The sequence below is a fragment of the Gobius niger genome (genome assembly GCF_951799975.1).
Source record: "Gobius niger genome assembly, chromosome: 17".
Lineage (NCBI taxonomy): Eukaryota > Metazoa > Chordata > Actinopteri > Gobiiformes > Gobiidae > Gobius > Gobius niger.
The window spans coordinates 16,431,506-16,503,113 of record NC_136868.1 but is presented as its reverse complement, the minus strand read 5'-3'; the positions used below and the strand labels follow the sequence as shown (position 1 = coordinate 16,503,113).

Sequence of the window (71,608 nt, the reverse complement as noted above, 5' to 3'; positions counted from 1 at the left end):
AGAATCTTTATTTCCTCCTCTCGCCGTCCTCTCCCCCTCTCCCTCTCGCTGGCGCTCTGTCTCACACTCCTTTCCAATAAATTGTCAACGATTTCAAAGCCAAGCCATTGATTGTAGTTGCAGCTCTGCACTCAATCCAGCATGATTTTAAAAGATCGCGTCCCAGCTATCGCAACCAGAGCTCAGTGATGGTGTCAGGGTCTCTCGCTGTGGTCCACCTTCTACTTTAGCCAGCGCACTGCTCTGCTCTCTGTGTGTATATGAACGTGCCCGCGCCCCGATCCTGACTGTGCTCTTGTGCGCGCCCCCGTGGCAGATCTCACCCTCGCGCACTCGCGTCTGGGGCCAATCTGACGTCACTGGCCCCAGATGTCATGGGTTGTTCATGTTGCAAGCTGAACCCAGATTCTCCTGAAAAGATTGCATTAAACACCGGTTAAGATAAAACATGAGAGACCAATCAGGAGTGCTTTTCTGCCACGTGGCCAACAGTTGCACTGTGGCGGATAAGGAGAGCTCACTGGTTGTTTTTCTCCGATAAAAGTGTAAAACACGGCGCCAGCCACGCATGTGACGGGGTTAAATATTAATAATTGACATGTGTCACTTCTGACCAGAGTGTAATGAGAAAACCACAAGAGGAGGTCATGTGTTGCGCACTTCTTTCATCTTTATTCATGGACTGGAGATGCATAATTTATAAATGCCTATGGGAGATTACAGTTGATTTGCACATGCGCTGTGGTACAATTATGATTTCTCATCTTTGGAGGTCCATTCACTGATTCAGCTCAGCACTGTGACCTTTGACTCCTCAGTGTTATAACAGAATACATAACTGAAAAAAACAAATCGTTTTGAAGCATTTATGTCTGGCTTGTGCCAGCAGAGTATCTTGAGAAGCAGTGTTGTGTTATTCATTTGTCTGCTAATGATCCAGCTTGCCTCCTTTGTGACGGTCTGAATGCTTGCATCAACCATAGACTGTGTATATATGAGTAAAAGGTGCTGCTGGCTGATGTCAATTGGTCAGTATTCCAACAATGTCAATATGGATCAACAACAGAATTATCAGTATAACATGTTGCCCATAGGCCTGTTGTATGGAGGCAGTCGACAGAAGCAGTATTGAGTATTTCATTGAGAAAAGGTACAGCATATGTCATTCATTTTTGGCTCACATTGAGATGAGTACAAAGTTTACAGACAGATTAAAATGGTTGCGCCTCAGGGCAAGAACACCTGCACAGACACACTCGAGCAGTTCGGCCAAATCATTGGGAAAGCTTGTGTAGCCTATTTATGTCAAGTAGCGTTTACATTACTCAAATCACACCTTTTCTTCTCTGCACCTGTGGGATACAGACACATGTGCAGTGTGTCCTGGTATAGAGTGAGAAGCTACGCTCACGTTTGACCCATAAGTGTCAAATTCAGAATTTGAACGCTGTTGTACCTTGTGATAGTGTTTTATGGCAGTCTCAGCATGCATGCTTTATTTCATATTACGCTTTTATTACTGGGAATAATAGTTCGTGTTCTTATATGTAATTTAATCGTTACAATGAAGTGTTTATTTATTATTTTTTATTTACTACATTACAATCCTACATTTTCCATAGTAGAAAGTACTTGTAAACAATTCTTCCTAAGTTATGTTATAGCCTAATCTTGAACAATGTTACTGACTAAGGAGCGTGGCATTTTCACCAATGCTTTGCAAAATGAGCCCATTAAGATTTCGACCGGAAGAAAAATATAGTGCAACAATCCTGGAAATGGCACCACTAATCATTTACAAATTACGAAAATAATTTGCCAGACCAGTGTTTACCAACACTTAGGTCAGTGCCATCCATAACAGCTCTGATGAATTGTGATATCAGTGCCCTTGGCAGTTGGCACGCATCTCTTCTAACACCGTGGCGCACGAGTGTGGCCAACGGGGGACAGTGACTTTTGGCTGTGCCAACAAGAGAGAACAGCGGTGTCCGGTTGGGTTAATGTCCTTGTATTGATCCCAGCAACCACTGCTATCGAAAATGAATTACCGAAGCCCGCACAGCAGCGAATCCGTCATCTGTGCTCAGCCAGCCGGCCACAGCAGCTTATTGGGCGCGCTGGTGATGGATGTTAACTTTCATTGCTGGATCCTAGCTCCTAATTCACCAGGGTTTACAACCCAAAAGCACGCGCTCAAACTTTGAGACTTGACTTTAAACTCTCATTTTACCCTCCTCTATTGTGTATTCCACAGAAATGTACTTAGAGAAAAAGAAACGGGGTCAGCAGGATAGGGATAGGGATCATAGTATTATCCCCATTCTAATCAATTCGGGGTAAATCCAGCCAGAAGCTAAAATAAAGCACGAGTACAAAATAAACCACTTTTTTTTTTTCACCAAATCTATGCGGCCGCCTAGAGCTCGGTTTTAATTTGAGTTTTAATGTATGTGTTTTGGAATACTCAAATAAGTATATCCTGTGGCAAATATAATATGGACAATTCAGTGTCGAGACGTGTTGTTGTGTGACGAGGCCCTGCCGTAGAGAGTGCCGCTTATTTATTTATTTATTTATTTATTTATTTCTTCTTCTTTTTTTATCAAGTGCAGGCAGCTCTGGCTCCAGCGCAAACTGATGGGGCATCAGAGTTGTGGCTGGAGCGCCACGTGGGCTTCTCAAGTTCTTACACAGTGCATTCATTAGGCCTGTTATCATGACCACCTTTTACAACATTAATTTTAGCCCAAATCTCTGTTCGAGACGTGGAGTGGATTTTTTTTTTATGAGGATCAAAGCATTTAGTTTTTATCTTTAAGCACTGCTGTCGTTTGCTGATCAACCAATCGATGACTGAACCCGGAGCATCGATCAATACATTTCTGGATGGTCAATACGGAGCCTAAAACGCGTTCTGCACAAATGCTCTAAGTTAAGTCTATATACTGTTAAGTGTTTGACCCCTGTCAACAGGCACTTTTATGACCGGAAGTGAATGCTAAAAGTTTATGTGCTGTGCGTAAAAATGTGTGAATTAGGCTATTATTATTATTATTATTATTATTATTATTATTATTATTATTATTATTATTATTATTATTATTATTATTATTATTGTATTTAATAATTGTTGTGTTATTACGATTTTATTTCTTTTATTTACTTTTTTTTTTTTTTTACATGTGGTCGCGTGAAATTGCGCTGGGCTGTTTTCTGCTGCTGGGTATAAGCTCCAGTGGCACCAGCCTTATTCAGGACTATAGGGCTACTTGAATGAGTCCGTAATGCATCACGGTTAATGTACTGCAAAGTAGGCTATATTTACTTAAATATGGCTATTGGCAAAAGTTAAGTAGCAGTGTTTTGTAATGTCGCATTGATCAGGCCTCGGAGCAGAGGAGTGGGACGGGTTGCACATCACATATAGCCATGTATCTAAACGCACTATATACATTTGACTCTCTTTGTGGAGCGCAGAAACACCAACATGTGGCGTGTTTGCCCGTGGCTTTGCTTTAAGTAAGTGTGTGGGCGTCAGATAGATTTACACAAAGATCCCAGTTTCCACTAATAGTCCATAAACAGAAGTCGCTAATAAACATGATCTCGCTGCAGAGGACGGCACTTTACGCGCAGCTCTGCTTTGTTTAAATACTAATTGTTTCCCCCCGTCAGTTAGACCTTTAGCTTATCGCATTGCCGCCAAACATTTTCTACAAAGTTTCAATAGGCTACAGGCCAAATCAATGTGACCGTGCGATCGGAATGTTACATGTTTGTCCTGTTGAATCATTGAACGGGCCCCGCGTTCAAACACTTAAGTTTCTGCAGCGCCGGAGAATAGCACTATGTACTGCAGGAGGATGGAGAGGCCCAAACGTGGAGGAGAATCAGTCTTACGTTGAAGCTGCTGTGTTTGGAAAGCGTTTGCCTGCAGTTTGTTAAGGAATTAGTGTGTTGCTATAGATTATTATTTAGGTACATTTGCATTTGAAAGCGGCCAGCAATAGAGGACCGTAGTGATCAATAGCCCTGCTGCCTCATCGATCCATCCGCAGTCTGATCGATCGGCACAAAGAATTGGGCGCGCATCACTTCTTTACGCTTGGCTTTCTTTTTAATATAAAAAAGGCAGAGTATATATATTCATGGGCAATAGCTGTGCGTATTTACGAATATATAAGAAAAAATAACAACAGGTGTTAATAGGCCTTTTGGGAGCTGTCAGGGTCAAAATCAATATTCAATAGCTAGATGCCTTTGTGTAGATGATTACAAAGAAATAGGCCTAAATCATAATTTTAAATAATCAATAGGCCGGGGGGGGAAAAAAGTGTGTAAGAAAGTTGGAAGCGATATTGACAGCTGGATTTATTTTATTATGTTCGCGTTATTTTTTCAACTGCATTATCCGCGTAATTTACTAATATCAAAAAAACACTTGTGCTTTTTTTCGCTTGTTTCGTTTGATCAACTTGTCAATTCTTTCTACCGCAAAGAGTGCGAGTCGTCAACGTGCCGTGCGTAATTTATCCAAAGTTAATACGAGAGGGGGAAAAAACACGTAGCCGCTTTATTATTGTTATTTATATATTTGTATTTTCTTTCGCATAAAGGTCACGCGAGTCTCTTCTTCATTCGAATTGTGACAACATGTGGAAAATAACCATTATTCAGATGTGCTCACGTGATGCGCACGCGATCAATACAGCTACTAATCACAAACCCGTCCAATGCCACATCGATTACATCGGGTCCGATCACCGAATGTTGCTCGGATTCACTTGCGTTGAGTTTCTATTGTGCCCAACTTGATTCGGGGAGGCCTCTAGTGAAACATGAAGTGTGTGTGGGTGTGTGGGTGTGAGCGTGTGTGTGTGTGTGTGTGTGTGTGTGGGTGTGTGTGTGTTTAGTCCATGACTTTGAGATGACTTGATTTTGAGTAAACATTGAATAGCCATGTTTTGCTATATTTAGGCCCCTATTTGTATTTTATTATATTTTATTTTTTTTAGTTGGCTTTGAGGCGATTCAAAATCAACCCAAGCCAAGGATATTTTGTCATAATGATCATCTGTACTGTCATATTTAGGACACACACTTGCTCAATCTCTTTAAGAATATTTGTCAGATTTTCAGCACTTGTTACACAAATATCCCAGTGTCACCCCCCCACCAGAGTATTATTTACACACTCAAGTCCTGTAGCCGAATCAATTGGCATTATATTTTACATCATTAGTCTATAGATTTATGGAGCTGTTTGTGTTATGTTTTCTTTTCTCTTTCAATGTAGTATTGTATATGTGCCTATTGGTTTTGTTACAAAAGACCTTGAAAACAGTTCTTCTGTCTCAAACACACTTTTAAATCAGGATTGATCCGTAAAGAAAAAAAAAACCTTGGTAGAAACGCAATACACTTCTGACAAATGCCATAAGAAGGTTTTTTTTAAATATTTCATACATTTCATTGTGGTGCTAATGCAGTATTAGAATTACAGACACACAAGTCAGAATGGATTGATCAGCGCGGCTATGGCGGTGTGTTCATTTCTTCTGCTTAAAGAAAAATCTACTTTTATATGGATGTAGACAATAATATATATTTTATTGTATTCATATTCTTCGCTGTGTGTGGTGGCGTACGGGAAAAGAAAACGCAACAATATAGCAAATCCATAGGCAAGAAAAAGCAAGGCAACGTGCATGACTAGAAAGTGACAAAAATGATGAAAATAAAAAAAGGATATAACGTCATCTAAAAAGTCTACATATTACATAAATGAAACAAGAGAAAATAGGAAAGAAGCAAATTCTGTGTGTGCTGAGCTGATTGCAATTTCACTTCTTTGCCTACAGGCTGCACCGTCCATGTACATTCATCACGCTGCATATATTACAGATTAGAATGATAATAGATTGTAGTGAGTGTGTGTATTATCTCAGTAGATAGTTAAGAGCATTATGCACGGTTTGCTCTCCCCGTTGCTCTCCCTGCTTTTTAAGCCCGTAGCTTTCTGCCTTTTTAAGCAGTGCTAACGCTGGATTTATTAGGGCTTAAAGCATAGCCTACACGTCTTCCTCAAAGGGGATCAGACATTAAGTGTAGATCAAAAGGATAAGGCCTTAAAAACAGAACAATGCCTTTTGCACCGCTTGATTCCCACACGGCCATGTTAATTCGGGGATTGTGCGGAAAACACTGGAGATAGTTTCTTTTTGTTAAGCGTTTCGCATTTGCATCTGCGTCCAATAATCACGATGGGAAAAGGCAGTGTAATTGCACGGCTTCACGGTGGAAGCACACACAAGCAAGACGTGAAAGTTGGCAAAGTTTTAAAGTCGAATTTGTGAAGTCTTCAGGGCGAAATCCTTGTATATAAATTTCAGCATAATTCTCACTATCCAACCCCAGATTATGACAGTTAATACTGAAGTGACTGGAGATGTGTTCAGTATTGAAAGTATTTGAAAACAATTGAAAGAGCATGAACTGTAAGAGACAGTTCTTATTACAGCGGATATATTTCAGGCTTTGTATTTTACACAAGTTCAAATAGCAATGATTGGTTCTCACTGTTAATGTATACTTTTACATTGTACAGTTTTTACTTCATTACAATCGTCTTTGTTGTGAATGCTTATAAGAAAACCCTGCACCCAAAAGTCTTTTACACTTTTCTCAAAGTTACTTTTCCTTGTTGTGGGTGAGACAAGCTTTTGTTTTTGTGTTGCTCCAGCTCAGCACATGAAGCAGTGACACAGCTTCGGGCGAAAAGTGGAGAAGAAGAAAAAAAAAAAAAAAAGACCTACTATCATCCTGGCACACATATCAAAACATTTCACAACGTGCTTACAACTGCGGCGTGCATCTGAAACGGGATAAACAGTGAAAAAAAAGAAAAAAAAAAAAAAATCCCCTTGCCAGCGCCGCTTTGCAAACCTTTTTTATTTTTTTATTTTGTCTTTCTCCAATTCGCCGGGCGGCGGTGGGAAGCTCGCACACTCGGCACATGAAAGGGAAGCATGTATCAGTCAGAATAAATGTGAAATCAAGTACAATTGGCTTTTGCTTAACCCACCCACCTACCCATGCATGAGCCCGTCCGACCCCTCCCGTGGCCGGACCCCCCCACCCTCCACGCCCGATAGAGCACCCGTTGCTAGGCGACAGAGGGAGAGATGGATTGAGGAGACGCGGCCGATCAATGTTATAGAGAGAGAGAGGCAGCGAGGGGCTAAAGGATGGAGGAGAGGAGGGGAGGACAGAATGCAGAGTGATTGCAGTTGAATCGAGGCTCCAGTTGGGGCTCAACACGGTCTTTTCAAACATCTATCTTTGTTAACTGTAGCACGCCTTCCCAAAATAAATCCATCTCCGCAGCTGTCCACCTTTCCATCTTTGTCCGAGGGCTTCGCTTTAATACTTTTATCACTACAAATTACGGGCAGCGCCTCGCTCAAAACGCGGTTAATTGTATATTGCAGTGTGTGTGTGTGTGTGTGTGTGTGTGTGTGTGCGTGTGTGCGTTCTTGCTTTTCCCCGTGTCTGTTTTCTCCATTAGTCAGTGCGCGCTCACACAATCGCACACATGCAGATGCCCGGCTGTAGCACATGGCCCGCTGTTGGGTGTTGAGCGCATCGACTGAGTATCGATCCCACCACTCACCTCCCTGCAGTCAGCTCTTGTCCTACATAGCATGCCCTGTCTGATTTCTCCCTTAATGGCTTTTATCCAGCTCCAATCTTTATTTAAACTGAAAAGTAGGAATTAGCACCCACTTCTGTCTGAGTCTCTCTTACCTTTTCTCCTCACTGTCATCTTGGACTAAGTATTGGCAAGTATCGCTTGATTGACCCCTCTTCTCTTCCTCCCCTGGCTATGATTAGTTTTCAATTCAGAACCAGGCGCTTTACAGTGCAGCGCTTGAATCCTTAATGGTTGGATCTTTGTCTAAATAATACACTGTAATAGCAAGTGGAGTTTGGAGGAAATGTTATGAATTTAATATTAGCATAGAAACCCGCCTTATTAGGAGGTAATTGCAAACATTGTCCATAGACTGATTTACAGTATTAGAGAAAAGAGCCCTGGAACAAATATGGGAAACATATTTAACACTCGAAAGCGTCCAGATGATATTATGTGAACAATAACCCCAGTACTTTACATTGTAACATCTCCAAGTTGTTTATTATTTAAGGAATATACCAGGAATCCTAGTGTTTTATTTGTTTCAATGACACAAACCCAAACTCCATAGAGTATAGTGAATATCTCCATTGTGTATCTTATTTTATTCATGCTCAAAAGTCATTAATGGGAAATATTAAGTTAAGTTTGATGAGCTGCATGACACGTTTACCGCTGGGATTGCCATGGCAACCAGGCAGATATCTGAAATGAGAGGCACTTATTCTCGAGGCGACTGTGTGTGCTACTTTTCATATTGATGGTCTTTGCCTTACAGTGAGCAGGCCTCCACAGCCCGGGGAGGAACCCTTGGCCGCGCCGTCATCCCTTTCGATTGCGTTTGATTTGTTGTTCATAGAGGGAAGCGATGGGAACGCTCTCTTATCTTGGCCCAGCAGAAACAAGCCGTACCAAATAAGACACGCCGGACTATCTGTGCTGGCACACACAATGGGGATTAATTGATCCCCTAATACCACAGATAAATCAATTCTCGTCTTCCCCCCGAGCTCTCCAGCCAATCGCACGGGCCGCCGTTTGATCAACAGAGCATCTCCGGCCAATGGGGAAGGGGGGGGGGCTTGACAGGCAGCGGCGCAGGAGTGATCCCAAAAAGAATATAGGGAAGGGAAGTCCATCAGAAAGCAATTGGGGCCGTGTGCAGTTGGGTGGGCTCTATTGTCAGACATACAGTACATATGCTCCCACGTTTACTAAAGATTTACACACACTGGAGTCAGATTTAACCACCTTAGCTTGACATATTTACATCAACTTATAAGATTTAGGGTTTAAGTTTTTGCCCACAAATATGAAGAATTCCATTTGATATACTTTACAGCAGGGGACCCCTTACCCGAAAAGAAAGAACCCCAGTGAGCCCTGAACGTCCTCCAAACCTGATCTATGTGAAACCATTCTTAAACCCCTTAACCCCCGCCTTAACCAAGCACATTTTCTCCAGTTCAGCTTTACCCAAAGCAAAAACCCTCTCGACTTACAGCCTATTGGCCAGTGTGACGCCTCATTTGAACGCTAAGACCTACAAAACTGATCGAAGATTTTTCCTCACTTTGTTGCCGCGCTGTTCATCGTTTTTGTTGCGCTTTTTTTTGTTGCTTTTTTATCATTTTTTTGTTGCCTGTTTTGTTGCGTTTTTGTTGCTGTCTTTTCATCCTCATTTACGTCTCGTTTTTATCACAATTTTAACACTTTTTTATAGCTTTGGGTAAAGCGGAACTGGAGAAAATGTGCTCGGTTAAGGCGGGGGTTAATATTTATGTTTGTCCGAGTGATTTAATCATTGGAATAATCACTATAATGGTCGTAAAGGCCTTGAAAGTTGGACAAGTTTACCATGAAGTCGACTTCCATATATCTTTGTTATGAATGAGCGAATAGAAAGACCTAAAATATACATGAACTGTTTAGGACTTCAGTCTTGCCCTTGATCATCACTTACCATGCAGTCAGCAATAAAACAAAAAGACGTATGAAGTGCCATGTGAAAAGAAACAAACAAAAAAACGCCTTAGCAAACACACAAAACATGAATGATGGTCACTCACGTCTCACGCTGCGAGCTGAGTGTAAAATATGAACAGCGCGCGGTGACAAATCATATTTTTTTTGTGTGACAATGTCCCCATAAGCGCAGTGCCCAGGCTGCAGCCATTTTCTCACAGTTACCCCATCTTATCTCCACCTGATCCATCTACACAAAGCTCTTTCCACTCTCCTCCCTTCTTCCTCATCAGCACCTTGGCATTTTCTGTCTTTTCCCACCGACACTGTTTTCCTCACGCAGCTCATATAATAACAGGCTAAAAATATGCCTCGGTTTTCTTGTCTTTTTTTTTTTCTCCTCCCTTTTTTTTTTTTTTTTCTAGTATTGATTTTGCCCGTAGCATTGTCTATGGAGAGAAGAGGGGAGAGAAGGGAGAAGTAAGATGGAGGACAGTGGAGAGCGCTGGAAAAAGCAAGGACCCCCTCTCTCTACTGTCCGTGGGTAATGCTGTCACACAACTGTTTTTATCATTCAAACGAAGCACAAAATCAGGGTTTTTTACGTCAACACATAGTCCCTTGATCCACTTTTGTCCAGTGTTGATTTCACACACAGCCTGAGCTGTATCACACGTAACCAAAGAAGCAGGCCTGCGTTTCTGCTCCTCTACTTGTGTGTGACTCCAAATGTAGTATATATACAGTATTATAAAAAGCATAGCAACATAAGAGTAATTTAAAATTTGCTTCAAAAAGGTGCAATCTTGTAACATGTGTGTTCATTAACATGCATTGTCCCAAATAAAACAATGAATGAATCAAATATTAAAAGATCCTTAAAGGCACACTGCGTAACATTTTAGATTATACACAAAACTGACCAGCTAGAGACGGATAATGCTGTTTTGTGCAGTGTGTAATTAAACAATGGATTTGGATGAGGACCTAGCCCATTGAAATGTCACATTTGGTTGTCTTTAGTCAACATCTCCATGGAGACGAGCTGGAGACGTCCTCCCTCCCAGTAAAGTTCCAGTCAAGTCTTTGGAGAGGTGAGCCGTTAACAACAAAAACAAATGTTTGTTTGGTCAATTTTAGGCATTTTTCACTGGTGAAAATAACTGCACAAAGTAAATATCTTGTACATTTTTGTTTCTATTTTTGGGGTAAAATGTTTAACGGTGTGGCTTTAAGTGAAATAAAAAGAGTCCAGATTGTAGTGAGAAGTGCATACGTTTGCACCAAAATATTACAAACAGCTTTATCATGAAACAATGGACACAGTGACTATAGCAAAAACAAAGGTGACTTCATGCCCTGTGTAATCCAGACGCACAGGTGCCTTGGTGCCAGTCCCATGCAGAGATAAACAGAGTCAAGTAGGTCATCTATGTTAAAATGTTGGTATATTGGCTTCAATGCCCTGCTAATTTAAAGCGTACAGAAGTCTTAAGAGAGGCATTGTCTGCTCCCAGTAAAATGCCTTTCAATTAAGTGCGTTCACTAAGTAGCACTTTCTATCCGCAGCTCCACGCCACAGCGCGCCCAGCCAGTCCCACTCTGTATATGCATTTAATAACAACCCTGTGAAATGAGAGAAACCTTACCATTGCAAATATGCTCCAGATCAGCTTTTCAGGGAAAATGGCTGGCTCTTTTGGCACTGGGGTATAATGGGAATGGAGAGAGCTGATCAATAGGGTATTGATCGGCGCTGGCCAGAGTCTGGGGAATTGAGAGTGAGAATCGCGGGGTATAGTCGTCGTGGGGTGGGGGTTGGCTGCAGGTTGAAATTTTAAAAACGCTCTATTTCTGTGATGACAAATAGTTTAGTTGAAAAGAAAGAGCGAGAGAGAGAGAGAAAAATACAGAAAGAGTTGAAGCAAAGGAGAAGAGTCGTGTTGTGTTCGCTGAGACCTCCCCGGCTCCCCGGCGCTACAAGAATTGGGAGCTGGAGATGCTCAACTACAAAGACAAAGGAGGCAGGGACTTGCTACTGTAGCTTGTACGTTCGAGTAAAGGGAGGGGGTGCAGCGCCGAGAATTCCCTCTCAACAAAAAAGACAGTGAACACACATAGGAAAACATTTACAGTCCAATTCTGCATCTGATATCACCTTTAGCCCAGTCAGATATCATCTTTACTGCAGACAGTCTTTTAGTGCAGGTTTTTTACCGTTTCTGCGTTTTCATTTCATCTGCCTGTCAGTTCTATTGAATTTCTCAGTGTAAACATGAAACTCATCCACACACCCCACACTTAAAGGTAAAAGATCACCACACACATCTAAATTCAATAAAACACATTGGCAAATGGGCCTTCACGTGCAGCGCTCGTCGATACGATTATAAGTTTGCAAAAATGTATAGGCTTTTGTAATACATCTCAATGAGAACTGGTATATTTTAATAACGTTACACTAATCCGAGATACTGACCTTTTCCATGCATTCAAACAAGCATCGTTTTACATCATTTTATAATTATTTCATTATATGGAGCAATGACGTACATAATTTGATATTTATGTGAACACACACAGAGGAAAGTGTGTATTATTGAACTTTTTAGAATTTCTAACAGAGCTTTTTGTGACTGTTATAGGAACAACAGAAAAGTCCGAGGTGGAAGCAGCACCTGAACGTGTTGGCTGCCAATTTGTCTCAAGGTTCATCGCAGAAATGGATCCCAAAACACAAGTAATTTCACAATTTTTAATGCAGCATCTATTTATTTTCATTACATATTTACTTTCATTCATCATATGTTGAGTTTGGCACAAAAAATAAGTTTTTGGTTTTCTGTTTGAAGGATAATCTCTCAAAAACAAGGCAGAACAACAGTGAACCACCAGTAGCTTTTTACCGAACATGTAGAATATCTGAACTTCTGTAACCAGCAAAATAATGTGCGTATTAGGGCTGAAAGATATATCGTTATTGCATCGATATCGAGATATGAACATTCAAGATATCAATATCGCAAAAGAAAAATATATCGTTATCGTATTTATATTAAGATATGAACATTCCATCCATCCATTTTCTTCCGCTTTATCCGGGGCCGGGTCGCGGAGGCAGCAGTCTCAGCAGAGATGCCCAGACTTCCCGATCCACGCACACCTCCCCTAGCTGTACTGGGGGGGACCCCGAGGCGACACCAGGCCAGCTTGGAGATATAGTCCCACCAGCGTGTCCTGGGTCTTCCACGAGGCCTCCTCCCAATAGGACATGCCTGGAACACCTCCCGCGGAAGGCGACCCCCCCCCCCCCCCCCCCCCCCCCCCCGCGAATGAACATCCAAAATATTAAAATCGAAAAAGCAAGATTTAAACGATTTAGATTTTCATCAATAAAACTGCACTCTTTTCTAATATGATTTTTTTTTTTTTTTAAATGCTTAGTTTTCACCTAACCCATAGCTACACTGCATTCCAAATTATTATGCAAATTGAATTTTTTTGTCAAAAAGGTAAAAAATAATAATAATAATAATGAAACTCATGGATGGTATCGTGTCTTGGGGCTCTATGAATCACTGACATTAATCTCAGAGACCTGGGATGAGTAGTTTTCAGGTTAAGCCCAGTTAAGGGAAAAACTACTGAAAAAGGGTGTTCCACTTTATTGCGCAGATCATCATTTTCAAGCAATATTGTAAAGAAAAAGGATCTCTCTGTGATGAAAACCTTGAAATAGTTGAATGCCTTGGTCTAGATATGAAAACCTTCGATATTTCATTCAAGATTAAGCGTAATCATCATACTGATAAGAGATTTGTGGATGATTCAGAGCACACTCCGGTTTGTGGAGATAAAGGCACAATATGGACGGTTTCTGCCAGACAAACACATTAGATTAAGAGAACAGATGCTACAAAGCAGCAAACAGGTATTTGAAGCTGCTGGTGCCTCTGGAGTCTCCCAAACATGAAGGTGTAGGACCCTCCAGAGGCTGCAGTTGTGCATAAACCTTCTATCCGGGCCTCCCCTAAACTGTTCATTGATGCTGACGGGCAGAAACGGCTGCAATGGGCTCAGAAATACATGAGGACTCATTTTCAAACAGTCTTGTTCAATGATGAGTGCCGTGTAACCCTGGATGGTCAAATCAATGGAGTAGTGGATGGTTGGTGAATGACCACAATGTCCCAACAAGGCTGTGACGTCAGTAAAGAGGTAGCGGAGTCATGTTTTGGGCCAGAGTCATGGGGAGAGAGCTGGTCGGCCCCTTTAGGCTCTTTTAGGCTCCCTGAAGGTGTGAAAATTACCTTTGAAAAAAATGTGGAGTTTATGACTGACCACTGTCTATGCCTCAAAAAGAAGAGCCGTGCTTTCCCAAACAAAATCCTCTTCATGCATGACAACGCACCATGTCATACTGTAAAGAATACCTCTGCATTACTGGCTGCTATGGGCATAAAAGGAGAGAAACTCATGATGTGGACCCCCTCCTCCCCTGACCTCAACCCTATTGAGAACCTTTGGAGCCTCAACAAAAAAAAACTTCTATGAGGGTGGGAGGCAGTTTTCATCCAATCAGCAGCTCTGGGAGGCTATTCTAACATCCTGCAAAGAAATCCAAACAGAAACTGTCCAAAAAGTCACAAGTTTAATGGATTTGCTGCTATCACACAAGGGCTCCTTTGGTAAAATATAACTTGACCTGTTAATCCTTTTTTTGATTGAAATAGCTTTTGATTTCAGTAAATATGACCTCCTAATGCTACAAATACAACAAATGACCATTTTCAGTTAATTACAAGCTTTAAAATGTATTGAAACCATGAGTTGCATAATAATTTGGAACAGTAGATTTTGAGGTTTTTACTACATTTATTTTTGAAAAAAATACTGTTATCACTGGGAGATTTTTTCAACCACATTTAAATGATCCTCGACCAGTTACAGACTTGAAAATTATGCTGACTCTCATTTGAGTTGACAATTTAGAAAATCTTAGAAAAATGTCATTTGCATAATAATTTGGACCGCAGTGTATATCATATCGTATTGTATCGAGATATCTGGCATGAATATCGAGATGAAATTTTGTCCATATCGTTCAGCCCTAGTACGTATTAATAAACAAAACGCCCGTATACTTTAAGCCGATCCCAACCTATTCTAACGAGCCAGGAGCTGTTCATCGCTCACAGTGTCCACTTATAGCTGTCTGTTGTCATTTGGCATTTTGTATCCCAACCAACAAGCCAAATCAGTCAATATTCTACTTCAACTCACTTCACTGTCCAATTACATTGTTTGTTTTTTTGTTACACTCAATACAAACAAGATATATATTTTTTTCACGCTTTTAACATCAACAAACTCATATAACAATGTAGCCCAAATACCCAAATGATGAAAGATTCACGAGCCTTTTTATTGTTTGTTTTTTTGTCTTCCCCTATTATTCCTTAGCTTCTGTAATGGATGCATGGTACAAGCTTGTAAACATGGGAAAACAACCTGGAAGCATTAGCTACGTCTGAGTTTGGGCCAACTGCAGGCAATGGAAAGCAGTTAGAGCACCAGTGTGTAAAGACCCCTGAGAGGAACCTATACTTCAGTTAAAATTCGGCTGTAAATAATGTATTGAATGCAAACTTAAGGTCCACGGGGAGATATGGATAGGCTCATTACTCTTTTAGTTTGTAGGGCTTTTACGTAGTCTCCCAGCAATCGACTCGCTCCCTCTCTCTCCCTATTTTGATTTAAAGATGCTTTTACCTGCGGATATTGTTATGGATATAAGTATTGTTTTTTATTTTCTACACTTTCGCCCTGAGGTCTGCCGGTGCTGTTAACTCATGCACCCACCCACATGCTCCCTGCTAATGCTGGTGTGTTTGCATGTTGTGTGTTATCTGCTCGCCGTACGTGCGTGTGTGTGTGTGTGTATGTGTGTGTGTGTACGTGCGCGCCCTCTCCGGTATTGCATTGATCCCCGCGCAGGATGTCAAACATTTTAGCGGCGATCTTGTCCTTGTTATTGCCTCGCACAGCCGGGTTGTTAATGCATTAAAAATCGTTTGTCCCTATCTTTCCAAACTTATCTCGCCCTACTGCCCCGAGCAACACAAGAATACCCCTCCAATGTAACATACGCAACCAGTGCCAAACCCCCCCCTCCACCTACGTCGCCTCCATCCTCCCGTCTCAATCAATCTTTACGACACCCGGTTGCATCTCTCTAATGTTTCCGGACTTGAGCGTATCCCCGTTCAAAAATTCTTAATTAAGCCTGTTCTGTGTGTTTACTGTTGGGCAAATTACAATCTGACAGGGCTAGTAAAACGGCATAGGTGCGAGAAGGCCCATAGAGGAGCATGTGCTATGATTGACCCTTAGCTCTTAGCTCTCCGTCCCGCAGCTTATCTGCACCTCTTCATACGCGCCTCTTTCGGGCTCTCAGGTTGTCAGGATGAGGACCCGAGGCGCTGGCACCAGTCGAGCCAGCTTCCGGGCCCTATCCAACGTTGTCAATGAGACCATGTGTTTAAATAGTCTGTGTTATTGGAGCAGAAGTGCAGAAGTTCATTATGTAAAGTGAGGAGCAATATAACCTAAAGGGAGTCTCATCAATGGCTTCTCAATGGTGAACAAGATTATTGCCATAACAGAGCGGCAAATTTGAGTGAAAATAGTGTAGTTTTGTGTTGTTTACAATCTTCATTTAGATAGAGACAGGACCTTCAGGACATTCAAGATTGGCGTTTGCAGTTTCTAATTTTAAAGAAGAAAGAGAGAAGAAAGACAGAAACTTATCTTACGCCATTTCAGTCATTGATTATCCTTTTGCTGATTCAATACAATTGCAAGCGGTCACGAGTCTAGGTTTTGACTTTATCTACACTGTTGCATCATTTTGTTTTCTGAGGAATTGTCTGTTTTTGAATACACTCATATCTTTGTTCCCATCCCCATTGTGCTTTTTGCATATAGTGCTATCTCAGTGCAAACCCCTCACCCGTCATTTTTGATTATTAAGATTCATGGGGCGACCAGCTGCATGTCAACTGCTACAGATATGAGTCATACATCTGCGTTCACATCAGCATCTTTCTTCATTTAGATATTGACTCCTGCACTCTTCCCTGTTCTGCAATCCATAGCCCACACCGGGACAGTATTATATCTCTATTTCTGAATGGTCACTTCTTCTTCTCCGTTTGCTTCATCCTCAAACATAATGATCCGCACAGGGGCTTTGTGCCGGCGCCGCTGCCGTTTTCTTGGATAAAGGTAATTGGAGCAGCTGTCACCGAAATAAAATCAGACAACAACGAAACCAGCACATTTATAAATAAAATAAACAACTAACCGACATACTGAGGCCAATGAAATTACTATGAATAATTATGGTTCCTTGAAAAAAAAAAATGTTTCTAATCTTGCTAACTGATCAATTATATACACGACCATTGCCTTACAGTTACATTGCTGTATCGTGTATATCTTAATAGTTAACTGTGCTTGTCAAAACCAAAATAAAATGCAATATTAATGTAGAATTGACACTCATTTTGTTTCTGTTGTCATGCTGTTGCTATGCAATGGCATCAGCTGCAAACCCACTCTTCTTTTTTTGATTCAATTTTTATTAATTTTGGCCATTTACTCTTTAACCATCACTTTGAGTTACACAATACTTATTTCAGACTTTGTATTTTTGATTAAAGGGGAAAAAAACATGTTAGGCCTACTTATACCATATTTTTTATTGTAAAATTGAAAATAAGCATCATGAAAATGTGGCTGGTAAAAGCACATTAAGTGGCTGGTAACATTTTGATAAAGTCTGGCTCGTCAGAACCAGGTCTTCATCATCCATTAAATTAATAAGAGCCATTTTTTACAGCATAAATTTAGAGATGCACAGACAAATGTTTTGCTGTTTATCATTTAGGCTCTATTTGTTTTGTAATTGACATTAATAAACACTCATCGTTTTGGTCAAACGTGGTTCATATTAAAATGTATGCACCTCACAGCCGTCACTATGAAATATCTCAAAGTTACCAGACTGTGTATCTTTAACAGGTTATTATTCACATTAGTAATGTCTTTTACCTTCCATCACTTTCTTACCATTAGTGACGTTATTAAAACACTATTAATTTTGAGATGGCCCTGTTCATAAACTTCATGGTAACTGGAACGCGGAGATTTATAATAGAGCTTGAAAATAAGTTACTCAATAGCTGACAATGAAGAAGCAATTTCAAATGAGAGAAAATGTCTTTACTTCAAGTTGGATGGCAACAGCAGAATCTGAAATACTCATTGGAATAAATGTGATTTTTGTTATATATATATATATATATATATATATTCAAAGTCAGACTTACTTTTGTGGACCCAGGTCTAGACTAATAAACAGGGTTTGCATAGGAGTTAAAACTGTACCAGGTTCATATACAGTTTTATATGAACCTGGTACAGTTCATATAGTGATCCTGTGCTGTCCCCGTGTTGTACGTATTGTCCTGCACCTCGCTGTTCGGTCGTCCTTGTTGTTGACAAAACCTCACACCTTGTTGATAGCGCCAAGGAAAGCCTGCAGCAGCGGTTTTAAGCGGCGCTATAGATGCATAGGAGTGATAATGTATGTTGCTGTGTGTTCTGCCATTTGTCTGCAGCTCCACTCCACCTGACAGGTGCAAAGCCCTGTGGGTAGAAGGCCCTGCTGTCTCTCACACTCGGCTGCACATATAGAGCACATCAGAGGTGCAACAAATCCATCGCCGACCGCTAGGAACCTTTCAGAGGGTTTTTGAGCCTGTGAACAACACTTCTACGGGTTTTTTTTCCCCCACACCTCACAGTTGATATGGGTCTGACACATAGACACTTGGAGATGAACTGGCGTCTCTGTGGGAAGGCCGTGCGGTGATTGAAGGCAGAGTGTGCGTGTGAGTGCGGCGTCTTTAGAGCGGCTAATGTGAGTCAGGGCTGAGACGGTGTCGCGGCGAGGCTCCGGTGAAGAGTTCTCGAGCCCTCTCTCTTTTCCGTGTTGACACCTCTTAACCCCAGTCTATCATCTCTCGCACTCACACACTCCACATCTATTGACACTAGCTTCCCCTGCAGCTCTCTAAAGACCCGAGGAGAATCCACTACAGTGATTGTCCATGAGAGCAGAGGCCCGGGAGCCCGTCGAGAAGAAAGGGCTACATATTGTGTTGACATACACAACAAAGGGGACGGGATTAGACGTGCGATGTGGAACACTTACCGGACATTTACACGTATCAATAGACTCCTTTAATGCACTCGTGTCATCCATACTGTGTAACGTGTGTAACAAATCACATTGAGTGGCAGGTCACAATATCTGCCTACACCACAAAGACAATACTGAACTCTTATTCCCATGTATATTCGGGATCAGACATGATGGATTGCAAAGGTGTGTGGACAATGCAAATGTAGGATCAACTAAGATGAGAAAATAGAAAAAAAATATAGTAATATTTAAGCTACATGTACAGAATATGCGACTGCTGACTAAACAAAGTGATATGAGTTGGTCTAGTGGGTAAACTGTCCTTGTACCTGTGTCGTCTTCTGTCTCCTGCCTGCAGTGGGTACAACTCACTTATTCAAAACTCTGTCCGGCTTCAGGAACACATTCCTATGAGCTCCGTTAAATCGGCACTGTCTTAGAGCCTAACCCAAGATGTTATCTTTAATTGATTGTAATAGTTTTTATTATGCTTTAATTGTTACACCTTTCAGAATTGTTACCAGCGCCTCTTGGACAGGTCTTCCTCGGAAAAGAGATTTATAACATTTAATATAAAACATCAGGTACAAAGTGTAGATATGAGGTATAGTGCAAGTAATAGGTGCAATAATAAGGTGGCTGTGCTGATGCGGAGTTATGTGGTGTTTAGAACAGGTTTTATCATAAAGACGGCACCACAACTGAGTTATTGCCTGTCAATAAGTATCCCCAAACAAGAGATCCTCCATCTGCACTTTTTCTTTCTCTGATTCTGCTACAATTTCGTCTTCTTCTTCTTCTTCTTCTTCTTCTTCTTCTTCTTCTTCTTCTTCTTCTTCTTCTTCTTCTTCTTCTTCTTCTTCTTCTTCTTCTTCTTCTTCTTCTTCTTCTTCTTCTTCTTCTTCTTCTTCTTCTTCTTCTTCTTCTTCTTCTTCTTCTTCTTCTTCTTCTCCTCCTTCTTCTTCTTCTTCTTTTTTTTAGCATCTGGACACTCTATTATTCTTTCTTTCTATGATTTATCATCAATTATATTTCCATGGATTTAAACAGGAAATCTCCTGTATAAATATAAAGCGTTTAATATGTATAATACTGTTGTAGGAGTGTACATCGACAGAGCAGTTAACCATCCCACCACAAATAGATTTGTGTTGCATTCGTAGTTATTGTGCGTAGACTTTGTCTATTACCTCAATATATTCTGTGTTGGTGAATTAGTGACTAGAAATTGAAGTTTTAATAGTGCCATTGGCTGTCTGTATTGACGCTACTGTAACTGGCTGTTGTCCAAGGTGGATTCCTGCACTTCAAAGCAACTAGAGTATGAGCTTCAACCCCCAGAAGGCATGAAATGAAAGAAGTAATTAATGTTTACATGGAGTTATTGTAAGAAAATGGGTTTACTGTAATGCTGTCCACATGAATTTATTATGGTGTTGCCCGCAGACTGAAGTGTTTGTCTTGAACTTTTCTTTCAGTCGGCTTCTAAAATTGACGTTTCCCTGACCTACTTTTTAAAATACCAAAATGATTCACAACCTGACTTTCCCACACACACCTTTATTCACTGTACAAGGAGCACTTTACTGTTTTCTCTTCATATCTTTTCTCATATCAATAGCTTGCACGTTTGTTTAGCTTAGGTCTACCCCAAGGAGTCAAAGAGAAGCCTGTCAGGGCAGAAAGGACATATGGCAACAACAAAGCTACATGCTAAATCACAATCATACACAAATTCATTGAATCTATGCACTTCCGGTGGCTTTTGGATTGGCAGCTTCAACGCAAGACCTTTGAGATTAGAGGAACCCCCATGAGGTCGATCCTCCGCACCTCTCTAACGTTCTTCTCAAAGCAAGGCAAGTTTATAGAGCACATTCATGCACAGGGCAATTCAAAGGGCTTCCCAGTTACACACGATTACAAGAAGTCAGATTTGAGGCTTGTCTCACATCTTCTGGAAGTCTGTTCCAGGTTTTAGCTGCGTAAAGTCGAAAAGCAGCCTCACCGACACCATGTTCAGTCCCTTTGTGTTGGCGCCGAAAGCATCACTGGTACAGATTTATACATTCTGCACATTTCAATCTCAAGGACTTACTCGCTGATCCTCTCAACCCCACCATGATGCAGAATAATACGGTAATGTGGAGACAGCGTTGATCCTCCTTGTCTTGAAGAACTGTATCTGATTGATTTCCTCTTCACTATTTTTAAACGACAAAAGTAGTCAATGACATTTTCAGTAGCGAAGCATCACATCCCACCATGGAAATTTAAAGAGAGTAGGCATTTAGTGAATGACACAGGCCTCACGCTCTCCTAAGTTCTTCATGTTTATGGCCGGATGGTAGAGCGGATGAAGACGCTACTCCACACTGGCCCATAGATCACCCAATTACACAAATCTGTCAGCCAGTGCCTAAAGATGCTGAATCCTCAAATGCATCAATTTGCAAATGAATCCCCCCCCCTCCTCCTCCTTTGTCCCCTCACACCAGAACATGCATCGGGATCTTGGTCCAACACTGTCACCGCGGCCAGTGTAAGTGGGGTCAGCAGCTATGGGTCAGCTCGGCAGGGGTCAAAGATCATAGAGCAGTGGGTCTTGTTAAAATACCTTTTAGCCCCCTTCAGGGATATTATGTAATGGCTCAGGGAATAGGTTAGGTTGCAGGTTGACTGTTTTGTGGTGGCGAATGATATATGTGCAGTGCCTTATGCCAGATGTTTATTCATTACCCTGTTTTTAAAATCAGGAAGCGGAGGAAGTGCTGAGAGGTCACAAGAGGTCACTAAAAATCAGCTCAGGTTTATGCGTTTTCTTTGTTTGGCCTTAAGGATGCGCTCTGCAGGAAGTAATATCTATTGTACAAGTCCTCTCAGCCTCTTTGCGCAAACAGAAAACTATATGATTTGTTCGGCTACTAATTTAAACTGTTTGTTGTCTTTGTCAATCCAGCCACAAAAAAGTCTGCACGTGCCAGGCCCAAGAGCAGGGGCGTCAAGTGGTCAAATACAGCAATGAAGTACTACAATTATATCACAGTAGTAAAAATACCTGTCATTAACATACACTGTCCCAATTAAATCAATAAATACATGTACAAATACATGTATGTATTTGTGAGAGAGCCTGATTGTTAAAAGTATTTATTTATTTATAATATTATATAATATTATATATTTATATTTATATGAATAAAAAAATAAAAAAAACATTATTATATTGATATTTTTCAATTGAATTTGATTTGTGGAGTCCAATGACGCCGCAATATTACATCTTATTAATAACAATAATAATAATAATAATAACAATAATTATCATTATTATAATAATAATGATAATAATAATACATTTTATTTTAAAACTCATTTCAGAACACCTAAGGACACTGTACAATGAACAAATTAAAAACAAGAACAACAGTTATTTCTTTAACACTGGAATGAACAATATGTGACATTTTAGCCCACGCGCCTTTTACCTCTGGTACCTTTGGCAGATTGATGTAACATCACACAGCATAGACAATGATACAAAAACTTATTACATTACAACATGCTCAAAACATAGTTAAACAGTATTGAAAAGATAAAGGTGACACCAGTCACCTGATATTAAAGTTTAACAGCTCTTTTTACAAATTCAGTGCCATTTAGAGATCATGACTACATCTTCAGCCATTTGTACAGCGTTGGTGACGGACTTTAATGAAGCCAGTTCTCTGATGTGCTGGAATAGTGTTCCAGGTTTTGCTCGCTCGACAGGAAAAGGACAGCTGTCCAAATCCTGAACAGTATCAAGCAGTCAGCTCTTGAGTCTGCTCCAGTTATCTGATTCCAGTTTCTTAAAAATATAGATATATTTTAGATGTATTTTTAAAGCAATATTTTCAGTGCCTACATCTCAAAAGGACTCACACTTACACATTTTTTAAAAATGTTTCTTCATATTGCTGCTGTAAGCTTAAATGAGTGTAGCCTATTGATATTATTATTATTATTATTTTATTATTATTATTATTATTATTATTATTATTATTATTATTATTATTATTATTATTATTATTATTATTATTATTATTATTATTAATGTTGTTTTGTTTTGTTTTGTTTTGTTTTGTTTTGTTTTGTTTTGTTTTGTTTTGTTTTGTTTTATTTTATTTTATTTTATTATTCACGCAAAGGGGAAATGTGTTGCAATAAGACTATGTAAGAAGATCATAATCTTAATTAACAGATTGTAACTTCTTTTGTCCCAAGCCTGGATAAATTGATTTAATTGTAAATGTCAAAATGGGCACCTGCTGTTAATTTGAAACAGTGGCTCAAAAATAATCACAGTTGAATCAAAATCACTATTTCCATGATCGCAATTAAAGATTCTGCACTTATTTAATGCAATATCCTCTGCAAACAACTATTCCATCTCCGTGGGATCTTGCTGCTAATCTTCAAGAAATATAAACCACAAACCTTATTTTTCAAAAGTCATGGGGCCTCAATCTGAAAATGACTTCGCGGGACAGATGATCTCATGCAGTGACCCGGAAAGAGAAAAGATGAAAAGTGGAGACTTGCTTTTGTCAAATCAGCCTAATGGGAAAAACGTGGGTGAATTTTGTCAATATATTGGAAACATTTGAATATCAATGCAAAAAGGCACACCATCTTCTGTCTTAATTTTTAATCAGGTGATAATAAGTGTATTAATTTCCATCAGCGGGATTCAATAGCTGGGGAAAATGAGTTATGGCGGCCTATTTTTGCAAAGCGAATATGCGTGACTCCCCTCCGCGATAGCATTGATCAGCCCAGGTTGTTTCTCAGGCTTTTGTCCTTCCCTCGCTCCCTCGCTCACACCGTTTGCACTGTAATATTCACCCTTATTCCCCGCTTCAGCAAGCTAACTGTGTGCACTACCTTTTATCAGTCCAGAACTGTTAAATTAATAAATTGATATTGACGAGCTATCAGCCAGGGGGATAAATTATTTGGGTAGCAAGAGGCGAGGGTCACGTGACTTTTAGTACCCAGGATTCTGTAATTATTCCCCGAGAGGAGAGCCACGGAGGTGCTGCTGGTGCATTGCCCTTCCCCCTCAATATGCACAAACACTCACACACACACGCAGTTACAGTACATGGAGAACTATAAATATTCGTATATACAGTGGATAGCGGGGGCCATTGGGAATACTGATGATTATTACTGCCATCATAACCATCATCGTAGTGGATGTTCGTCAGCAGGAGATTGCATTTTATCATCACAAGTTTCTCAAGTGGAATCACACAGTGGGCTGCCTATAGGTAGCAGGGAATGCAAATGCTCTAGTATTGAACCCTCCGCATATAGTGGCTAAAGTATAACGTTCTGTGACACGCAAGAATAACTGCACTTTGGGAATGGTTGTACAAGTTTGACGTGCTAATCCGCTGCTTATAATACAATACTGAAAACTGTTTACATAATTCCATTTTTCCTGATGGAGAAGACACTGAACTGCAGTTTTTTTGTGCTATGTGAATCGGCACAGAGATATTCCACTAAACAAAAACGTACGGCTACTATATCCAAGTCAAAGCGTCTGCAGTAAAAAGGCCACTTGTACCATTGAGTCCAGCTCTCCATCACAATAGTAAACTCAAGGCTCTTTCGAGTGTTTTGATGCCACCAGAACCAAACGTATTCATCGGTTTCAGGCAAGGCAAGTTTATTTGTAGAGCATAGTTCACAGGTAATTCAAAGTGCTTCACAGTTGCATAATATTGCAAGAAAGCAGATCAAATCAATCCATAAAACTTTAACCAACCAGATTAATTCATTACAGTGAAAGGCAAGAGTGCAGATACAATACTTTCAGTTGTCAAATGCACGGGTTAAAAGGAACTGTTTCCAGCCTGGATTTGAACATTGTGAGAGTTGAGGCCTGTCTCACATCGTCATGAAAACCCTTCCAGATTTTTGCTGCATGAAACTGAAACGTGAAAAGTGTTAATAGATCGAATATCTTGTTTGGAAATCATAATTGCAATCCTAGTTTTTCATTTTAACCAACGCCATGTAAAGGGGCACTAGCAAATATAAGTTAAATGTATTAATTTAAATTAAATAATTCAAACTATGGAGAAAAAAGACCCTTCTGGTAAATAACACACCAGTATCAGTTCATTATTGTGGAATGTGGTTTTGAAGATAAGAATTCCAAGCTCTATAGGTTCTGCGTATGTACAAATGAAATAGCTGTGTGGACGATGGCCACAGAGATGTCAGGGTGCCAATCATGGAAGTGCTCTTGTTGCCCTCCGGCCATCGCCGACCTTTTGACCCTAGCCAAGGCCTAAAGGTCAAAGGTCTCTGGCCAGGGTCAGTGGGGATCACGCCAAAATCCCAGCCACGGGATGCGTCACCATGGTAACACTCTGGTGGAGGAGGAAGAAAGAAGATGAGGGGTGTATTTTTGCATCTTGTAAACCAACACCAAAACAAGTACACACACGCGCGCACACACACACACACACACACACACACACACACACACACACACACACACACACACACGCGCGCACAGATGCACGTCAGACTGGTCACTGCATACCAGTGTCCTGTTCACTGCGGGTCAGCATCCAGTCAGCGACAGTCAGCTGGGACGTATTCAGTTACTCTATTTGAATATACAGACATCAGGGCTGGTTATGGGAAAAAGCAGGAAAAGCCGGATGCTGTACCATGTGACCATATGGGCATACAGTAAAGTAAGTTCAGTTTACAGATGTAGTTTATTGTAATATGAAAATGAGACATAGTATCTGTATATCCATCGTCCACATAAAATAATATTTCAACTAAAACAGATTGACAGTTAAACTTTAAGTCACCAGAGAGTTTTCTTATCTATCGGAATATGATGTTTCATTTGTTCACTTGAAATACTTTCTTGGTGTCTGACATTTTGAACGCACATGTAATTGTCATAAGCTTTGTCCAATATCATAATTATCCAGAATCAATATCTTCAGCCCAAAACATAAGCTGATTCTCCTGTTGGGTACTCCACACCTCTGCGGCTGCCCACGGTCCTGACAGGTTGCCCCAGTGGCATTGACGGATGGAGAGGACAAATTTCCCTGTGGAGTCAAAGAAAAAAGAAAACCTCAACAGTCATGGTTAAACCTCCGTGTGAGCCAGAGATGGAGGAATCCACTTCCCGGATAGGCAGATGCATTTCTGTCATAAAAGGAAAATTCTGCTTTAGAAAAGTCTAGAGTCTTATTAAAGTGAGTCAGATTAGCACAGAAAAAATCATTTACTAAACCATCTGCAGAAAAAAAGCAAATATCTTCTTTTCATGTTATAAAATCTAAATTAGCTGTTCAATCTTTGAAGCAGCCTTCAGTTTGTTCTGGGCTTCATTACCCCTCAGACTTAGTCAGTCTTAAAGAAGCAATAAGACATGCCTAATTACAGTAATACGTCTAACTTTCAGATCAGATGCATTGGCTCTAATCAATAAAATTATTGCCTGATAGTTGTTTGATGTTTCCTAAAGATGAAAAGGGGATCATCTAATCTACTTTCTCCCCTGTGCAAGATATTTCTCAGTCCATAATCCCTGCATGAAACCCCTCATGAAACATGAAAAAGACTTTAAACCTGTTTTAGGATACCCCATTTTGCCAATTCTTTTCACTTTCCATTGGATTTTAAACATAAATCTAACCAAACTGCTGTCATATGTTTGAGCAAAAATATATATTTTAGAGCAAAGTATATGTTGATATTGTGCCCTTGATAACATTGTCATATTGCCTAAATCAGGGGTTGGCAAGTTTTCTGAATGCTGAATTTCTTTGTCAAACAATGGAGCCTCCCCACGGTGAGCACTTTTTACTGAAAGTCTTGTACATCACATACACATAAAAAGGGTATTTGTAGTGGAAATTACTAGTTATTTTTCATAATATTTTGGATACTTAAACAACATTCTTGTTGGCAGCATGAATATTGTCCCAAGGCCTGACATTGCCTTCCTTTTCCCCTGGCCTAAATAAACAGTAGCCTACTTATTAAGTTTCTCCATGTTTTTTAAAAGATCAGCAGGTTTCCATTGTCTCCCAATAGATCAAAGGTCAACTAAATCTGACTGAAAGCACACTTTGGCCCCTCAAATAGGTCACTAAACTCTGTCCTGTAGGCTACTGTATTATGTTTTCAAATACAAAATGTAGGCTACTACTGTAAACATTTGGACTATCTGTTTCTATCTGTTTGACTATCTTTTCAATAGACGTTACATCTCATAAGCTTTTATAATACTTTGTAGGTCAATGTAATGGCATCAGAAATAGCCTGTAATTCTTAGAGAATGGAGATGGGCTATAGGCCTTTATAGCTAAAGGAATTTTAGAGAAAGAAACCTTGTGCCTGTTGCTGATTTTTACAACTCTTCATCATCATTAATATGTGAAACAGAAAAACTGTAAATTAAGACTCAGTTTGCTTTGACAGCATCCGCTTCTATTTGCATGGTCCTTGCGCCATCTAGCGGTGGCTTTTCTCACCGCGGCTCCAGATTGCGAGAGCACAGAGAGAGGGGAAACGGAGGGGGGAAAGCCCCAGCAGTGCGCTTTGTCTCCGGGGGGCTGCGGTCGATGCCTCGTCCCACCATATGTCTGATCGCAGCTGCCAATCAACAGGTCAACGCGACCCCCGGGAGCGCGCACTGGTTGGGAGAGATCAAACAGAGGACCTCGGGGATGACAGATGCAGATGGAAAAAAGGCAATAAAACATTGCTTCAAAGATGGCAACGGTGCACAGGGAGGCAAATTATTGTTAACAGTAATCTGCAGAATAGCGCCTCGCATTCTGATCGATTGACTATTATAGAGGCTTTGAAGCCGAGGTAACGCCAGGCTATTGTTCATGGAGGGACACAGGCAGCAAATAGCAGCTGCTTTTGGTCCGACTATAGCGCTTCCTAAATACTGCTTAGTTCTATGCAATCAGCCTTTCTAATAACAACTGCAATTTGGAGCCGCAGTCTTCAGGCCGATTAGACAGACAGTTGGGCCTGTCTGAAGAAAAGCATCAGTTAAAAAGTAGTCTCGGCTATGGGCCTCCTTTCGAAATAAGTGTTGGACGTTATACACATAGGCTACGTGAACGTGCAGACATTTCAAACTGGTCAAATTGCAAGGCAAGTTTCTTTTGTCAACCACAATTCGCACAAAGCATTAGACGTGCTTTACAGAACATGAAGTGTTACATCAATATACAAAACACACTTTTTATCATTAATAGAAGATTAAATAGCCTACATTTAAAAGTGAAGAGTGCAGATTTTAAACAACGTTTAGTTGTCATTTACACAGCTTAAAACAACCGTGACAGACAGACAGACAGACAGACAGACAGACAGACAGACAGACAGACAGACAGACAGACAGACAGACGCAGCCTCATCATGTTTAGTCCTGACTCTTGAACAGTGCACCAGCAGGAGATCCCTTCATGAGATTCTCATAGTTGAGAAGGTTCATCTGGCTCTGACATGTCTGAGATGTTTGGGCGCTAGACCACAAAGAGACTTGTAACAAGTCTTAAGTCTATTCTCTGAATAGGCCAGTGCGGAGGCCTGAGCACTGGACTAATATGGTTATATTTACTGACTCAAGCAGCAGCATTGTAGCCGACCGCTCGTTTTATTCAGCTTAGATTGTTGTAAAGAATATTCCTGCTCCACATTCACATAGCATGTTCCTTAGCCAATAAGAACAATTTCCCTCAAAACAATTGCAGCCTAAAACTTATGGAATTCTATTCGAGAATGAATCAGTGTGGATACAATTAAGTTTAGAATTTACCAACTCTTATGCATTCATAACTTTCATGTTCAAGCAACAATTTGTTGTCCTATTTAACTTGATTCAATCCTGTGGTATCATCGACTATATTAATTTAAATGTTATGGTAAGACAAGTAAATCTATAGTCCTGATATATTTGTTTAGTCAAATATACCACATCATCTTGAAATGAGTCTGATAAAAACTGCCGTAAATTAGCTGCATTAAAACATAGCCATAATGTTTAATGGTCATCTCAGTGGGGTTGATCTTCTTAGCTCACTCTCTGCTAATCACCGACAAATCTTTGTGCCTTAATCTACAGCCCCCTGCATCGTTCCGCATCTCGTCAGATTAACATAATGACATGGGCATATCTACATGCACACACATGCACACAATGAGCCTTTAAACAATACAAAGACGGAATAGACCTATGTTTACTTTTTAAATGCTTTAAAATAAAACCAAAATGAATGCGTTTATGCTCGCTTAAATTACAAATTTGGAACTAATTACTTTGCAGCGAGCTCCAAATTGAGGTCAGGAGTTGTGTGCGTGGGTGTGTGGAGCAAACATATGCAACCAAATTAAAGCCTTAAAGCTGGAGAATTGAAGAGGATTTGACGCTGAGAGCAATTCATGGGAATTAAGCAAATTAGCTCCCCAATTAGGTGTAGACATTGAAGATTTGGAGAAACAAAAAATTAATTAGATGGATTTGTCATTGTTTTAATCGACGGGAACCATTGTGAGGGACGCCTGATCCCTCTGACTCATTGTTTGTACAATCTCATTTCCTGTCAAACGAAGACTTTATCAAATATTCAATAATATGTGAATAAAAAGCCCTCATTGAGCCAAGACAAACAAACTTCCTAAAAGTCAATGTCTGCCCTAATCCTCTCTACTGAGCACTGTGTATGTAAATGCCAACCTTTACAAGTCAGAGAGGAATTTCACTATTGACGAGAGATCGAGCCAGGTGTACTGCACTCCTTTTTTTCCCTTATATGGACAGTATCTATGCTTACATTTCTCCGACTATAGACTAAGACTATTTTTGTTATTTCTACAGTTTGTGCCTGGCTGGGAAATTACACATTTATAGACATGTAAAAATGTCCATTGCACTACACCTAATGTTTACCCGTTTAGTCAGGATGAGTCAAAAGAAAAAAGTAAACCCCTCTTTATCACATATTGACTATTTGGGCCGACCATACTCATCATCAACAAATCATAATACAATGCAGACTTCACGTATCAAGGTCAATTTTTCCACAAATGGCCACTTTCACAACAAACATTCATGGGGTGAAAAGAATGTTACACTACAAAAGGCGGTAAATGTCAGGTGTCGGGCATTCAAGGTGCGCTCCATTCTCAAAGTGGTGGCGAATTTTGCACTTGACCTATATCCTTCAGTCCTTGGACTCTGCCAGGCATAAGCACAGACTGTAGGGAAGCAACCAGAAAGCTGCAAGTCGATGAAGGAAACCACTCGAAAGCAATGGTCAAAATACTACCACATGCAACAAACTGTGAGGCCCTTTATGCTAACCTATTAAAATGAATGTGGCATGCCTCTCCTATCCCTTATATCTTTGTTGAATATTGATGAATGTGTATCAGGAGCATCCCTCAAGAGTTTGAAAATACTCACCCATGTTAGCTTGTATGATATCACTCGTGTCGCACATAATGATTTATTTTCCACATGCTCTCAGATACCATAATGAGGATAATGTTCACTTCGTCTGTGGCTATGTTTTTTATCTATGATTCTTTCATTCAGACATTTAAAGTAGTTGTACGCATCTTATTATCCTCCACTCTTGTCCGCACCTCAGTGACCCCTTTCCTTTCCTCCCTTCATCCCCTGACCTCCCGTGGTTCCCCTCTTTCTGAAGCAGCGGCCCGGGATTACGCTGTGTGATAAGCTTCCTATTCCTTCCAACTATTTAGGATTGCCCAGATTATCTCGCCCCATATCCCACGAGTCGGATTTTATAGAAGCTTTATTTAGAAGATTTTTTTTTTTTGCATCAAAACTAATTAGCATCTTACATTGAGTGGTTTCTGACCGTAGAGGCTCACTTCTAGCATTATCTGCACGAGTCACGAACAACAAATGAAGACGCTTAAATGCATGAAGATTTAATGACATGACTACAAAAGTTGCATTTTGTACATCATTAAAAAAAAAAAGTGCTCAAGCTTTATTAAGTTCCAATACTGAAAACCATTCAGCACACACCACAAATTACACACTGGATTGTACCGTACTGTTAATTTAAAATTGTCCTAGCGGCTTTTCAATCACCTAATTACAAAATCATTACCAAATAAGACGTAGCCTGTTTTCTCCGCATGAAAACCCATTTAAAGAACAATAGAAATTCACGATGTAGAAGTGCGAACAAGCGGGAACCTCCCAAATTGTGGCTGCACAGGGGCCCAGGGCCAGTAAAGTCTTGGGCTCAGGCAGGACAGAGTGGGGCTTTGTGGGCAGCACCAACAGGGCGGTCTGCGTGGTCCGACCAGAGCGGGATGGTACGGGCTGCTGAGGGGTGTGAGGGCCACCTGTCCTGCCAGTCTGCGTGCCCTTCGCCTGGCCCGTCTGCAGTGGTAGTCTCCCTTAGAGAAGTCCAGGTAGTTGGACGGGTGGATGGCCCAGAAGTGGCCTTTGCCGTTGTCGCTGCGGCCGGCTTTGACGAAACAGTCATTCAGGGACAGGTTGTGACGCACACTGTTCCTCCAGTTCTTGTCCTGTGAGAAATAAAAAATAAATGGTCTTTTACTTTTGGAATTATTCATAAGAAAGGAGGTAGTATTGTGGATGTACAGAATAACAAAAATGAAGAGAAATCTGAACAATTATTATAAAACCTATATGGCCAAATCTTTTCTTCTCTCGTGCACTGACTTTCTAAAATTCTCCTGTCTACTAATAAAACTTAGAGCAAGAGAATCTAAAAGCACACTGCTGGCAAAAGGCACCATGGTGCGTCAAAGAGGTTTTTGATCGCCACTTGGCACGGCACCCTCAGTTACCTTTTTAGCGTGTCAAACCTGATCAACTGTAATCCACCAATCTGTTTTTGCACCCGGTGAAGGAAGTGGCAGTTTGCAGCCCCAGCAACCGGATTACTGTATTTGGTTAAATTTGTCAACAACAAGATCATTGAGTGTCCCTGTAAGGACCTTGTCTCACCTCACAGACAAATAACTTTAAAATCTGCAGCAGGATGAAATAATGGATAAATAATGGATACATTTGCATGTTATATTTTACCTTTGAACACCATACCTTGCTTTTGAAGTAAGGGTATTGCTCCATGATCCACTGATAGATGTCACATAGAAGCAGTTTCTTGTGCTCAGATGCCAGAATTGCCTTCGATATGAGTGCGATATACGACTGGTTCGGTTTTTCCTCAGACTTATCTTGCGAATTACTTGACGTGGTTGTGGTCACCTCCACCTCCTCTTCAGCTTCATCGATACGTCTTTCTCCGGGCTCTAGATCTGAATCTTGAATTGTCTTTTGCTGCCCATTTGTCTTCACCTCTTTGGGTTCGGGGTCCTGAGGGGTTAGCAGGTTGTCCGTTGTTGCCGGTTCCATTGTGGGACGTCCTGACGGTTCTTCTTTAGACCCTTTGACTCCTTTATTGAACAGGAGGTAGTCGATTGTGAAGCTGAGCCCAAGTCTTTCCCTGCTGCTGTCTGCTTTCATTTCCTGATTGCAAAATTGGACGCTCATAATGAAAATATGATGATCCAAACCAGTTCAAATATCTCAAAAAATCTTCTCAATCGAGGTTTTAGATCTCACAGCATGCCTAATTTAACATGTTATATCCTTAATCGCCAAAGTGTCTTGTGTCCAAGTCAGTTGACAAGATCAGAGCTAATGATGAGCCTCTCAACAGTCGTTAACCTTGATCAGCTCAACACTGACACTATCTCAAGACGTGGAAATGACGTCTACTTATTGTGGCAAATTGTTAGCCAAGAGTACGGTCTAAAACTCTGCAGCTTGGAATTTTTTCTCCTGCCCCTATGTCAATGTCAGCTCTTTGATCTTCAATTCAGGAGAGGTGCTACACTTGACTCCTTATATATGAGTGGGATTCTATCCCTCACAGAAGGTTGTCATGAAGGCACAGTGGTGGTCCAGGTAGGGGGTCTGAATTCAGGCGGATTATTTTTATTAACTTCAGCAAATCTTTGTAATTACGAGAGATTAAACACTCTAGATTAAAGAAGACATTGTGTTCAAAGAGGGGACACAGTGCAACTAAAGGCTTGCTAGATGCCACAGTGATCCTGTTAACTTTGTTTTGTCCAGCCGTGGTGCAGTCTCTAGCTTTACCTTCATTAACAGTGAGCAGTAATTAATTGAGCAAGGTCTGGGAAGAACAACACATTCACCTGTGCCTGTGTGGTTTAGGTTTGCATGTAATCTATTAAACAAACAAATCCCCTTAAGTCCACAAATTTGATGTGGGCTGGGAATAAATTACTCATTAGTAATATTAATCTTTAATTTAAAGCATCTGTGGCATTTTAACTGGTTCTATCTTCAATAGGGCAATTCTAATAATTTGCCTAAATTATATTTCCTTTATCTGCAGTCTGTACATCATTATTCACATGGTGTCCCCCGTCTGTTTCAGATGACCGGACATTAGTATCCTAGTCTTCAGCCCCATCTGCGGAGGAATCCCTTTTCAACTGGGACTGGACAACAAGAACTGACGCTCCAGCAGGTCTGGCCCTGTCTGCAGAGCGTCTCCCGTCAGCCCCAGGGCTGGCCTGTCTGTCCATGGGTGTGGATCTCTCATTCTGTGGTTCTCCCCAACATTTCTCTTCTTTCAATGGGTTTTGACTTTTTCCTTGCCACGCAGGAGAGTCTAAAGACAAAGGATGCCAGAATTGGCTCGTCCGCTGCGCTTACTGCACATATTTGGATATTATCTTTGTTTGGACACTGCATTTGCTTGGACAATGCTTATTAACCACAAAATACTAAATTGGAAAACGTCCGACCTTAACACTACCACTGAGAAATGTTTACAAAAATAAATAAAATTGTAATAATATTAAGATTAATAAAAATAAATAATGTCTTGACCCAAATGGCACTTTTATTTTCCATAGTTTCGATTTTTTTGTTTGTTTGTTTGTTTTTTTGCCAGTCTAGTTAGACTTACTTGGGATATGGAAAACTATTAGGTATACTATTACTATTACTATTACTATTATTTTTTTTGTGTGCTTCTGTTTTGACAATTTTTCACAGCTTCCCAGAGACGTTTGAAAGCTTGAAATATCTTTCGGCACAAAAGACCACATTACGTCTGAATGAAGTTAAATCAGCGAAACGCTCTGAGCTCGTAAGTCATAATTTTCAAGTGGGAAAGATACCAGTTACCAGTTGCCTGGAGCGGACCTTAAGAGAGGCTTTCTGGATAGAGGGGAGGAATTTGATTTACTTTCAAATTTCACTCTCCTCACTTTGCAAACTTACAGACTATCACTTTAATGCATTTATTTAGTTTTATCTTACAGAGTGGTAGGGTTTAAATCTATGAATAGATCTCTCCTGGCTGGAAAAAGGTTAAATAAATAAACAAACAAACAAACAAACAAACAAACAAACAAACAAACAAACAAACAAATAACTGGTGACAAGTGCCTAATCACTCAGGCGCATCAGCACTGACATTATGCACACTATGATAATTGAAAGGCTACTAAAAAGTTATGTCTGTTGCCTCTCTAGGGCAACAGACATAATATAACAACATACATAATTAGAGAATAAAGGTAAAGAATAAAGGTAAAAGCTGAACTGGATTATTACATCGGTGTTCTTATTCAAGCAATTGATTTTATTTTTTTCACTTTATTGCATTTTCTTCAAGCAAGCTGTTTAGTGTTTTTTCTCCATAGTTTTCTTTGCAAATCCAACATGACACATTAATCATAGACAACAATGTTGTTTAGCAGGCTCCGCATTAATTTTTAGACACAACCATAACCCAGACAAAGCAAGAGCCCTTCGTCCTGCGGTTGGACACAAAACATGAAGTGGAATCAAGCGCTCGGACGGGATCTCGGAGGACCATGCGATCCCATCCACTTAGCGCTCAATGTTTTGTCTACACGTTAAAATAAAGGGATTTTTGATGCTACCTTTCAACAAACCCCCACATTATCAAGGAAAATCACAATGGATTCATAAACTCTTTTACGTGTAGCTTAATTAACACAGGTTCGGGCCTAATTTGGGTTTTAGACCTGCCTCTTAGTGTTTTTAAAAAGTTATACTGTAACTTTAAATGGTCATGACACCGCCCATTTTGTGTGCAGCGCTCCGAGCGCTGGTCAAAGTCACGCAGTGATTGGTTAAACGGAGCTGTCTATTATAAGCCCTGTCTCGCTCATTGGTGAAGGACTATCCGTTTGCCCGGCTCTCGCGGTACTGATGCACGAAGATGGCGGCCGAACTGGTGGAAGCGATGGCAAGTACAGCTCTGTTCCCTTTGATTTTACGAGACAGGGACCTTCTGTGGTTATTCACTTAGCGCAAGAGAAAGCAGGGTGTTCATAATTACTGATATTACAGAGAGCCCACTTTCACTTACGTTTCAAAGCAGGTTATGGTCAAGCCGAAACAAATTAGCTCGGGGGGCTAACATTAGCTTGCTAGAGAATGTGAACTAACGTTAGCTCACAAAAGTGCGCTGGTTTGACTGGGATCACGGTGGCTCAGCGGGAGCACAACAGAATAGTGAAAGTTTATGTAAACACGCTTTAATCCACTTTAGAGCTTTTATAGAGTTTACAGGTGTTACAATGGATTGATGTATTGTTGACAATCAATGTGGTGACCGTGGAGTGCACCTGTCAAAATGCACACTGACTGTATTGTTTACGATTTTTTTTTGTGCGTCTTACTTTGTCTGTTTATTTTTTAATGTACTCTAACATTTTTGTATATTCTTGTTTACTTGTTTTATTTTTGAGAACTATGCAATCTAAACAGAGAAACACTTGTTCTTCATGATTTAATGATGATGCGCACACCATTTTTTAATAGTCATTAATTATAAATAAATAGGATTGGTTTTATTTATTGCTCTTGAGATGAATTATGTCTTGGTGTTGTTTGAGACATAAGCAAATCTACCTATCTAGGATGACATGACTCACAGTGCCAATGTACATTTACGAAGGGTTTATGTTAATTATGTGCATTAAAGAAAAGTACATTTGTTTTCACTGTACTTTTAATTTTTACTCAAGTTTATCTATTAAACTTGTCTTTGTTTTTTTTTGTTTTTTAGGGTTTCTTGTTAAAACTGTGTACTTGACACTAATCGGTTTTGCTTTCCTTTTAGAACATGGTGAAGAGTTTTCGGGTCTCAGACCTGCAAACGCTGCTCTCCTCAATGGGGCGCAGTAAAAGCGGGCTGAAGCAGGACCTGGTGGGGCGTGCCCTGAAGTTGGTGCAAACCGAATACAGTCCCGAGCTCCTCAAGAACGTGAGGCAGCTGTATGAGTCTCGTTTCCCTAAGTCGACTGGGTGGCTGGCAGCGCGGCGTCCCGAGGGGGTTCCAGTTGTTTATTCAAATCTAAACTCCTCCAGCAATCTCACCTCTCAGGGTGCAGACTACCTCAACGGCATCTCCAAACCATTGCCTGCACCTGCAGCAGAAGTCAAGCTGGTGCCACTGCCCTTCTATCACACTCTGGACACATTACTGTCACCAACAGAGCTAAGTGAGTGATGACTCTTCCTGGATTACCAGATTTGCTAAAGCACTTTATCATTTTACCTACACTTATTTATTTTAATCCTTGTTTTATTCTTGTAATAGTCGCCCACAATAATGAAAAGCTGCAGGACAGTCCACACATGTTTGAGTTAACGCCCAAACAAGCGGACCAGATTAGAAATGCTGGGTAAGTAAAAAATGCATTTCTTTTTTTCGGCTTCAGGAGATTGAAAGCATTGATAATTATTTCATGTCTTTTCTTTCAGTGAAATTCGTCCGGGAATTGGATCAATCCAAGTGGTTCTTAGGTAAATTCTTTAGGTTATTACAAGAGAAAATTGTGGCATGCAGTTTAACGGAAAAGTCAGAAGTTCTTAGAAGTCTTTATATGTAGTTGAAAGTGGAGTTCTGGTCATCATTTTTCTGTTTCATTTGTAACAGAATCTGCTATACAGACTCCATCGGTGTTCAAGAGGACCAGTACCCCCCTAACATTGCAGTCAAAGTTAATCAGTCCTACTGTCATGTACCGGTGAGATTTTGATTTGATTCTTGGGTAATTTGCCATGTTCATAATTAATAACAATAGTTGACCATGTCTGCATATCTCTTGTCTTTACAGGGTTATTATCCTTCAAATAAGCCTGGAGTTGAGCCCCGTCGTCCCTGTCGTCCTGTAAATATCACACCCTGGTTGCACCTCTCCAGTGTACCCAACAGAATCACCGTCACCTGGGGAAATTTTGGCAAGGTCAGAGTTTAATGCTGAGTCTCAGTAATCCTACTTAGCTTTGTGCCATTGGGGTGACTGGACATGTGGAGAAGCCAGTTGTCTTCTGATTCTCTTAATTGGTTCACGTGTTTGTAATTTCTCCAGGACAACACTGGCAGTGGGACTGACATTTCTTTATCGATGCAGATGGCATTTTGTATTTCAGATCCTAACAATATGTTCTCACAATTTGTTTTTTTAGCGATACTCTGTGGCTGTGTATCTGGTAAGGGTCTTTACAGCGGCAGACCTGTTCAACCAGCTGAAACTCTGCTCTGTTGAAAGCGCAGAACGCTGTCGTGAGCGCAGTACGTCAAACTTGGCACAAATATTTATATATATATACTCTATATAGTAGCTGTAAGAAAATGTGCACATCTATCATGTTGTTTTTTATTGCAGTCCAAGATAAACTACGGTTCGACCCAGAGAGTGAAATTGCCACCACAGGTCTCCGTGTTTCACTTATCTGCCCAGTAAGTGGCCCATATTGAACATAAGCTGTTTTATTTGTTTTTCAATTGTAGACTAAACCTTTCTTTCTCTTCTGTTACAGTTGGTGAAGATGCGTCTTGGTGTGCCATGTCGAGTCCTAACCTGCGCCCACCTTCAATGTTTCGATGCTGTCTTCTTCCTGCAGATGAATGAGAAAAAACCCACCTGGACATGTCCAGTGTGTGATAAACCTGCCCCTTATGAACTTCTTACTATTGACGGGTAAGTGCATGTGCATTAAATCAAATTATTATATTAATATATTATTATATTAATCAAATTGTTACTTAAAATCAAGCCTGGTTTTCTAGTCCCTCTGTTTGTTTTTTTGATAATTTTCAGGCTGCTGTCGGAGATCTTAAAAGAGACAACTGAGGATATTGAGGAAATTGAGTATTTAACAGACGGTTCTTGGCGACCAATAAGAGACGAGAAAGAGCGGGACAGAGAACGGGAGCGCAGCAACACCCCGGAGTATCCAGTTGTTGACATATGTAGGTGTCAAACTCTCTAACCCCAAGTTGTTTTATTTTAATTGTAAAATATAATAATGGCCTACACTTGTGTTGCGCTTTACAAGCTTGACAAGCTTTTCAAACCACTACACTGTGTGCATTTCATAATTCCGCACTCTAGTGGTAAGCAGTTGTTGAAGCCACAGTTTGGTCGACTGACGGAAGCAGCCCCTCTTACCACCACTATGCAATCACCTACACTACATTAACACGCACAGAGTCCCTCACAGTGCTTACTTTGTAAATCGATAGTTACAGGAATAGTTGTGAATTGATTGATTGGGGAAACAGGCCAAAACAGTAACTGGTCCACTCCCATTGAACATCGTTATATAATCTCATATCTTTGTGAAAAGTTGAGAGATTGAGGAATGTGTTCCCCTAAACGGAGTCTGTGCTCCATGTTCTTTCCCAATTCATTTTCTTTCTTATTGATTTTTTTTGTGTGTGTGTCTAGGCATTCCTGAGGCAAACGGTCACTCTCCAGCCCACAGCAGCACAAGCCTGACGGGAAAGTCGAGCAGCAGTTCAGCGGGTATGGCAGGTGTTACAGGAGCTGCTGTCCCACAGGGAGGAGGTACGGTGGTGGATCTAACTCTGGACTCCTCCTCAGAGGAGGAAGGGGGAGGGGCTGGAGGGGACAGTGAGGACACAGAGGACAGCGCCGACAGTCCTAACCCAAAGAGGGGCCGCTATAACTACGACAAAGACCTGGTCACGGCATACTGACCCTGCTCCATGTGCCCTAAGGACTGACACTCACGCACAGAGAAGGGGCTTCAGACCAGGATCTCGGTAATCTACTAGATGCAAAGACACCCTCCCTCAGAGTTTTCGGGTGGCTCTCATTTCTCAGATAACAGCCAATCATGCACTGTATGATGTGAGTAGGATACTTTTATGTACTGTACACCACTCATCTCTAAAGTGATTTCAGCTCTACCTTACAGCGAAAATGCGTAATGTTCTGCTAAGGAGACTCATTGGATCAAGCACCAACGTCCCCAGGCTCCTCTGTATTAACCAATCACTCCCTGCACTTGGATAAACAGGTTAATTTAGCTGTGTGCGTTTGTTTTATTGTCACGTTTGTGATGGACAGGAACGTAAAACGGAAGGGTTTTCTCAGCTGTGTTAAGTTGAAAGGCAAAAACAAAAATGGATATGCCGTATTTAAGACCATCAGGCAAGATGTCTGAACTATGATGCAAAGTTCAATAATTTTCTGTTTGTTCAGAAAATTTGTGAATGCTTGATTTCAGGAATTTATGGTGAAAGGACAAGAAATGCTTTCCATTTTTTATTTGTCCTTTTTAGAAGAAAAACCTACCTCAGTCATAAAAAAGTTAGACTGACCAGGGAGTTGCTTAAACTGAACAATAGTTAATTCTCCTCTAAGCCAATTTTACACTGGACATTTGTTTTATCATTTTGTTTTTTTGGTTTAATGCAGCTTGATGCCCTCTGAAGAAAATAACACATTTTTCTGAATGTCAGTAATGCATAATTCGGCAGTTGAATCTGAGAGATAAATTTCCCTCATCATTTTAATTTGGCATAATTCAAATGCATGCGACACTTCACTACGAGTAAAGTGTGGCATTTTGTATGTAGGAATTTGCTGAAGTGGTTAAACTCGATGGTTATAGTCTGTGCCTTTTTGTTTTTTGGTCAGGACTGGAGGTTTTGCGTTAATGCTAGCTGTGCTGGCGAGCAGTTTTAAACCCCAGTTTTACCAATGTTTTTGACCTGCTTTTTTCTTGATGAGAACAATTGTTAATTATCACATTTTTCTTTTAACTGTATTTATTGAGCTGAATTTGGATTTCTGCTTAGGTTACGTCTGGAAACCAACAGACGCTTGTTCAGTCGTGTCGGGGGGCTGCAGTTAAACTGTTTTAGTTTTGGGTGTTTGCGGGTCTGGACTTGAGGCTGTGTGCTCGAGTTGCTTTCTTCTGGCAGCTCAAACCTTTATTTCACTATGTAGGTTTCAGCTAATCTGACACTATCAGAGTTACTACCACAGTCTGTCCTAAGTCCAAACGAGAAACAAATTGTCCTGTCTGAGGCATGTGGAGGAACTTGTACCTGTAGGCCCCATGTGTCCCTTAAGTGTAGAAACTACTGGGACTGGGAAACATGAGAAATAAGTCAGTACTAGATTCTGCTGCTCTCTGCTCCTACACGAGTACGCTCAGTCTGCTGTGCAGTGGCTTAAGCTGTGTCTGGCTGTTCTGGTCCCTGCAGTCTGTTATGGCCGGACATTTTATTTTATGTTTTTAGCTTTAGTTTGCACTTCTTCCTGCTTCCACACCCCAAATTTTCAACCTGTTAATGACGCCTTTTATTGGCATACCTCTTACATTATAACCACTGATTCCCATCCATCTTCTGCAGGTTTTCAAAATGTGAAATTGGTTGTTGTGTCCAGTCTTGGAAACTGTTTCTGCGGCCCTCTGTGTATCTCGCAGCCCATGTGAAACACAGGCTTCATAATCGAAAAGTAGGCCATGTCAAATCTGGTCTTCCATTCTTCTTTTTGTTTGACACTTTTGGAAAAAAATCAATTTAGTGATGAAATATATTCAGTAATCTACAGAGCATTGATTGATGGCACTTTCATTGTAATGCATCAGTCTGTGCCTGAAGCAAATGATCTGTATAAAATGCGGAGAAACACGATATTGTAAAAATATGCTTCCCTTTTGTGGGACATTTGTAACTAACTGTAAAAAGGTAACGCCAACAGTTCTGTGTCCTGACTTGTAGATGGTCATTATTTGCTCTGCAAATTATCATTGGTTTGCAGTTTATGAAGAGCTGCTTCAATGGAATTGCCATACAGTGCATTTTGGTTACAAGAGCTGGATCTAGTGTTTTGGGGGGACATCTTTAATATTGCATTCGGTAGCATGGGCAGAGGCTTATAATCCATGATGTAAATGTTTTGTTTGTGTTTTTATATGTTCATATTAAGACAATAAAATTTAAATAATATTTTATAAAGTCTTTAATTGCCTTGAGTTGTTCCTCCGCGCAAATGGACAATAAAAAAAACTTTCTAAGACACCAGCACACAGCCAATACCACAAAAAGGGGAGAACTGGTTAAAATGGTGATTTCTCTGAATCCATCTGCGGAGACGTTTACCTGTCAAGGATGGCGTGTGAAATTTAAAATGACCTTTTATCAAACGGCTGTTATTGATGTGTGAATTAATTAAAAGTCTGTTCTTAACTTGTCTAATATGCTTTTTTTTTTTTTCTTTAATTGGTGTCAACATTTGTTTCCAATGTTTAAGGTGGAGGTGATAAATATAAAGATTTGAGCAGTTTTTTTCTTTTAATGATATTTCATGCAGTTGATTGACAGGCAAATATTCTATTTACAAATTAAATTACATTATAACTAATTGCTACGATATGTAGCTGTTAAGTTTCCATAAGACATAATGCATAGTAATGTGGTTCACCATTAATACAATTCTGTAGCTGCTTTTAAATAAAAAAAACATTAGAGATTTAATCTAAGATATTTTGAGTTGCTCATTCAAAAGCACTGAGCAAGCTGCATGACTGCTGATGCTCTGACTCGCCAGGCCAGTGTGGGGAAGAAATGTGGGATTGCAGAAATAAAACAGGCAAAAGTGTGGGTTAGGTTTATTTACCAATATATAACGACTTGACAGTTTAAAATCAAGTTTGTCTAATAACTAATCATTGGTTTTATCTCTCAAAGCTTTACCAAGTACATTACATTAATTTTTAAATGTTGTGCTGTTTAAGACAAAGTGGTGTGAACATTTGGTTACTGCACGTCTTTTTACGCATTATCATAAGGAGATGGTATAATAGCAAAGAGTTTGTAGCCGTCGGACGATTCCATAGACACTGCCAAATATAATTTTGTAGTGACATGTTTAAAGCTCATTCATTCCTGGTGCAGTCCGCCTGTGCTACAATCTGTCATGTTTCCACTGGATGGCAGTACCGGCTTTCTAAGGTCATTTGGTGCTTTTTCTGTGTTGTGAATCTTACATGGTTCTGATTGATCAAATTTAAAAAAGTGCTGCTTATTGCATAATGTATTTCTTGTTTAACTGAAATTCCACACTCTTTTTTTTCTCCATAAACTTTTTAGTGCCAGTCTTGTGTTACTTTGGCAGGGCTCTCCCAGTGGGTGTCAGAGGCTGGTCTTATGCTGCACCGCTTCTTCCTGTATAGAGGCTCCGCTCAAGCCCCACACCCCGCACTGAAACGCGGAGGAAACTGATTCTTACGACTGTTTTTAGAAGGGGAGTCAGGCCATTTATCTGTCTGCAATAGAATATTGCTGTCCGGATTATTTTGGGTCGGCAAGAAGAAAAAGCGCAAAAACGCAGCGAGACGCAAAATTGTTCCGGTTGCTAGCTAGTGTATGCTAACGTGGCTAATGACTTGTAGCAGCAGGTAAATTTCTTAATAGAAGCACACAAACGATATGTGTTTTCTGCTGTTCCTTTAGATCATCTGGGAAATAGGTTGGCTTTTACCAGGCACCCCGGCATGGTCTAACCAAAATATCACCCTGGCATGCTTCTGAAAGTGTACTTTCTTTGCTAACGTGTGCTAGCCAAGTTACTAGCAGCAGAACGGTTCCTGTTGCTTTTTCAGTTTTTTTTTTTAACACAGGGACACTGTTACATCCCCTGCTGCTGTGTATTCTGTATTTATGTTAGTAGAGTTGTCTGAAAAAGTCCTTTAGTGCAGATTTTAATATGCCTGCTAAAAGAAGACCTGTTCCCCTAAACATAACACCGATTGGGGAGGGACAGCCGAGTACGATAACCACTGATGCTGCATCTGAGTAAGTACTGTTTGCATCAGTTGTATGGTATGTAGAGTCCAGGGATGGTTTCTGATCTATTTTTTTGTGCTATGTGTCTGAATGCTACTAAATGTTGATTTTAGTTTCGCATTGCGAGATGGTCATCTGGGAAGTCTGTTTTACACTGCTGTAATGTTATTGCAGAGCAAACCTCGAGGCCTTACAAAAGAAACTGGGGGAGTTGGACTTGGATGAACAACAGAAAAAACGCCTAGAAGCCTTTCTCACCCAGAAAGCCCAGGTTGGAGAGCTCAAGGATGAGGATTTTGACCCCATATGTGAACTGGGCGCTGGGAATGGAGGAGTGGTCAACAAAGTCCGCCACAAACCCTCAGGTCTAGTCATGGCTAGAAAGGTAAATTACAATTGCATCACAAAAGCATTATGTTATTGTAGCTTTTTCAACATAGAAAAGTAAGTTGATTCTATCAAACATACACATTTATGTTATATAGTCTTTTCATGGTCTTTGTACATGTCCGCATATAAGCCTTGTTAGCGCACTGTAAAAGGCACTATTTATTTATTTTTATATATTTTTTTATAGTTAAAGAAAATGTGTGTTGTCCTTTAATATTTTGCAACTTTACAAGTATACATTTGTGCTTGAAAAACAATTTACTTTGTCCTGTGAGCTTGAGCCTTGAGAGACATTTATGAAATGAGATTTGAAAGGTTTTGTATTCTCACCTGGACAAATGTGTTATGTATTTTTTCTTCCTTAGCTAATTCATCTGGAAATCAAGCCGGCTATCAGAAACCAGATCATTCGAGAGTTGCAGGTACTGCACGAGTGCAACTCTCCGTACATCGTGGGCTTCTATGGGGCCTTCTACAGTGATGGAGAAATCAGCATCTGTATGGAGCATATGGTAATGCAATAAAAACCCTTAAGGCTATGTCACTGGAACATTGACTCAATCTTTCAGTATAATATTACTGTTATAAACGTGTTTATCTTATTTTGTCATTGCAGGATGGTGGATCCTTGGACCAGGTCCTAAAGGAAGCTAGACGGATCACAGAGGACATTCTAGGAAAAGTTAGCGTAGCTGTAAGGAACAATAACCAGTTCTATAATTAAAATGCTTTAGGATGAATGTTTGTGTTACATGTCAAACATAACACACGTTATATTCCCTGGTTATACAAGTTCACGATCAATAGAGTTCAGTATTGTTTTAACTGTTCTTTTTCTCTCTTTCTTTACTCTTTACAGGTATTAAGGGGATTGGCTTACTTGCGCGAGAAACACCAGATCATGCACAGAGGTAAAGTCATATTTTACAGCACTAGTATTGATAAGAAAAACCTTGACACTACCTACTACCTTTTGATGGCTCGAACCCAATGAGGGGAGTCTCTGACTGCTGCAGTTCTCGGGTTTATAATTTTATTGTGAGTGGCATGTTGGCGCTGTGGTAAGTGCCAGGATTGCATGTTCTCCCTGTTTTCTGAGTGATCTAGATTTCTGAGAAGAGCGAATTCCTGTTTGAGCAAAAATGTTCATTTGGCTTCATAAAGGACTGTAGCAGTGTGTGAAAGTGTGCTTGAGGCATTAAAAATGTGTTGTTTTCTTGTCTTAGATGTTAAACCCTCCAACATCCTGGTAAACTCGCGTGGTGAGATCAAGCTCTGTGACTTCGGTGTAAGCGGCCAGCTCATAGATTCCATGGCCAATTCCTTTGTCGGGACCCGTTCGTACATGTCGGTGAGTCAGCTCTACCCTCCTCTGTGCCCCCACCCACTTTGCTCTGGCCCTGTCCCCACTTTCCTTCTGTTTCTACACTGCTCTTGTTTATTGGCCCATCCTCTTCGATCCCCTCCTTGTCCCTGGCCCTTTCTCAGTCCCCTGCCTGCACCTTAGCATTGCTCCCAAAACTATAGTCCGTTTTCCCTTCACTCTAAGCCTTGGATATTGGATCTCAACTGTAATTTATTATTTTCTTATCTTTTGAAATTATATACAAACATTGTATTGTCACATCAATGCACGTGTGTTTGTTAGTCTTCAGTGATCATAATGTTACCCATCCCGTAGAGTTGGTCTGGCTTTGCCATTGATCAAGTGACCTATGTCTTCCTGCCCGGCCTCTTGGCTGTACCAGCACATTCTGACATAGCTGTGCCTGTGTTCCTCAACAGCCGGAGAGACTGCAGGGCACTCACTATTCTGTTCAGTCTGACGTGTGGAGCATGGGTCTGTCACTGGTGGAGTTGGCCATTGGCCGCTACCCTATCCCACCACCAGACGCCAAAGAGCTAGAGGGCATCTTTGGACGGGCCGTTCTGGATGGGACAGAGGGAGAGACTCACACCAATATTCAGAGGCCGAGACCACCGGGCAGGCCTGTCAGCGGTACAGAAAAGCAGAGAAATCGTAATTGGGATATTTCCAAATCACTTTATTTAAGAAGAGTCACATTTCAATATGCCCCTCTTTAACAGGACATGGGATGGACAGCAGACCGGCTATGGCCATATTTGAACTCCTGGATTACATTGTGAATGAGGTTTGTGCAAATAACTTAAACATTACTTCGTTATTAGTCGTACTTGTATCTTACAATTGATTGTCTCCTCAGCCGCCACCTAAACTACCACACGGGGTGTTCACCAGTGATTTCCAAGATTTTGTGACAAAAAGGTAAGCACTTCTTACTAACTTAGTCTAAATAAAATAATAATGTAGATGATTTAACTTAAGTGATTCCATGACTGTTTTGTAAAAAGGAAATGTATGAATTATCTAACACTATTTTCCCCTATGTTCAGTTTAATCAAGAACCCAGCTGAAAGAGCAGACCTGAAGATGCTTATGGTGAGTTCACAAACATTTGATCATAATAAGGTGCAATAGTTTTGAATTCCCTGTGTAATTTGTGGCTAACTATGGCCATTTCTCAGAGTCACACGTTCATCAAGCGATCGGAGGTGGAGGAAGTAGATTTCGCAGGGTGGTTGTGCCGTACCATGGGCCTGAACCAGCCTAGCACCCCAACCCGCGGCACTGAGTAAACACTGCCCCCAACACCACTGGGTCTTGCTTTCATACACTCGCATTTACGAACATAAGCCATTGGCACTTTTTGGTCTCTTTTTCGGTTAAACTTTGCTTTTGGTTTCCCTTGTTTGCCACCTATTGGACCCACGTATCCATTGTACTGTAAGATAACAGCTTCACCATGCCAGTGTCGGATTCGTCACTGCTCACTTTTCCACATTGCTAAGGATGTAAAGCACTTAAGGGCTGTCGGTGTGTCAGCTGATTTGCTTTGATTGACTTAATTTTATTTTTTTGTATTGTTAAAATATTCTATATTGATCTTTTCTATGCCTAATGATTTGTTATTTTGATAAATTTACTGCTGTAGAGAAATGTATGACTTAGAATGACAACAAATTATAATATTTATATATATATAGAATTGCAAAATGGGAATTAGTTTTACTGACACTATCAACAGTATATAAAACTGTGAAAAACTGCGAGCTTGACAATGCGGGAGATTTTTCACAGTTTTTCATACGAGCTTTATGCACGACTTCTCCTACGCACCTGCTGATAGAAGCAGATGTGCAACGCTCCTTCTCTTCAACTATCAACAGTATACCCAACAATTAAGGGTTTAATTCCCCTTTATTTGTACTGAGCAACAGGGCCAGTGGTCACGTAATAGGCAATTCTCAAACCAAAGAGGGTACTCATGTTAATCTGACTAAATCAACTTTGATAATCAAATTTCTGACAGTATCTGCATTTTGAATGTTGTCATAGAGGTTTCTTTTCTTGGTAAATGCTCCTTTGTTGTGCTGAACATGCATTTGAGTTCTGCATTCCATACCTATGGCATATGCTGTGCAGGCCAGTGTATGCTCGAATGTCAACACATAAACAACACTCGGATATATTCAAGAAAAGATCTAGCATGGTTTATTATCTTTATATGTGTAATTTATGATTTTTGCGATCACAGTGGAAATGATCAAGTCTCTGCAATTTCAATGTCAAATTTGAACTTTCAATGATTTGGGGGCTTTTGTCTATACTTCAGTGGATTTTTTTTCTCTCTTCTTTTTTTACTGTATCCTCCTGTGGCGCTAAAAAGCTTTCTCTTGGGATTTTACTTTAAAATGTTTGTATTTGGAAAAAAAAGATCTGGGCTCAGATACAGTTGAAGATATTTTGGCCGTTTCAAAGACATCAGACTGGCTTAAGTGATTAATATCCCGAACTGTACGAAGGGTTAACAAAGCATTTTAACCCAGGTCAGTGTTGGTCACATGGTGGTGTTTTTTGATTTTGCAAGCCTGCCTTCTTGCTAGAGCTCTTGTATTTTCTCTGCTTATGGCTGCCCTTTCTTATTCCCCAAAATGTGCATTCGTTCTTAGCAAAATGGATGCATTGTCACTTGTATGTGTAAAAAGCTATATACAAAATGACAGGAGTACTATTTTGCAGTCTTGATATACAATTTTGATTTATGTAAATGACAAGGGAGAAGAGTCATTTTATTATAATATAAAATTGTGTTGGATATGGTTATAATGTATAAAAAGATTAAAAATAAAACTTATTTGTGAATGTACTTGTGTCGTGCCGCGATATTATGGAAAAACCGCGTGACTGACTTGACTGGTGATGGTGGCGGATGGATGGAGTCAAGTTTGCTGTGCACATGTCATTGGTATGTTTTTACTTTCATGCCTAATCTGTCGAACATGGTGTGGATTTAAATGATTAGATGCACAAATAAAATACTCAACCGTATTTAGCGATGGAAAAAGCCAAAGTTAATACCCGGTTAACACTTAATAAAAGCGCATTTGTCGGGAAGGCTAATGTCCTGCTGCACAGCGCCCTCTACCGAGAGCATCTATTACTGCCTTTTCCAGACTACCTGCGCTCCTGTATAGCCTATATAGTTTAATGCATGCCATGAGTTCAAGCAAACCTATGTAGAGACTAATTCTTAAAAGCGTTCAGAGTTTTGTGGTAACTATATAATTGTGTGTAGCATATACTACTTAATGGCTTTTAGTGTTAACTCGAATTTTGGTTTATTACACTTTATTTATTCTACAACGTTGTAATAACACTGATAAATGCATCTCACATTGTCCCTAAAATGATTTGTCTGTTTCATGCTTTTTCTAGTGGCGTGGGTGGGTGCAAGTGTCAAGTGCTCAAGCTGTAAATCCACAGAAGTGAACTTGCAACTCTGACGGTAGATAAGGCACTGGCTCTCCAGCTTTTTCTAAAGTCTCCCGTGACGCCTCACCTGTTGAAGCTTGGCAGGTTTTTGGTTCAGAGTCAAGGCCCAGAAATGGTGCCTACTATTGAGAAGGTGGGGGTGCTGGCAGCCCCTACTGTATGTGCCGGAATGTGCCATGGCTTGCTTTTGGGGTGGGACACAATGACCTCAGGCAGTGGGATGGGTGGGTGCAACTCACATAAGGAAAGAAGTTTTAAGAAATGAGGCAGGTAAGAAATGGTGAGGCTTTGGCATAAAAAAATAAATCACCAGCGCATTGCCCGTGCTGCTATCTCCACAAATAACATGACACGGTTAATTATCTGTAACAAATCTAATTGACTATGACTAGGATAACTGTCACTTCTTTTCACCAATGATTTTCCACTTTGTTTTACAGAGAATGCAGACTATGGTGAATGCTGTGTCTTTAAGAGAGAGAGCCAGCGTGATAGAGAGGGGGAGAGAGCGAGAGAGAGAGAGGGAGAAAGGGAGGGACCTCTTTGCCCTCCAGAAACCAGGAAGGGAATTGAGTTGATCTGCTGCTGCTTGGTTAGCGCATACAGGGCTTTAAGCTGCACAACACTCTGGGAGAGAGAGAGAGAGAGCTCCAGAGAGAGGAGGAGAGGAGAGGGCTGAGCTAACCCAAAACAAGCAGCACCACGGCCATCGCAGGTGAGCAAAAAGACACCCTGGCATCTCATTGCTGGCTGCCCTGGGCCTGTCGAACCAGAGGGGACCAGGGCAAAGGAGGAGAGCACAGAGACAGGAGTGAAGGAGGGGGACAGAGGAGAACAGGGTGGGGGGGCTGCCCGGACAGGAGAGAGGTAGGTGGGTCTCTGCTGCACTCCCATGCTGTAAGGTTCCTCTTTTAATCCTCCTAAAGTACTTCCTCTGTACTGCCCTGTCCCTCTCGGGAGTCCTGAGATAAAGTTTATAGGATGTGTTCAAGGCATTAACTTTTCAGGCAGGTGGAAGCACTTAGAGGAGGAGGGGGGGTGGGGTGGGGTGGGGGCTCTCAAGAGAGGGTGCGGGTACTGTGCAAGAGAAGAAGAAAGTATTATTATAATGGCCGTTGTCATAACTTTTTGGGACAATGGCGATGGGGTGAGGGCGAGGAGCTTACCTTGAGCATGAGGTTGTTGTGGTGACAGCTTATTGTTTTGGTGTAAGGCATATTAAAAGTGCACAGTTGTGTGAAATGTCACCTGGTGCTGAAATAATCTACAATGATGCAGTGCAAATAGTTTGAATTGTCTGTGTTTGTGGCGAATGGAACTGGGCCTTGGTTGATGGCTAGTCTGTACTTTAATACCTGGCAGCCTGCTAGCAACATACTGTAGTGTATAATTCAGCCCAGAGTGCTTACGTTAGAGCAGGCTCGGAGACCAAGGGGGCGGCGAGGACATCCAGAGCAGGGAACTGTAGTTCACAACAAGAGCCTTAAAGCAGGTCAAATGAGGTTTTGGAACTCTATATCCCAGAGTGCTTTGCCTTCGGCCATCCAGGAAAGGGAACTGCTGCCAGCCTATCCCAACGAGGAGGTGTGGTGAGCGAGGAGCTGTCAGGCCAATGAGAGCAGGGGATGCAGAGCCCAGTTGTGGGACGAAAATAAAGGGGGGTGGTGTTGTGTTTGGATGGGAGGGGGGTAGGTGTCTGTTTGTGTGGGATCAGGCAAGGGCTTGCCTGTATGACTAGGGCCACTTGCAAGTTTCCTGTCTGGTAAAGCTGTCGTCCTGCCCAGAGACAGAGGTAACAGGGCTGGCCAGCAGGCAAGGGAGGCACACTGGGCAAGAGCAACTCTTTCTGCCTATTCGGTAAGCACTCTCGAGACATACGGGCACTGTAATGTTAGAGTAAGACTGACTGGAGATGTGCAGGGAAACGTGTATTGATGAATGTTATTTGTTTTAGAAAGAAGGAGTTTGAGTTCAGAGTTCTTGACCCACTTGCAGATAAAAGGGGATGGCAAATAGGTCATTGCAGAGTGTAAGATGCTGCATACAACACAAAACTGAGAAAAGTTTTTTTTTTTTTTAACATCACAATAAATCATTTTTCATGAAGTGTTTGCTTCTACCGCTGTGATTAAAAAGCTGCTATTAATAGTGTAGTGAGAGGCAAAGACAGTCGCACATCCTGTACTTCTGCTTTTAGGGGCGTTCAGGTACTTCTGTGTAAACCACCATCGCTAATGTTAGCCTGCCTCTGCAACCGTGCCCATAGTGCTGAGTGGGCACAGGTATGGTTTTGAGTGACTGCAGTCTGCCTATGACTTGAGAAACCTCAGTATAGTCTCCTCACGGTGAAGGGGAGTAAGTGTCACATCGAGTGACAACTTTGTGCTAGTGCTGGAGAAATAACGCTATATTAAAATGTAGATTCAGCGACTACGTCTGTTGGTTGAATCTGGCTCTGTCATGGCATCTTTCTCTGGTCCACTCATCCTCACCATCATTTTGTTAAAATCAGATGGTAATTTCCATTGTCGTGTGTTTTTATAGTTTGTTCCTGAATCCTCATGGCGTAGCAAGTTTACAGAAACCCCCTCAGGCTTCTTCACTTGATCACCCAAAGCATATTTTTTTTGTTTTGCATACTAGTCCAACTTGTTTTTTAAACGTGTGGGCATGGAGAGGGTACATGACAAACTGTGAGCATGAAGACGCCCTGGTGCTGGGAAAATGCATGGAATGCTTCCTCTTAAAGCTTAAAGAAGTCAACGCAATTCACAAGATGTCTATTAAGATTAGTTGTAGCACATACTGTTCTGACACACTCCTCTGGCTACGTATAGAAAAAAAACAAAAACATTGTTAGTAAATTCCTGCATGGGGTTAAACTAGGACGCCATGTGTGTTTTTTTTTTGACTCGACTTACTGGCCATGCATGTGTGCCTGTGTTACCAACAATAGACTCCGGGGGAATTGCAGGGGACTTCAGTGGCTGTGGGCTGGTCCAAGACACCACCCATCAATTTGGCGGTGAGGCTGAATACAGTTTGATATTCGTCTATGTTTGTGCCTACACCACGCCGGCCCAAACGAGCAGGTTCAGGCAGACAGAGGAGACAGGTTGCGTGATGTCTCCGTGGCAGTTTGGGGCTTCATTTGAGAGTGAAATGCTGGCTCTATAGCGCGGGACTCCACACGGGATGGCACTTCGCTCTTTACATGTATGTTTGTTTAGGTTTTAAGTGTTTGCGTTAGTGAGATCATAGATTTTCCAGTCAGAATTTCAGACGGGGGCAAATCTCTGTTTTTGAGAGAAATAATCATTCAGAATATCCACATATGTTTTTGGTTTAAAGACAGGTTGCCACATTAATATTGTGGCTTAAAGTCCATTCAACTGACCAGAATCACACCTTTGTGATTAAATAATACCACCACTTTTTCATACTTTAGTCAACAAATTTACAACAGAGAAAACATCTAACCTTTGCCTCATTTTTGTTTCATGTGCGTCAGGCAATTTATTACAGACATATTAACCGTAAACTAGTGAAAAAAAGAAAATCACCATTTTTAAAACTGAAACCATAGTTTTCTGGTCTCTCCCCACCGCAACATTTAACTATAGGCTCTTGAACTCAAACTATATAGTAACGTGTTCCAGATGAAGGGATCCAATAGTTATGTTGTAGATATGTGTACAAATGGCATTTCAAGTAACAAACAATGACAGATCCACCATTCATGGGTTGGTCTGTAATGTGTACTATGAGAGAGAATAACATGTGATATGTCATAACGGTGTTAAATATGGTTTATCCTTGAGAGGAATATTACATGTAGTAAATCATCTTTTTTTTTAGGTGTTGGATATGAAAATGCCATAAATTACTAATTATTATTCAGCCTTATACAGCAATTTAGAACTTATGCATTTTGCTCTTTACCTTGTATATGTAATACTCTCATATTACATGTGTATACTTTATTTATTATACATTTATCATGAGGTGTGTCCTTCACCGATGTGCATTAACCCTGTTCTCTGCAACAAATTTGTCATGAATCCTTTTATTACATGGTAATAAACCTCTCACGCAGTTTTTGCTTTCGAAAGACTATAATTGAAACTATCGTACTTTTTAAATTAAACTTTTATAATGAAACCATATCTATGAATCTATTCTTTGCAGGTCTTGCCTCTTTCACTTCTATCCCCATAAAGCGTGTGCGGAAAAGGGCTCTCACATAAGCAGTTGTAGCTGTAGCTTAACTTCCCACTTGTATTCAGTTCCCCTGGTCAGCTGCTCTGTATACCACAGCTTCCAGACTGGTTAAGCAGGCAGACAGACCCCTCTCTGTTGTTTTTCTGTTGTTTTGCGCGAGTTTAGGGGCAGTAAAGGGGCTTCTTCTGTTCTCCTCAGGGGCATTTATTATGGAGAGGCCAGCACAACCTGATCAAATTAGACTAGGGAGGAGGATACCAAGATGTGTTTTTTACGGAAGCTTGGGCTTTGCTTTTAACATGTGCTTGATCGTGGATTTGAATGATCGATGATATGCACAAAATGTGTTTCAACAGTAGTGAAGGACACGGGATAGGAGCTTGTCTTAATTAAGCTGAAAGGCCAGCATGGAGTAAGGTGACCAATCTGACACTGTCCGCTTGTCGATTTTGGCTCGGCTTGATACTTAAGAGAACATGAGTGGGTTGTATTGGAGGATATTGAGACGCGGGGTGGGACTGCCATGATTTGCCATCTCAGCAGTGGAAAGGGGAAGTGGGTGAAGCGGTGGGTACGGGCAGCTAAGATGGAGCAACGATGAGATGAGAGCGACAGATGAGAGGAAGGAGGAGGGTCAGACAGTTGGGACAGCGCGCATAGAGCTGGTCATCTGATAACACAGTGGGTTCTGTTACACGGCTGCCACACACTCACAGGAAGTGTCCTCTCCTCGTCAGGCGGTGCGTGCACAGAGCGGGGTCCGCGGCGCTTTGGGCTGCCCCGCACGTCCAACCGGCCAACATACGAGGTTCGGCTAGTGCTTCTGTCTAACGCTGCTTCTAAAGATATGGTTACACTTCCTGGTTGGCAGCGATGCAGTGATAGAGCCTGTTACTCAAGTTAAAAGAACTGTTGATGTGGTTTCATGACAAACCGACTGACAGCACATGCAATGTCAAGTGCTTTCTAACTTCACAAAATGGTAAATTATACTATAGGTTTTGTTTGATATGTACTTTTGTGGGATGGGGGCGTTTGTTGACAGCAGCTTGTCTTGTATGAGAGGGACAAGCAAGAAAAACTATAATGCAATACCAGCAAAAAATCTCTTTCCATTTTACTTTTTTATTATGTGCAAAGTACTTTACATGACGATCATAAAACTCCCACTAGTTCTGTCATATCAAACTTTGCCCCACTTGTGTGTGTAGTTAGTTCCCGCTCCTCTTATTGACTGAGGTTACACCGGGTAACTCAATGAAAGCTGAGTTTATCATTGACATCTGAGCCAGATTCCTAAGCCACCATAGGCTAAGGACTTATGTGTGTGATTTTAACGCCCTGCCTCACCCACTACTTTTTCACTGGCTTTGTGTCTCCCTCTTGGCACTGTTTCCTGGTTAGTTTTTTAGACCAGCTCTTGCAACTTCAGTTTTATCAGCCACTTGCTTTCTTCCTGCTTTGCTGCCAAAATGACCAATCAGGTTTCCTTCCACTAGTGGTACCAGTGAGTCACTTGGCCATGCACTAAATCCACTTTTCCAAGGAACAGCGACCCCTCCCCATATCTTATTATCTTGCAATATCCTTTCAGTTCAACCTTGAACCCGCTTCATTCTGTGGATCCCTTGTGCAGGGGCGTGTTACTGTCAACTGTTGCCATAGAAGCAGTGGAGATAGTGAAATGAGGACAGCAATGACAGAACGTTGTTAAGGGCCAAACAAGTATCTTGTCTTGCTCTGAAATGCATGATTGTCAGTTTACTGTTCATATCAGCCTCCTTAGATAAGGCACATCAGAAGTTGCACAGGGTTAACCGCTTGTGCCTTTGTATTAAAGAATGACTGGTATGTAACACTGAAGATTATGTTGTACCAGATGCTAACATTAATAATAAAAGCACTCGAGAGCACTACGGCTTCTGCTACTGTTTTTAGGAGAAAAATCAGTCATTTGTGTGTATCAATGATGTGCCTATACAGTTGATGAGGAAAACCTAGAGTAGAATGAACTGATGAAGCAGTCAAACTGAAAGTGCCCTCTCGTACAGGAGGCCGTTGGTTGTGGTGTCTCTTCTGCCTCATTGTAATATCTCAGTAGATATATATGGTAAGGGGTAGAGGTACGTTGAGGACAAGGTGGAGGTAATGAGGGCGGGACAAGCTGAACTGAAGTGACGGTTTGACTTGCAAAGCAGGCTCAGAAGCCCATAGCCCAGGCGTGAGAGAGGGCCCTACCTGAAGTCCAGTGTCAGGGACACGGACAGCTGGGAGCCATTGTGCTGGGCTGCGGGCCTTGTCACCCACAGGCATGAATTAGTGATAAGAAATGTTTCAAGCCATGAGGAGGTGTCAGGATCAGGTTTGTTGCACTGTTTCTTTTTCTTGGTCGTCTTTGCAGGTCATTCGGGGACAGGTGGCTCCTCCTCGCTGTGTTGTCGTCCCATTGGCAATGTGTGTGTGCGTGTTTTATCTCAGCTCAGCGTCTTTACCACAAAGCCCTGACCCAGGGTCAGCTGTGTAGGTGAGGGGGATAACACATACACTCTGCGCGCAGTGCAGGTGCTCTGTTTGACTGTGAGAAAGAAAAGGAGGTTGGCTCTGGACTGGATGGGCTCACAGAGATCTATTTCCACCTGCAGAGGACATGACCGGTCGCCATGCGCTCGCCCTTTCTGCTGCTCTCTCTGCTGCCTCTGCCTCAGTCAGCCTCTCTCCTACTCGTCCCACCTTGTTTCTTTGTCCTTGGTCCACTCCCACTCCTCCAACATATTCATATGAGGAGAGGATAGTAACATTTGCTTTTGCCACGTTTTACCATCTATGTGAATTTGTGTTTTATCTTTATCAGGTTGTAGAGTTATCTACCCTATCAAGCTTAAAATGTTTACAGATTGGTACAGACATTCAAGATTAAAATGTATGCAGTACCACCAGTGTCATAAACTATTGTTAGTTCTGAAATGCTTTTATACTTATGGCCTACCCTTTGCCATATATATATATATAAATATATACATATTTATATTTTAATTGTGAATAATGCTTTTTATTTTTTGCTTAAATGTAAACAATTAGTGACCTACTTAAAGGATCCTAATGAGGAGGTAGCTTGTTAAAATCCTGCTCTCCTCCTGAAGTCTTTTTAAAGGCTTTACCTAAGTGTGACCTGTGGGTAGAGCTGACTTGGTGCCAAATCTAAGGAGTGGAGATGTTTAGCCGTTTTAGACAAGTGAGCACAGCAGAGGGATTCTACTGAAGGTAGTGTTCAGGTTGAAACGGGAGCCGGGTGCCAGGTTAGGCAGGTTTGGTACAGGGGTGTTGCCACAAAAATACCAAGGCAGAACTGAACGAATGCCATTTGAACCGCTCATCTGTTTTGAGCAAAAGACTACATGGTGCTGGATGGATCTAACAGCACGTGGAGCTGGAAGACTGTTCTATATGTGGCCTTCTGTGCACTGTGATGCTATTGACATCCTGTTTTAGTATGCATTTGTATGTTTGTTAATTGACAAATTGAGGATGGCTTGTCCTGCTGAAACCCTCCTCCCACTGTGCCGGCTTCAGTCGATCATTTTAATCTCCCCCCACACGTGAGCGAGGGGGCAGCCTTTCCTGAAACTTGGCACACAGTACAGGGTGGGGTAACCAGCTCAGACCGGATTGACAACCTCCCTTTTTAATGCGGTTCCCTCACAGCCTGGTGCATGTGCTCTTCCTATGTTCGGGTTTTTGCCACAGGGTAATTTCTGGCAGTCCTCCCCCTTTCTTTAACCGACACAGAGTGCACAAGTTGTACTCCCCAGCCCCCAGCATGCATTCTGATCCCCGCTGCCCTCTGCCTATCTGTCCTCCATGACCTCTTACTTGGTTTCTTACACAAGTGCGTGCACACACCCCTAGCAAGGTGTGTATAAGGAAATAGGCAACAGCCACCTGCTCAGGCAAGTGACAAGTGTCTTAGTGGGGGGTTCAAACACAACCTTTCACCCCTCGGTAAATAGTTTAAGATTTATAGTCGCAATGTGACACGTAGCCATACTTTTATATAGTCAAAGTCGACAAATGTTCGAATGAGCCCTTTCCCCTTAGGTGCCAGTGAATTCCTGGAGACCACTCCCGTCAAGTGTGTTTTTTTCTATCTGCTCATATCATTCTACCATCTTTATCCATGCTTTGACTGTGCTCCAAACAAGTTGCAGCTCTAAATGTAACTACTTTAGATTATACGCATGGAAGACTTTTGGCTTGTAGACATTTAAATGAATATGTCTTTCACAGGTACAATTCTTTATGTAGTTGCTTATTTTTAAGATTTTTTGTTTGTTTTGTTTTTTAGCTCTTAGGATTTTTTTGGGGTGAAAGGGGGTGAAGAGACTTTCAGCAAATGTTCTCAACTGTTATGCCCACCCTCTGTTTTGCTCTGGTTCAGAAAAGTGGAAAAGTCCTATTCAGAATCTCCACTGACTTTAAAAAAAAATATATATCAAGAGTTTCAAGGCACGACAGAGGCTGACCATAACACTTAAATGCATTTATAACTTTTTGGTTTATATATAGTTATATATATATATAGTTTCTAAAAGTTATCTGTTCATGAGTTACCACACAGCTGATTAGCTACCGTCATTATTTTTTAACTCTTTTAAGCTAGCTTATCAAGACATGTGCAAAATGGCGACTGCAAGCTGTAAAATAGCATATAACTGTGGGCATTTTTACCTAATTTATTCATTCATTTGAAATTGCCTGTATTACGCTATAAGGGCACCAAATGAAGGACTGCTGCGTGAGTAAAAAAAATGTAAAACTGTAATGTTGCTGATTCACTTTTGTACACCCTACTCATGAGTCAATGCTTGGTAAATGACTTTTTTGTTGTTGTGTATATGAAATGTTGTGTATATACTTATTGGGTGTGTTTACTTGATATGCTGTGTCTGCTCTTGAGTGTATTATATAGATGGTATGTTAATGGCCTCCTCTTTCTGTTCTTGTTGTGTGCAGACAGGCAGACGGACCGACGGCAGGACGGATACGCGGGTGGGGGCTGTGCTGGGCGGCTCGGCGGCAGGCTGGTGGAAGATGTCGTCGGGAGCCGGAGGGAGGGGGGGCAGGCGGCTCAGGGTCCCGGTGAGCGGCTGTGGAGGAGGCCAAGGGGGGTGTGGAGAGGCAGAGGAGGGTTCCGTAGGCATCCCTTTCCCCGAGCACAGCGCAGACATCCTGGGTAGCCTCAACAAGCAGCGCCTCAGTGGGTTACTCTGTGACGTGCTACTGGTCGCACAAGAGCGCGAGTTTCCCGCTCACCGCTCTGTCCTGGCCTCATGCAGCTCCTACTTTCAGAAGCTCTTCACTTCTGGGGCCGTAGCTGACCAACAAAACATCTACAACATCGACTTTGTGGGAGCCGAGGCTCTGGGTGCACTGCTGGAGTTTGCCTACACGGCCACACTTACGGTCAGTCACAGCAGTGTTGCTGACATCCTCGCTGCTGCACGCCTACTGGAGATCCCACCCGTCCAAGATGTCTGTACTCACCTACTGGACACAAAAGTGCTCTCACCATCGGTACGAAGCCACAAATAAGAATGAGATTATTTGATCCTATGCTGTCTGATCACACACTCATAATACAAACTCTCTCTTCAAAACAGAAAATACTAAAACACATCTTTAATGTTAAAGCGATTTCAGTCAGGCTAGTCCTACTTTAATCCATGGGTTGTGCTTAAATTTGAATTATGTATAATTCATGTTTGCGTAGTACATGGTAGCTTTTGTAACCTGACTTAGCCTTGGTGGTCATGAGGTGTCTGGTCTTTGGACCAACCCTGTATTAACCAAGCGCAGAGGGAAGCTTATATCATCGTCAGTTTTTCTCACTCAGCCTGAAATACGCCCACAGCTTTAGAGTTACTTCAACACTTACTCATGCTGAACCAGTAATGTGTCTGAGTGTGTAAGGACACTCTGCTCTTCAGCGGATGGCAGACATACATAACAGGGCCATACTTCGCATCATATCTGAATAACAACACCACATTATGATAGTAGGTTTTGATGCATAACCTTCAGTGGCTCCACTGCGGAACATATCTTTTTATTTAACATGTCCAAAGATACACTCCTTTGAGATAAACTTGACACACCAATGGGGGTGTCCAAACTTTTTTCATTGAGGGCCACATATGGAAGTGTAAACGGTGTGGAGGGCCACTGATCGGTGATCAAAATTTAAATTGAGTGAGTTTTAACGTATGTCCACACTTTTGTTTAGGCTTGGAACAAGAGCGACGAGCTCTTTCCCACAATAATGTTACTTTTTGATGTAAAATTGAGTGAAATTATGAAACTTGTTGTTAAATGTATTATCTCTCACGAGATAGTACATGTGCCAATTCAACAAGAAGCTTGAGGGCCACCAAAAATTGCTCTGAGGCCCGCATTTGGCCCCCAGGCCGCACTTTGGCCACCATTGCACTAATCCGAAGGTTGGTGGTTTGAACTCCACACCATCCTATGCACCTAGCAATGGACATTTCTATCCATTTTCACACACAAGAATTTCCAGCCCCTGTAGCCTCCCAAAGGCTTTCTACATTTCTACATGTCTTTCTAAATACATTTTATTGTTCACCTAAACATATTGAACACAATCTGCAAATATAGTTTCTCTCTTTTATTGTGTTGAAATATCATCTAAGCTTCTAACTTACCAGGCTGAACTCCAGCGAAATGTCATTGTTACACAAGCATCTTGAAAGTATATGTTGCTTCCTGACACAAGCTCACAGGCGCGCACTGTGTGACTTTGTATGATCTTATGAGAGTGAATGACTTCATTGTGTATTATAACAAATATGTCTACATTTTTGTCTCATCGTTCTATTTCTCTTGTGTTTATTTTTGTACAGATGGATTGTGATCAGAAGGATGACGATGGGGGTAAGGGCTGCGGTGGAAAGGACAAGGGAAATCGGTTGCGTGCCCTAGAATATTTAGAGTCTTTCCAGAGGGGGGCGTACTGGAGTAGCAGCTGCAGCACTCCTGAGCTCAGGGACCTGCCCACACATCTGCACTTTAACAATGGTAACGGGGGAATACCTAGTAATGGGGTTCTCAACGGCCCAGGGGAGTATTACTCGCCACTCGCCTTGGCCCTGGCCCAGGCCCCCATACAGGAGCCAGAAGATGAGGATGATGACGAGGAAGAAGAAGACGATGGTGACACAATTCAGGGCAATGGATCGAGTCTCTCTTCAACTTACTACCCTCCATCTCAAAACGGCCACTACTATCTCAGCGCGGAGTCCAGGCTGGGGCAGGAGGCAGGGATGGAAGATGAGAGCAAAGAGTCGGTGAGGGAGAAGGGTCCAGCCAGTGCCCTCCTGCAGCAGATGATGGACTCCATAGAGCAGCAGAAGAAGCGCGTACAGGCCGGGGAGGACCTTGGGGACGGGGATGAAGCTGATGTGGAATTTTACTTGAATTATTTCAATAGCTCACAGCACGAGGATCCTGCTTCGGCCGCTGTGACACAGGGACTGCAGCCGCTCTGGGTAACACGGGGCAGCACTGGCCCAGACCGAGCAGAAAGGGCGACAGGGGAGAGAGGTGGCACGGCTGGAGGCGCAGGGGGCGAGCGAAAGATGCGCTCCAAGGCCTTCCAGAAGTGCCCCATATGCTCCAAGGTCATCCAGGGAGCAGGCAAACTACCCCGCCATATCCGAACGCACACAGGAGAAAAACCTTATGAATGCACCATCTGCAAAGTGCGCTTTACCAGGTAAGTCCAATTAATGAAGGGACTACCCCATGTCACATGTACTAATAGTCTTGAACCTGGCACTGTACACAAATCACCTAGCAGTGGTAAACACAACAAAGCCAACAGAGGGATTATTGGCACTAACCAACTTAGCTCTGCATTAGGGCAGCATTGAAGCAGTGAAGCCAAACAAGGCATTTCAACCAGTGTTAAACAGCAGCAGGACATTTTTTTAGAGTGCTAGTTAAATATCCAAACACTAGTCATCAGATTGATGTAAAGGTCTGTTTTATTATCACATCCTGCCGGCCAAAGTCCTGGAATTCTTGCATGGGGTCCTATAAAACAAGGCTGAGGCTCTGTCATAACAGCCAGTGGAGGGCAGCTATAAAGCCATGTGTCCTGATAGAGAGGGGATTAGTGGCCCTGGATGGTCCATGTGCTCTAATGAAGTAATTTGAACTTTTGATCTCTGGTTATGTTGATTATTGCCCATGGCAGAGTAGTTAACACACGCCCCCTCTATCGTTCTCTTCATCTGACTAATGAAATCCCTGCCATTCCCTGCAAATACAACCTCATCCCATAGACTTTCCTTTTATTTCCTCGTGTTTTCCTTGAAATGATTCCTTTAATTAATTAATCAGCGGGCTTGTGCTTTAAATAGAAGTGGATGGCTACAAATACTCAGAAGTCGAGCATGTTAGGGAGGGCCAGCCCAGTATCTGAATGGGCCGGCGGTGGGAAGGGGGTATTGTAATCTTAATCCTGTTTGATCAGGGTTAAGAGTGTGCCTGACTCTGTAATAAATCACTCCCGTCCTTTAAATAATTCACCTCTGTCACTGTGCCACGTCGTTCTAAGCTTCTGTGTGTGTCCCTCCTTCAACTGTTTCTTTGTAAATAGTTTGTTTGTTTGTTTTTTTGCTTCTGTGCACCAATCTTTTGCATGTACTTTACAATCACGAGGATAGAAAGCTCTCTTCTCTCTGCGTGTGTGTGCCACATTGGATATTTGTAACTATACTTTCTACACTATCACCCACTTAAACATTTGTGATAAAGATTTTGATCTTAGGAAAATCATCATTAAGGCTGAAAATTTTTTCATTTTGTCATTTTGCAAATATATGCACATATCCACAATATGTGCAGTTACCAAACTGAACTGATATTACATCACTTGTGTGCAGCTGCTCGGCTAACATTAGCTAGTTATAGCTTTAAGTTATAGCTTTGATATTTACGGTCCATTTTGTTCTGCTTTCATATATTTTTTATTTTATTTTTATATTTTATTTGTATATGATTATAGAAAGCACTTTGGATTGATTGATTGATTGATTGATTGATTGATTGATTGATTGATTGATTGATTGATTGATTGATTGATTGATTGATTGATTGATTGATTGATTGATGAACTGAGACAGTTAAAGTAAACTTAGAAGCACTGATTATATGAAACCTTTTGGTATGTTTGTGTTGGATCATATTCTTATCTCGTCTCTCAGGCAGGACAAGCTCAAGGTCCACATGAGGAAGCATACAGGAGAGAAGCCTTACCTCTGTACGCAATGTGGAGCAGCTTTCGCTCACAACTACGACCTGAAGAATCACATGCGCGTTCACACCGGCCTGCGGCCTTACCAGTGCTCCAGCTGCTTTAAGACTTTTGTTCGCTCGGATCATCTACATCGTCACCTCAAGAAGGACGGCTGTAACGGCATCCCCTCCCGCCGCGGTCGAAAGCCTCGGGTTCGAGAGCCTGATCACCTGGAGGCCCCTGTGAGCCTGCTTAGTCCCAGCATGGACACTGGAGCGGGGCCTCATGGGCCCCGAGGTCGGCGGCGCTCTGAGGCTAGCTCTGTGGCAGAGCTGGAGTGCAGTGCCCACGCACACAGTCCCCTGCTGCAGCCGGCGGAAGGAGACACAGGGCCCTGAAAATACAGGGCACAAGGACACACTGCTGGACACAGTCACTCTGCACCCTGTGAGACAGGGCAGAGTGTACAGAGGAGAAACACGTAAAGACAAACAAAACAAAAACAAAAGATTCCTCTATAAACCAAATCAGGGTGTCGGAAAATCGAATTATGATTTTTTGTTTCTTTAAGAAATTGAATAGTCTTGCAAGCACTTGAGTTTTCTGTTGAAGAGCAAGAACGCTTCAGATCTCACACCCATGACGTCCACTTTCTGGGTCATTCCGTAGACTTTATGATATTTGGGGTTTTATACATTGGCACTTAAAAGACTAAGGCAAATGTATATTCATTACAAAAACTCAGCAACTATGCAGTTGATTTAGATTTTATTGGTTTTGTCCTCAAAGCCTTCAAAGCTCTAAGCAAGGTGTCAGGCACCTTCTGGCTGCTGTACGGGTGAAGCGAGGACAAATCTCTGTGAAAACTCTTTTCTATTCTTTTGCTGGTCTGAAATGTACAGTTACCATAGAAACTACATTGCCACAACAAGGCATATGCAAGAAAGAAAAAAACATCTGATGCAACAATTTTCACTTTCACTCAATGTTCCAGAAAGAATCAGAAAAGGGTATGTTTGAAGTGTTACTTACTCCATAAAATATGTAATTGATCATTTGTCTTATTGTAAAACAAATTAGCATTGAGTCGAATCCACGTCACTGGGGGCTCGTTGCAGGGTGGAGGGTTGTGTTTAAAAGCACTACCATCGTCAATTTGTTTGTTGGCTTGTCTATGTTGCCTCTCATCCCTCACAATCCTGCAATTTCATAATTTCTTTTATTTTAATTTTGTCTTAATTTTGTTTCTCTTTATTGTGCTGACTTCTTTGGGTACTTGACACTTTATAATTGTACAATGATATGTATATATGGCAGGTGTTGATATGACATGAGTCCCCTCTTTATGCTGAGGTGTACTTACTAATCGGGTTTTTCTTTTTAGGCTTGATGTCATATTTCTTTAGAGAGTGTAGCTTTTGGGTGAACAAGGCTAAGTGTATGAATGTTCGATAAAAGTCCCCATTGTGTATAGTTACTACCCAATAAGGAGCTTGAATGAGTGAATGTGCTTGACTTTGTGCAGTTTTTTGTCCTTGTGTGACAAGGCGCGGGTAGCATTTAACCAAAAGTTGGTAAAGAGAATGGCAGGAAACCCCAATGATAGAATTATAAAGAGTACTATGAGTACTATGAGTACATAGACGAGCACCTTTTCTATGTTTGCACAGCTTTACTAAAGATATCCAACAGAGCAGTGGTATATTTAAAGCAAGTGGACTGGTGGTGGGAAGGGAGGAGAGGTGGGTTATGTATCATGCTTATCCCAATCTTTTTTGCCCTAGGGACCACACAACCGTGAGGCAACCTGTATGATGAAGAGAGCAATAAATACCTGTCCAAGTCGGTAGGCCAAATCGGAGTGCAGCTGCAGCTCGTGGAGGGGGAGGGGCGCAGAGAAGGGAGGGGATCTCACAATGTCTGTTGCATTCCAAAAAATAATCTCCCCCAGCTCAGCCACGTTTCCAGGCAGGAAGGGGATCAGATCAGGCCTTTTCTCTCTGCCTCTGTAGTCCTCTTATGCCCCGAACCAGCCTGGAGGGGGCATTATTATATTAAAGCCTGATGTTACTGTGGGTATGACGCCTGGTCCACTGCATTTTGTATTTACATGTGTGTACATATGTGAGTGTGCGTGGCAGGCAGGGTCCCTCTGGCCACATCATCACTGTCTGAGTCAGACAAGGCCTGTTCAAACATGACCCTAAGCTGCCCGCCCGATCCACTTTCTCTGTCTTTAAACACATGTGCAGGCATGGGGACCAGGTATACCCCTGAGTGAGGAGAAAATACCACAGCTAATGTGCATATTACAGACATTTTTGTTTTATATTCAAATTTCCCATATTTGTGTTCAAATGAACATATGAGGCCTTGAGAATAGTTATTCCCCACTCTGTTGTGTCTCTAGTAGAGCTGTAGTTCGACCATCAGTCCGTTGCACCTTAATGGAAAAGCAGGTGAATGCACTTTGTTACTGAGGAGGGAGCGCTTTTGTCACGGAAACGGGTACTTTTAAAATGAACCAGTTGCAAGCGAGATCAGTCACACTTTATGGGCAGGTGAATGCGACCGCTGCACTGGTTTAGTTCAGGTTGTGTTGACGAGCTGCCAAATAATTCAAGCCTGAATGGTTGAAATCTCTGTAAGAGAGTAGCCAGTTCAGATAAATGTTGGGTTTGTGACCTGAAAAACAATTATTCCCACTGATTGCACTTGAACCTAGATACTAAACCTGGACCAGTTATCTATATGTCTTAATATAAAGTAGGGAGGTTGAAATAATGAAAGGGCACTTTGCACGCACTTGCCTTGCGTGTGCACAGGCATGCGTTGCTGGCTGGCAGGCTGGAGGGTCTCAGGACAAGCTTGGATAAACAAACTTCATGTCTAGCCCATCTGTTCACCAGCTCCTCTCATAACTACACTCAATCTCAAAGGAGCTGCAGTGATAATAGACCACGGTACCGCGGAAGCAAAAATACTATATTGTAAAACAGCTCATTGAACAGTTGCTTGTTTACTTTACAGCTCTCTGGGCCCAGATTTGCATAATTTGTCTTTTTAAGCTTGTTGGCCATCGTCGGGTAGGCGAGTGTAGTAGCTATATTGCTTGGATGTTATGATATACATAGAGGTTTTTGCACAGTGCGGCAGACCATTGCAAGATCTGCTTCCCTTTGATCTGTGGGGAATGCGGTACTTGGTATGGGTCACACAAACCCTTTAGTCTCTGCATGTCTTTAATTTTACAGCACCTGTTGGCACTTTTTGAGCCATTTTTGTTTTGTTGGACCATATTGTTTTGTAGAAAGTCTTACATGTGTTGATTAACCAAAGCTTTTGTCTCCAGCTATTGCAGATAGTAAGGATTTCTGTAGACTAGAGGTATTAAAAGTATGTTTATAATTTATCCAGACTGGGCCTCGCAGATAAAGCCACATGCAGTCGCCCTTCTCTCGAATATATGCAGAAATGTGTGTGGAGTCAGATATCTACTTGAGTTTACTTTCTATCGCTCTTTGTGTCCTTGTGGACGATAGAATCAGAGGTGTAAGGATGTACAGTTGTTTCTTGTTTTCCTAAAGACGTGTTGCGCTACAGCTGTTTTTATTTTTAACAATATGACAAGGGTGCATGAATGCGTGTGGGGGGTCAGGGTGTGGATTGCTGTGCCAGGAGGGTGGGTCAACTGGGTGCTTGGGTGGGGTAAAGGATACAAAGCCTGATAGCACTGGAATTGGTGCTTAAAGCTGAGAGAGCTAAAGTTTGCACTAATGTTATTGTCCTCGTCCTGCTTATGGGAGGAGGCCAGGAGACCTCGAGCCACCTGCTAACAAGCATCAGCTTACAGCAGAGTGGTCTCACAAAGAGTCCATCCACTCGCCTTTGGCAACGTAATCAAAGAAAAATCATAGAATTTATGTTCAACAATACCAAAGCATACAAGAATCTTAAGCTAAACAGATTAAATGGTTCACAGAGTGTCTGTTCTATTACAAGTGAAGAGATTATAATCAACAAAAACTCACTGCAAGTCCCTGGTGTTGAGTCATAATGTGCAGTCATTGTTTATCTTTCCACACATTCTGTCCAGCCTTTTTAAACTTTGGGTGATTTAAAAATAGACAAATATTAGAAAGATCAGTGGTTAAATGTGATTTATACTGACCATGACTGGGTTAAAGAAGAAAAACTGTTTGATCAGTGGAGCGGTGTGGTGCTGTGTGGATGTCTCTTAGCAGCTTTAAGCTGTGTTTGTATTGATACAGACTGTGCTATTGTGCAGTGTGGGGCTGAGGCTCACTCCCACAAATGGAAGCTGCAACATTAAAGGCTGCTGTGTGCCTTACTCACAAAACTACACATTTTGTCCAATATTTGTACCATAGGTCATTGATCAAAACGGAATAATAAAAACAGTCAGCACTGACATTGTTTAAGTCAATAAAGCTTTACTTTGGAAACATTAATGAGCAGCCACAGTCTGTCGCCTTTGTGGCTCCACAAATGCCTCAGCCCCAGACCAAGGTTGCTTTGACACAGCTACACAGAATGTCTCAAACTTTATTGTACATGATGTTGTTTTTTAATTGACCTTGGTGTTTGGTTTCTAATGCTCTTATCAACACTTTATGAATCTATCTTTAAGGCCACAAAACAAGAACAACTGGCAGCAGCAGACAGTGATAACTGAAAATAACCACCACCAAGTCACAGAGCTTTGGTGCACGGTGACAAAACCGGGAGTCTTAGCTTAGCTCTTGCAGGACACCTGATACTGTGTTTTTGTGTGTTTTCCATTGAGCTTGAGATGCACAGCAAGATGAGTGCAGCATATGCAGGACGGCACTATGCACAGCATGGCTCTGGCACTCGCACAGGCTGCCCTGGGTCCTTCAGAGGGCCGGCAGCTGTCTGTTGGCCACATTCTGCCAAGTGGGGGCAGTTTGCTCTTGGAGTCTCTCTGTCTCTGGGGATGCAAAGGTTGGCACATCTAGAGATTAGATTTTGGGGCTATAGGCTGTACATTTCAGGGATGACTAAAGACAGAGCTGGTGACCAACTGTTTACTGACCAACATGTGTTTTGTGTTTGGGGGTCATACATTTGATAACAAATGTAAAACACAGGAGATCGCCACATGGATCTCTTTTGTTTCCATGTAATTCTCAGGTGGAAAAGACACTGCTATGCATTTGATTTGATGTCTGCTCAGTGTTGTTTGCCTCGATGCCCCAAGTTTATGCCTTTCTTGTTCACAAACATATTTAACTCATTATTTCCCTCATAAGTTAAAGCTATATTATTTATCCAGTGGCTGTGATCCGCATATTTCTCTATTGATTGAGAAATGTTTGCTGGGAGGAAGGATGCCACTGGAGAATCCTGTAAAAGTCACATTTCAAAAGCTGTAGTTAGAAAAGCACAGACTTTATTTCCCGCCACTTCTCTCTCTCTGGATTTGTAGTTCTGTGGCCTCTTTGATCTGGGATCACAGGCCAGCCAGCGAATCGACAGGAGAAAGAACACAGAGAAAAGGCGTCCTTTTCAGTGTGCAGTCACCTACACTCATTTAGGAAACATTCCATAGCTTCATACTGTGATCCCCAGTTTGTCGTGTTGGCAGGTGAGCTGGAGGCTGCAGACACATTCGATGCGTTCATGTAGGCCGTATACGTCTGCCCTGCTCATACTGCATCTGTGTGAGAACCGCTCATACAGACACTTCAAAAGGCCCAGTGTATCGCTGTCCAACTGCCTTTTTCAGCTTCTGCGATTGTAACTAAAAGCACTTTGTCAAAGGCCATCCTGAATATTGTATGCTTTTATTTAAAGGTTATCACTATTGTTTTTGTTGTTCTTGTAAACATTCTCTAACTGCAAATTATTTAAATGCAAAAAAAAAAAAAAAAAGTTTAGATTTGTAAGAAACTTGAATATGTGGAGTCTGTATGAAGGTGATTGATGCTGCCACATTATTTGGACTCAAAGAAATGGTCACCTTTATGAATTGTGACGCATATCCACACTGCGGTGGGTCTCCTAACACTTCTAATCTAGTCAGAGGGAGGCTGTTAAATCTTGTATTGAGAGACTCCTTTTGTCTTGAATAATAAACCTGTAAAAACATTTGCAAAGCTTTCTGAGAAGGCTATCTGAGCTGACTGTTAAACATGCAGTGTGTGTATGCACTGCAGAGTATCCTTGTCTGCAATAACGCCCTGTACTGAAAGGTTGGGTCGAGGATCCATGCAGATTTAGAAGCCAAATGTATGGGAGACAGACATGATACTATGGATGGTTAAGAAACTTTTCAGACCTCTTTAAATGTTCTTTCTTTTACTATGTACCTGTCTGATACTCATACCATTCCTTGCTTTAAAAAAAAAAAAACTCTAATTGTCCTACAATACTGCACTAAAAACAGACATTTAAAATGCTTTGGAAAAACTATTAACACAACTTTTAACGTGACTAAATTGGGCCCCTGTACAACAAGTTTATTTTGGTGGTAAATTCCATTCTTTACTCACGATGGAGAAAGGTACAGCCTATATAACCCTAGAATAATGAACATACTTTGAACATTTTTGGTATCAGATTAAAAATAACATGGGAATAAATAAGGTGGTATGGATACTACCTGAACTCACTGTACTATACTGTGCGTCTTATTTAAATTTGTGATTTTTAAAAGATCATGACAAACCTTGTACTTTTGTAAATGGTAGTAACATAAAGTAACTCTTAGGTGAATTACAGTGAGGTATAAAGTGGAAGAATACGGTTGGCACTCGCAATCTGCAGCGCAGTGCGGACTTTCTAAAACTTTTTAAACAAACCCGCTCTGGTAACATTTCCCACTAACAATTCTGTCAGATCGTACATGTTGAAAGCTGCAGGGGACTAAAGGAGATTTGGGAGAATTTGCACTTTTTGGCAACAAAAAGGACTTGTATACGCGACCACTAAATCCGCTGTCTAAACCATGTAATTCCATTTTGTGTCATTTTGTTCTGTTTTTCTTTTTTTAATATATTCAAACATGTCTGGCATCTGGTTGTCTGGTTTAAAGAATATGAAATCTTTCTATTAAAAACAATGGTTGTAAAAACATATGGACAGTGTTTATTATATGCTCAAATGTTTCTTCCATACACAGCTGATGATATAGGCATTAATTCACAATAGTCTAAAATTCAGTTCAACTAGCTTTATTGTCAACTCTACCCCATGTAAATCCCACACAGAGAATCAAAGTTGTGGCACATTCAAACCCTTGGTGCTATAACACTAATGCATTGTTACTATTATTTAGAAAATAAAAATTATCCTTTTTTACAGCGCACACACAGATCAACACGATCAGTTATTTGTATAGCGCATTACAACAGCCAAATGGTGCACAGGGTCAAAAAGTGTCAAATTACAGATAAAACATCAATGAAAACTCTATTGGGGCATATCTATAAATATTCACACCAGTGTAACAATAATAGTGGAAAAAGTTGATGAACTTGATCTTAATCTGAATTTAGGGTTTACAAATTTAACCAGAGACCAAAAATATTTGATTCTCTGAGCACCACTAGAATTAAAGATCTAACTTCACTTTGCCAGGCATAACAGGATTGAACTAGGTCTATAATGTGACTAAACCATGAACAAAGTAGCTAGGATGAATAATGTTTTAATGTCTTTATTATAGTATATGTTGATAGTTGTGCTGTATGTCTGTGCATGCGCTGTTTTTATTGTGCCCGTACTGGCCCTTCCTCTGCAAGTGAAGTTCCCAATGGATAAAAAAAAATTGATTTTGAATTCAAATTCAAAGCTGCAGAGGAGCCTGTGTACCACCTAAAGCAGACCATGTACAGCCACTGGTACCTGGACCACAGTTTGCGAACCTTTGCTTTGACTTTTCAAGATCACAGATGCATATCCCTAATACATTGTGTTACGAGAATAAACGTCATTTAGAAGACTATTTTATCCCTGTTGCCACTCTAATTTCTAACATATTCAAGAAGTCTTACCACACAGTAGCCCTTCCTAATTTATGTTTGTTCAATTCCACAGAGCTGCCAGGAGGTGGCAGTGTACTCCCTGTTTTGATCGCTTTAACAGACGGTTCAGGCCGGGAATATGGTTTGGCCACACATCAATGTTTTTTTTATTGAGGTTTTCTTGTAATTGTCTAAATATTTTTGAATAGCTGTTTCATTTTGTGATAGCAAATTATGCTATTTATAGCATAATTTAAAAATAATAATAATGCAAATAATATATGTTAGGCCTATATATAGCTATATATAAAATAAATCTAAGTGTGTTGTTAGAAAAAAAGAAGACTAAATAACTACTTGAATTAATAGCAACATGACTGACTGCCGTATGATTTCATGTATCTTTTTGTACTTCTTTCCCTCGCATACACAGGTACTGGGGCAGATCGAGGATGGGTGACAACAAACCACAAGCCTGTTGTCACCCGGTCTTCCTGTTTGTCTCTATCCCTCCCTGAGGCGGTCCTTTGGGGTGACAGAGGTCATCGAACAGCTCATTAACCCCACCCCAACAGCCCACACAGAGCTGCAGTCCCGGACCCCTCCACACACACGCGCACACACCCACGCGCCGTGCGCACGCACACGCGTACACGCCGTTATAAAGCTTCACTAATGGCAGTTAAGTCGACTTAAGCCCACTCTGAGCAGGATGCTTTCAGGGATCCACCATGAGACACAAATGTATAATGTGGAATGCAGCAGTATCATGTCTTCTTTGTTCTTCTTCTTTAGATTACAACAGATTACAAACGTGATTTATTATCAATATCAATACAGGCTTCCAAAAGTCTGGCCCAACATACACACGGACATGTGGTGAGAAATCAGCCCAGATCATCTGACTGGCCATAACTGCTACTTTCAAAATGTTATCAAGTAGGCTGTGATTATATCAATACAGCCGTGATAATAATGTTCTCATGTTATTATATTATATATTATACTATTATATTAATATTATGTATATTGTTGTACTCGTATCATTGTCTCTTTGGCATGTTGGTTTAAACTTGGCTTAAAACATGTAGGCTTATCTGGGATAAATATCATTAAATATCAAATACACACAATTTTTTAAGTTTTGATTCATCTATAAACATTTAAAAGCAAAGGAAACTAATTCTATGAAATTGACAAGACTATCCTAATGAGGGAAAACAAATCATTGCAAAATGTATTCTAAAGCATGTGAATCCTACAAAAATAAAAAAAGCAAATGCTATGATTTTGGAACCTCTGTGAAAAGGTATTCTATAATGGGGAACCAGTTGGGCAGATGTCTTCAGGCTCCAAATCATTAATTGTTGTGTTTGTGGTGTCTAAAACGCAGTGGGATAGCTGTTATTTTCCATGTTCAGACACCCCTGTTGCAGTCAAAACATATTGGATAAGAGGAACAGCAACCCTTCAGGGGCTACAACATGCCTGGGAGCTGTTGTCTGCCGTCTCCCGAGGAATTATTCACTTCTCAGTATGTGCCCAAATGTACACACGAGTGCTATACTGCAAAACGCACAGTTCACATGTCGGTGTAAGTGTCTATATGTGCTATATTGCAC

General features: G+C 41.3%; 5 protein-coding genes across 7 annotated transcripts in view; 3 read left to right on the top strand and 2 right to left on the bottom strand.

The window, feature by feature from the left end:
• Positions 1 to 267, bottom strand: part of onecut3a (one cut homeobox 3a) — a 19,193-nt gene extending 18,926 nt beyond the window's left edge. Inside the window, exon 1 of the mRNA XM_079574452.1 lies at positions 1 to 267. This exon is cut by the window's left edge and continues 1,046 nt beyond it. The gene's annotated coding sequence lies outside the window, so the exon portion shown is untranslated.
• A 30,923-nt stretch (positions 268 to 31,190) lies between these two features.
• Positions 31,191 to 32,526, bottom strand: foxq2 (forkhead box Q2; the record flags this gene model as incomplete). Its single annotated transcript, XM_079575693.1, has 2 exons — positions 31,191 to 31,559; positions 32,101 to 32,526. 2 exons carry the CDS (start codon positions 32,524 to 32,526, stop codon positions 31,191 to 31,193), a joined length of 795 nt encoding a protein of 264 aa, XP_079431819.1.
• A 2,739-nt stretch (positions 32,527 to 35,265) lies between these two features.
• pias4a (protein inhibitor of activated STAT, 4a) lies at positions 35,266 to 41,593 on the top strand. The gene is made up of 11 exons (XM_079575196.1): positions 35,266 to 35,320; positions 36,200 to 36,581; positions 36,680 to 36,764; positions 36,844 to 36,885; positions 37,019 to 37,109; positions 37,200 to 37,328; positions 37,552 to 37,657; positions 37,752 to 37,825; positions 37,906 to 38,066; positions 38,187 to 38,338; positions 38,817 to 41,593. Exons 1-11 carry the CDS (start codon positions 35,294 to 35,296, stop codon positions 39,086 to 39,088), a joined length of 1,521 nt encoding a protein of 506 aa, XP_079431322.1. The 5' UTR covers positions 35,266 to 35,293; the 3' UTR covers positions 39,089 to 41,593.
• Positions 41,594 to 42,558: 965 nt separating this feature from the next.
• map2k2a (mitogen-activated protein kinase kinase 2a) lies at positions 42,559 to 47,769 on the top strand. Its single transcript, XM_079575038.1, has 11 exons — positions 42,559 to 43,204; positions 43,370 to 43,580; positions 43,951 to 44,097; positions 44,202 to 44,279; positions 44,445 to 44,496; positions 44,812 to 44,936; positions 45,371 to 45,584; positions 45,674 to 45,738; positions 45,811 to 45,872; positions 46,001 to 46,046; positions 46,133 to 47,769. Exons 1-11 carry the CDS (start codon positions 43,116 to 43,118, stop codon positions 46,241 to 46,243), a joined length of 1,200 nt encoding a protein of 399 aa, XP_079431164.1. The 5' UTR covers positions 42,559 to 43,115; the 3' UTR covers positions 46,244 to 47,769.
• Positions 47,770 to 48,906: 1,137 nt separating this feature from the next.
• Positions 48,907 to 69,096, top strand: zbtb7a (zinc finger and BTB domain containing 7a). 3 transcript variants are annotated; one of them, XM_079574775.1, is made up of 4 exons: positions 48,907 to 49,155; positions 57,672 to 58,232; positions 59,579 to 60,450; positions 61,946 to 69,096. In XM_079574775.1, exons 2-4 carry the CDS (start codon positions 57,750 to 57,752, stop codon positions 62,373 to 62,375), a joined length of 1,785 nt encoding a protein of 594 aa, XP_079430901.1. In that variant the 5' UTR covers positions 48,907 to 49,155; positions 57,672 to 57,749; the 3' UTR covers positions 62,376 to 69,096. The 3 variants fall into 3 exon arrangements, with proteins under 3 accessions (XP_079430901.1, XP_079430902.1, XP_079430903.1); XM_079574776.1 differs by lacking the exon at positions 48,907 to 49,155 and adding an exon at positions 50,111 to 50,297; XM_079574777.1 differs by lacking the exon at positions 48,907 to 49,155 and adding an exon at positions 53,344 to 53,469.
• The last annotated feature ends 2,512 nt before the right edge of the window (positions 69,097 to 71,608 follow it).

Bases quoted from the DNA above. Each gene is read 5' to 3' on its own strand.
- pias4a (XM_079575196.1), top strand. From the start codon at position 35,294: ATGGCGGCCGAACTGGTGGAAGCGATG. The intron at 37,658-37,751 runs GTACGTCAAACT...TTTTTATTGCAG, and splicing joins AGAACGCTGTCGTGAGCGCA to TCCAAGATAAACTACGGTTC. The intron at 38,339-38,816 runs GTAGGTGTCAAA...GTGTGTGTCTAG, and splicing joins GTATCCAGTTGTTGACATAT to GCATTCCTGAGGCAAACGGT.
- zbtb7a (XM_079574775.1), top strand. From the start codon at position 57,750: ATGTCGTCGGGAGCCGGAGGGAGGGGGGGCAGGCGGCTCAGGGTCCCG. The intron at 58,233-59,578 runs GTACGAAGCCAC...ATTTTTGTACAG, and splicing joins CAAAAGTGCTCTCACCATCG to ATGGATTGTGATCAGAAGGA. The intron at 60,451-61,945 runs GTAAGTCCAATT...CTCGTCTCTCAG, and splicing joins TGCAAAGTGCGCTTTACCAG to GCAGGACAAGCTCAAGGTCC.
- map2k2a (XM_079575038.1), top strand. From the start codon at position 43,116: ATGCCTGCTAAAAGAAGACCTGTTCCCCTAAACATAACACCGATTGGG. The intron at 45,585-45,673 runs GTACAGAAAAGC...CCTCTTTAACAG, and splicing joins ACCGGGCAGGCCTGTCAGCG to GACATGGGATGGACAGCAGA. The intron at 46,047-46,132 runs GTGAGTTCACAA...GCCATTTCTCAG, and splicing joins CAGACCTGAAGATGCTTATG to AGTCACACGTTCATCAAGCG.